Source organism: Abramis brama, assembly GCF_963993115.1.
Source record: "Abramis brama genome assembly, chromosome: 1".
In the NCBI taxonomy this organism is placed as follows: domain Eukaryota; kingdom Metazoa; phylum Chordata; class Actinopteri; order Cypriniformes; family Leuciscidae; genus Abramis; species Abramis brama.
In genome coordinates this window covers 49,778,092-49,850,180 of record NC_139963.1, presented here as the reverse complement: position 1 = coordinate 49,850,180, position 72,089 = coordinate 49,778,092, and the positions used below count along the sequence as shown (strand labels likewise).

Sequence of the window (72,089 nt, the reverse complement as noted above, 5' to 3'; positions counted from 1 at the left end):
CTGCACAACAAAAACTCCAGTGTTAAATTACCTGTCCTGCAGGACAGTTACTCCAATGGGAGTTTATTTGACTCCACACTCAAGTGTGTTAAATTAGCACTGAATCAGTGTTAATGAGTTAAATATAATTTAGTGATTAATTGGGTGATGATTGAGCATTATTGAAGACACCTGATGTTAACAAGCAGAATCACCAAAGGAGAAAATCACAATTTTAAGTCACCATTATGGAGACCGACCTGCCTACTCGACGGTGTTTGTAGCGTGGATGCTGCGGACGGAGTATCTGCGTGTTTGATGGGAGGATTTTGTGATGTGGTGGTCGTCATCATCATGGTGTGTTTCCATTTGCTGTTTGGGAGCCAGGAGATTGCATTCATTTGGGCTCGAGGCATTCGACGCGGGTTGCTTGATGTACCCACTCTGTGGACTATTCTGGTTACTTAATTTTTACTCTGTTTGGATTTTTGATCAGATATTTGTCGATTTTTCACTCCATACTATGCATTTCATTCTGATTCCATAATCTTCTGTGGAGTTTGATGTGTATACTGTATTGTTTCTTATATTTGTCCTTGTGCTTTGATCTTTGGAAAAATGTTATATAAATTAAACATATTATTATTATTACTATTATATTTCTTAATATGCAATGTATGGTAAGGGTTGATCTTTGAGTACTATGATTGATTATTAGGGATGCACGATATTGGATTTTGGCCGATATTCGATATGCCAATATTTTTTTAAACTAATTTTGTCCGATGCCGATACCGATACCGATATATATACACATTTTTCGCCTGATATATTTACACTTTAATTTTACTGAAGAGAAATCCAAGTCTCTCTCCTGTACTGATTCTACCATAAATGTATCATTTTACAAATGTAGACAGACATTCACCCCTGAAAAACAGGTAAATTATTTCACTTGGAGAATAAATGATATGCCAGTGCCACATTTTATTTTTAAGTTTAGACTTCAAAACTTAAGTCCTTAAGAGTAAAATAAATACAAATAAATTTTCAAATAATTTTTTTTACATCTTTTCCTACTGGAACAGTTCTAACAAATGCTCCTCCAACATAGTGGTTAACATGACATTGTACTGAAACTTACAGAAAACACTTCAAGTGCACAAAATAAGCAGCTGTAGTCCAGACCTCCACTTCAGACCTGAGGACCCACTTTAAAGTATAATCAAACTTAAAACCAAGCTCCACATATTATATTGTGAGCCACAGACAGTCTGGTAACAACTCAGTGACAAACTATGTGCTCTCTGTATTGCAAAAAATAAAATAAAAATACAAGGACATCTTATCCTTTACTTGAACTTGAGTCGTGCAAACCTTTTCAGTCCAACTAACTAGGGTGACAACTTCGGCTGACCGGTAGGCTTCTGTTCAGCTATTTTTTTTAATACCAGAGGTAGGTTTTTCTTCACAAAAATGAGCATCTCTGCTTTTTCACCGCCCATTCGATTTCTCTTTTCATCTATCACATCAGAGGCAACGCTAAAAAGCCGTTCACTGTCAACGCTTGTGCAGGGCACACACAGGTACTTGCGTGCAGTAGGAGCGAGGGCAGGGAAACGGGCCTGGTTGCATTTCCAGTACTCCAATGGACTGTGGTTCCTGGGAATTGTGGGTTCGGCCAGGTATGAGATGACCTATGAAGTAACAGAATACCAACATATCACTTACGAATTTTTAATTTTTTTTTTTTACTTTATGCATTAACAGAGCACTAACATTTTTTTCCAGAAATCAAATGATTTATTAGTTGCACGTTTATTATTACTACCGTACACATAGCGAATTATGATCATAAATAGGCGAATATCTATGTTATGACATTGCAGAATAATAATAGCGAAAGTTGCATTATTAATTAGGATGCTTTCAGTCCAAAAGTGAAATATTCTAAAAAAAAAAATAACATAAATAAACATAAACAAATAACATTTGTGCATGTTTGATGCTTACCTGTGACGCTGACGCGGTCTTGTCTTGCTTCTCAAACATGACATTCCCCTCCAGAATTTCGTCATACATATCCAGCAGTGATCCTGTTCGGGTCCTCTTCTCTGTGCTGGCATCTGCACTGCCGCTCATGTCATCCAAAACTTTGAGCAACAGGTCGCGAGCACTCCTCGTCAAAGTACCGGTCTTTGTAGCGGGCATCAAGCATGGTTGCAACAGAATAAAGTGCCTCACAATGCACACTGTTGAAGCGATGATTGACGGCTTCCAGCAGGGTAGTTTTAGTAGTCTGCACTCCTCTGCCCATGTCACTCGGCCGGCCAAGCAGTCGTGTCAGTGCCACAACCGCGGGGATCATCAGCAGCAGAGGCCTCTGCTGAACTTATATCTCTGGTCAGCTGCTCAAAAGGGGCGAGAGGTGATCATATTTTCTATAATTCCCCACTGATTTGCCGTCAAAGTTGCAGGAAGTTCGAAATCAGCGGCATAAGCACCTAGTGCCCTTTTCTGCTTGACCAAGCTTCACATCATATAAAATGTCGAATTCCATCTGGTAGCGATATCTTCTTGATGTCGTTTTACTGACATTCCGAGCTCTTTCTGTACATCCTCCAGTCGACTGTATGCCAGCTGGGAGTGTTTGAAATGTCCAATTTTTCTCTGTCCCACGGCCACAACATCCGCCACGCTGCGCTGAGACAGGACACCGTCATTCACCGCCAGTTGCAGTGTGTGTGCCATGCACGGTAGACTTGCCACACCAAACTCCATCATAGCTTTAGCCATGTTACGGGCATTGTCACGCAGCATTACATGCACTCATTCTCTTTCTATTTTCCATTTCCCAAACATACTTTCAAATGCGGACGCAATTGCAGCTGCTGTGTGAGAACCGGAGCATTCCTGTGAGTGTAGGACAGCTTTTTTAAGGGTGAAATCTTCCTCTTTCCACTGGACAGTGAGGCTCAACATGCTTACAGGACTCACGCTTGATGTCCAAATGTCCATGGTGAAGCTAATGTGACAAGCGCCGGCGAGGAGCTTTTCAATGTGACTGGCGACATCACTCCAACACTCTGGAATTCAGGTAAGGCCACGTCACATAAATAGCGCTTGCTAGGCATAGCATACTGCGGCTCTAGGTACATCATTAGCCATCATTATTATTTACTTAGTATTATTATTATAGTATTTATTATTTATTTATTTACTTGAACTTTGGTCGCTGCTTAGACTATGTATTGTGGCCTGTGTATTTGTTGCTTTGTTTTGGTGCCCAAATGCAATATGATGTCATTGACAGTGTTTCTGAATGCTTGATTAAGTGTTGTCTTTTGTCTTGTTGATACGACTGGTAGGCTAAAACTGAATTGCCCTTCGGGGATAAATAAAGTTGTTTGAATCTTGAATCCTGAAGCCAACGTCTTCCACCACGCTAAACGGCTGGTTATCAAGAGCAATAAATTCAATTATTTTGTCGTTAAGATCTTTTACCTTTGGGTGGTCGCTGCTGTATTTTCTAGCTTTGTCAAAGGACTGAAGTAGAGGCTGCTGATGGGTTTTTGCCGGCATTTGTTCCTTTTTCCTTTTCAAAAAGTCTTGGTGCTGCTCAGGATGATGGCTCTTAAGATGTGTAATCATATTTGTAGTGTTGAAAGACTGTTGTTTTACGCCTCCTCGCATCACTTGTGATTTACAAAAATTGCAAATAGCAAGTTTGTTATCTGTTTCACAGATCTTGAAATGCCTCCACACAGCTGACATGTTGTAAGTTTAAGTTTTTAGCGCTCAAGCTACGTTCATGGTCGTCGCGCGTGCACATGAAACACGCCACCCTATCGGTTTGGCTCATCGGCAGAAATATTCATATCGGCCGATGCCGATGATGGTCATTTTAAGCTTTTATCGGCCGATACTGATGTTGTGCTGATATCATTGTGCATCCCTGTAACAACAATGGCTTATGTTTAGGGAATTAATTAGCTCAAATTAGCATTAAGGGGAATATGCATATGTTGCTTACATGAATTAAATGATCCCAAATAGGGAGTAGGTCAACTTCAACGTATATCAACAATTACACGATTTCTTGTAGTAATTAATGATATAGGTAGGTAGAATTATATTTCAATTTTGGGGAAAAATTTAGGTAGACGTTGAAGAATGTTCATTTATTGTACAAAATGCATGTCCAGCGTACAAATTGTACAATTTCTGAACAGAAATCTAGCGTCGTTAACACAGATAGATAACACTTTCCTGTGGCCACAAAGAAAGTAATTATCTTCGTGTTTTTAGACAATTTGAGATTTCTTTCAATAGTACAATTGACCGTAGAGCTTAAGAGGTAAGATCTGCACTACTCAGGGACTCAGAATTGAAACAAAACAGGCAAACTTAATTCAAATGATCTAACAAAGTTTATTTAAACAAGCTAGCGGTTACAGATACTATCTTAAATCACACAGGAGTAAATAAGCATAAACAAAAACAATATACGATCGCAATAAGGAATACAATAAAATGAGCGTACAAATCAACAGTTAAAACAGAGAAAGAAAAAGGGAGAACATAAGAGAGAGAGAGAGAGATTGGAAAAAGAGACTAAGAGTGAATCTTAGGAATGGCTTCGTGTGTGTGTGTAAAGGTAAGAGTGTGGTAAGGAGAGGTGTGTGTGTGTGTGGGTGAGCACGCCTATGGTAGCACGTGGTGTTTGCGTCTAGAAACACGTGGGTACGTGTGTGTGTATGTGTGGGTGTAAAAGAGTGTGTAAGTGTGAATGAAAGAATTTAGAGATAGGGAGAGACAGTTCAGTCATTCACCACAAAACCCCAACAGCTTTAGTAATTGTTAGGTCACTTTAAACTGCCCTTCTTTCAAATTGCAAATTTAAAGGCTACGTTACTCTGAGTCGTAGATCGGCCCTCTCGTGTCTGTGTATGCGTCGAGGTAGGCGAAGCCTGGATCACGTGGTCGTAGCAGGTTGCCACAGCGTCTGGTTGCTATGGCGATTTGAGGCGAGCGAAACTTAGCAAGGTGATCTTAGCTTTAAGTTGGTTTCGTTGTTGGTTGAAGAAGATTATCAACTAAAGTAGAGTAGTTTCAAGAAAATAAAACTTGGAAGAAAATGAAAATAAAGCGAGCGAAGGTTTCCTTGAAGGAAAAGGCGTGGTCTTCTTTCTCTCTCTGGCGGACTGCACTGGATCAGGGAAAACGCGGCATTTTGAAGGAGCTAAACTCACGCCCTCTCACGTATGTGAGCCAATGGTCTTTAATGACGTATCGGGCCACCTCCTTAGTTTTCGGAGGTCTATACGCCCCTTCCGACAAGGTATGGAAAGGATGATTTTGTTCGTAACATTAATAACACTTGGTATTAATAAAAGAACGCATCCTTTGATATTTTGTGTTAAAGATTCCGCACCGTTGGGATTTATGGAGCAGAATGATACCACGAATGGTAACTCTATGACCTAGTCACTCGCAGATACATGATTTTTCACGATTATAGTCACATTAAATGGATTACAAATCAATAAAGCTGTATAGGCATAATATTTGGGATAAGGGATCATGCATACATCAAGAGAATACATTTTAAACATTTCACAAGACGATTTTGATTCTCACGTGGTAGGATCTAGGTGTTTTCTGTGTGTGTGTGTGCGGACAGTTCGAGAGTTCAAATCCTGGCGTGTTGAACTTTTGTCCTCGAGCACGGGTTGCGAGGCTCTGTGTGTGCGTTTTACTGGTTTTGATGAGATTATCAGTTAGACATCTGGTTTGAACAAAGTCTGGTTGTTTTCTTACGTGTTAAATGAGTGTCTAAATGTAAATGGATGTCCGTCAGGGGGTCCCTGGGGGTTCTCTCGAGATTGCTTTTATTGCAGGGATGTTTGAAAAGCCATAAAACAAAAAGACCTTTGTTTGTTCAGCAGTAAAGGAATCTCCGTTTCCAGATAGGGGATTCAATGATTTGCACCACTTGTGGCGTCGTTGTGTCTGAGTGTCCTAAAAGGAAGAATCTTGGGACAATAGAGGTGTTTGTGGATTAGGATGCTGGTGATTTGATTAGGTCTCAAACCAAAAGGAGTTTGATCACAGGGTAATTTCAGTAATTTAAACATATAGGGGGAGAGCTGGTGATCTGACCATATCCTTTGCGTTACATTCCCCCCTTGATGAGTTGACGGGCGTGTATGGGCTTAGTCGACTCATCACGGTAACGATGGTCAGATGGCAGGTGCATGGATGGTAGGAGGCTGAGAAGGGGAGTCGCTTAAGACTGCAGGTTGAATCCGATGAGGTCCTCAGTATTCTCTGGTGAGACGTCGTCCTTCCGATGGTTTCTTTTGAAGCTGACGGAGACTGCCTCGGTGAGTTTGGCTGTGGAGGTTCGGATGGCGTTGATCCTTCTGTACAGGATATAGGCCAAGCCCAAAGCTAGGGCATGTCCGAGGATGCTGGTAATGCACAGGGCGGTATCAGCTGCTGTCCATGTTTGGACCACAGGTGAAGTGTTCAGGATGGGTTGTCGAGACAAGGCCTGAAGGGCTGAGTCCAGTGGAGCTATGTCGATGAGTTGCGACCCCTCTTTCGCGATCCAATTTTCCAGTTCTGGATCTAGCGTGAAGTTGCGGTCCCTAAAGAACGATGGAATCTCTAGTTCGGCTTGGTACTCTTCACTTGGGAGATGGTACAAGGCAAGGTCGTCCAGGTGGAGGATGGCTCCTCGTGGGACTTGAATCCACATGCTTTGGTTCAACAGATTGACACGTGTCGCAGTGTCGTGCTGATCGTAGGTCAGTGTCGCTGAGCGTACTGGAGTGTTCACGAGCCATCGGTTTCCCAAGATTTCAGCTTGCGTCTCGGTGACTTGGTTGCGAGATTTTGCATCAGCCGGACAACGTGCGTCGCTAGCCAGCTGTTGGAGACCGCAGATCCCATCGGTGTTATCCCGGAGGAAGGGTTTGCTAGGGCAGAGGTAGTGTATGTCTTTCGTGAGGGTGCACATGTGCAGGTTAGGGGCTAGGTACAGTTGTGGGTTACTGTCGTGGTATGCTACCACCTCTGGGGTCCGTACCTTGAATTGGGTATTCCCCTGCCAGAATCCAATGTTGACCACGTCTTTAAGTCGGTAGATTCGGTTTGACTCTATAATGGGTAAGTTGAGTAGGAAACCCACTTCTCGCTGTGCCGGGTCCACATACAGTGGGATGGCACTTCCCAAGGAGTAGGCGAGATGGGTTTGTATAGGATCGGCGGGTGTAGTGATGGCGGAAGCCAGCACGGTCTGCACCAGACTCAGGGGTACCAGATATGGTGGGATCCTGCCCATGGCTAAATTGTCTATGGAAGAGCTCACTTCTCTGAGCATGTCGCCCATTAATGCGGTGACCAACTGGGTTTGAGCAAAGTCGTTCTGGAAGACGGTGAACATCTGTTTCATGGAGCTCACAGTTCTGTTCAACATGACACTATGTGTGTTGAGGACGGTGACAGTGCCTCTCAGTGTCTTGCCTATGGTGGTCAAAGATGCGCTCTGTGTGGTGAGTTGATCTTTCAACTGTGGAAGTTCCGTCTGGATTTCTGCTACCTGTCGTCGTACCGTGGCGATGTTCACCGCGTTGACACTGGACATGCCAATGTTGAACAGTGTGCCTACAGCAGCAGCGGCTCCCAGCAGGGCTCCTAGGAAACGTTTGGAGCGCCTGTTGTGCCCGCTCAATTCGGCCTGGGTGAGGGTCATCTTCTCGAGTTGGTTCAGCATGTGTTCGATGTCGGCTTCAGCGTGGTTGAGGGCGGTCTCTGTCCATTTGGCACCTGCCCAGCTGTACAGGACGGCTGTTGTTGGGTAGTGTGCACGGTAGACGTTTCGAGGGTCGAGTCGCACGTACACCTTCTGGGTGTGCGTTCGACAGTTCGTTATAAGCAGTCCGGGCTGCTCTCTCAACACAATTCCTGAGGCCGGTGCTGGAGAGACGAGGTCGGGTGGCGGCTGGCTTTTGGTAGTCTGGAAGCACATGATGATGATCCACAGCAGCATCCTATTACAGGCAAGAGAGAGAGAGGTGTGGAAGAGCAAAAGGGGAAAGAGAAAAGGCACAGGTCAGCGAGGGTTGTCCCGTCGGAGGGTCCAGTCTTCTTTTCCTGTAACGACGGCGGTTGAGGTTAGCTTGTATTGGGCCCTTCTTGTCTGTTCTTGCTAGTGGCCACATATCTCTTGATCTGGTTGCGGTGGACCCATTTGAGGACTGGCTCTTTTGGTCCCCGTTTTAGCTGGATCTGGTATGCTACAGGGGAGAGTTTGTTCACAATTTCATGGGGGCCGGTCCAATGAGGCAGAAACTTTTTTGACAGTTGTTTGGGAGGCAAGGCGAAACTGTAGTACAGGATTTTGTCGCCCACGCTGAGTTCTTGGTGTGATGCCTCTCGGTCGTAATATGCTTTCTGGCCCTCAGCGCTGGTTTTCAGGTGTTGCTGAGCAAAAGCGAAAGTTGTTTTCAAATGTCTATGGAGCTCGTCCAGATATTGGGACGTGGTATAGGCAGTGACGAGGTTGTGGTCTCCCGGTTGGTACAACAGGTGTAATGGCAGGGTCATCTGCCGCCCAGTCATGAGTTCAAATGGAGGTACTCTGGTTGATTCCTGTGGCGTGGCTCGGATAGCCATCAGCACCAGGGGAAGTTTCACATCCCAGTCTTTCTGGTTAGTCGACACATATTTTCTCAACATCGCGACCACCGTTCGGTTGGACCTTTCTACCTGTCCGGATGAGATCGGATGGTGGCTGATGTGAAGTTTAGCTTGTACCCCTAGAATTCTCCAGATCTTTTGCATGATCTCTGCGGTAAAGTGAGTTCCTCGATCGGAGTTGACTCTGAGCGGTAGGCCGAATCGGGAGAAGATGTGGTTCATCAGGAGATATGCCGTTGTTTGGGCAGTGTCGTTAGGTGCCGGCAAGCACTCTACCCACTTGGTAAACTGGCACACAACCGTAAGAAAGTACTTATTCCCTCGTGATGATCGGGGGAGTGGTCCTACCCAATCAATTTGAAGATCTGACCAGGGAAATGTGATTCCCCTGCGTTGCAACGGGGCTCTGTGAGTTAGGTTCGTTGGGTGAAACTGACAGCAGACCAGGCATTCTCTCACATACTCTGCCACATCCTGCTGCATACATGGCCAATATGCCACCTGTCTGAGTGTATCATACGTGGCTTTGGTACCGTGGTGCCCAGCATATGGTGCGTTGTGGGCGTGATTAATCATCTCCCCCCTTTGACAACGGGGTACCACGAGTTTGGGCGAAGTGGTGTCGTCGGTGACAAACCAAAGAATGTCGTCTCGCACACGCAACATGTGTCTGGAGTTATGTAGATGTCTGAGATCGGAGTCAGCTGTGATGTCAGATTGTGCGATTGGGTGGGAGGAGGGTTCTTTAAGGTGGAGAATTATAGTCTTTATGGCAGTGTCCGAGTATTGCATTTCAGCAAGGTCGTTGTTGGTAATTTGTGGGGTTAGTGAGAGAAGCTCTGATGCAGGTGCTGTTGCAGGTGTGGGTTGTTTGCTGCGGGTTAGCACTGCTATGTCTGGGGTGGGTGGGGTTTTTGGGTAAACCCACGGTTCACCGTGTAGGGCGCCCGCTTTTGCGAGGGCGTCAGTGTGGTCATTGAAGTCTTTGTCTTGGCCTGGGAGTTTAGAGTGTCCTTTTACCTTCTTCCAGTACACGGTGAGATCGTGTGTCGTTGTGAGGTTATCACATTCCTGGAACAGGTGTTGGTGTTTGACTGGCTTGTTGTTAGCGGTTTTGAAGCCATTTTGTTTCCAGGTTGGGAGATGGCAGACAAAACTGAGTCTGGCATAGTTAGAGTCAGTGCAGATGAGTAGTTCGTTGATGTCATGGGCTGCTGCGATTTGCAGAGCAATGAGGATTGCTGCTACTTCTGCATATTGTGAGGACTGTGAGCCCAGCTTGAAGTGTTGTGGTGGGCATGGGTGGTCGTTCATCCATAGTATCCCTGCACCTGCCTTAAGGGTGCCCTCGCTGTTGTAGGAACATCCGTCGACATAAGCTGTGGGCATGCCTTCGCACGCATTCTTGTCAAAGTACCTGTGGCAGGTCAGTTGTGGCTGCTGGGGCTCTGATGTATTCAGTGTTGCAACAGGAGAGTGTTCAGAGCAGTTTTGACATGCCGCTAAGCCGTTACCTAGAGCGGATTTGTGGTTTTGTGCATATCTGGCTTCGACGTTTCGTCCTTGGAGAGCCATTAGCCATGTAGCTATGCGTGAGTTGGTGACAACACCGTCTCTTATCCGCTGGCTGTTAAGGAACATGACGGGCTGGTGGCAAGTTTCTATGATGACCTTCTGTGCTCCAATGTAGTTGGAGAAGCGTTGAATTGCCCATACCGTACAGAGCAACGCTTTCTCACAGTCAGAGAATTTGCATTCTGGAGGGAGAAGTGTTTTGCTGGCATATGCGACCACCTTTTTGTCTTGATCATGCTGTTGGTATAGGCCGGCACTGAGACATTGGTCTGAAAACCCAGCTTCGAGGTGGAATTCTTTTTCCGGATCAGGGTAGGCAAGGCATGGGGCTGAGCATAAATGTCTTTTGAGCTCTGCCATGGCGTGTTCTTGGGCGTCTGACCAGACGAACGGGCAGTCCTTTTTCAACAGAGCTGTGAGAGGCCTGGCGATGTCTGAATAATGTTCGATGAATTGCTTGGAGTAATTGCATACTCCCAGGAAGCTTCGAAGTTCAGAGACGTTAGTGGGAGGCTTGATGTTCTGAATGGCATGAATACGGTTTGATTGTGGTTCAATGCCATGAGGTCCGATGAGCAAACCCACATAATTTACCTTTTTGCGACACCACTGTCCTTTGTGGAGGGCTATTTTGGCACCGGCAACGGCTAGCTGGTTCAAAACATAGTCAATTTCTATTAGGTGGTCGGCCACCGTTGTGCTTTTCATGAGCACATCGTCGACGTAAATCAGGTTACCTCTCACCCTGGCGTCTGGGCAGGCTTTGTTGAGGAAGATGTTGAACTCAGCTGGTGAGTTTGCATACCCAAATGGGCACCTGTTGAAGGTGTACTGTCGGTTGCCGAAGGTGAATGCCAACTTGTGTTGGTCGTCTGGGTGCACTGGAATCGTCCAGAATCCCGAGGCCACATCGAGTGTAGAGAAGATGGTGGCACCTCGGATTCGAGGTATTTCTTGTTGTAATTGAGTCATAGGCCATCGTGACAACGGCACCTGTTGATTTAGTTTGCGATAATCAATCGTTGGTCTCCACGTTCCATTAGGTTTGAGCACAGGCCAAATGGGTGCGGAGTAGGTGCTATTGCAATTTCTTATCACACCTTTCTTAAGCATTGATTCGATGATTTCCTGCACTGGTTCATGTGAGGCGATAGGAATTTTGTACTGCTTGACGAAGGTGGGAGGAGCCTTGGGGTGCGTGGGGATGCGGACTGTGTGGAGGTTGGTGAGACCACAGTCTAAAGAATCTTTGGCAAAGTGTTCTTTGAATTTATACAGGACTTGTCGTAGCTTTTGGCGGTCGGCATCGTCTTGAAGTGCATCAGCATCTTGTAGGATTTGCTGCACTTGAGATTCAAAACCTTGGTAAGGTTCAGCTGTTGTTTTGTCATCAGTGGGGTTGGTTGTAACAGGTGCAGCAGGTGCGTCAGCATCACTGACAGGCTGGTGTGAGACTGTGTGTACTGTGAGGTGCTGGTCCTCTGTTAGCTCTGTTCTGCACACATGGTGTTTGGCCACTGACATGACAGATGTGATGGCAATGAATTGGAAGGGCGCCGTGAACACGGTGCTGTCCATATGTCCTTCCGGCATCAGTGCCGGTGGGATGGGCCCTATGACGGGTAATGTCAGTTCAAAGTCATGAAAGTTGTGGCTTACTAGCCATCCTAGGCGGTAAGCCCTGGGGATGTTGATGTCAGCGGCGGTGCAATTATTGAACAGAATATGGACTATTCGAGATGACACTTCCGTGAGGGGTGTGGCTTCGAGCGTGAGTCCGAGTTTTACACATTCAGGCGAAGGTTGGAAGAAAGCCAGTGTGTGGTTTAGGGTTTGGCCCTGTCGCAGGTTGAGCCGCACAGCGACCCCTTTAGTGTAAGCAGGTACCACCGTTCCCTGTTCGTTGATGAGAGTGCAGACCTCTGGGATGGTCTGTCCTGACAGTAGGTTGTCATGAATGACGGGCGCAGGTGGCTGTGAAGTTAATGGAGCCCATACAACCTCATTAAACATGTCCACATGAGCCTTGAGGCGAATCAAGATGTCGGCTCCAATGTAGACGTCGTGGGCTGGGTTTTCCAGGACCAGGAAGTAATGGGTCAAGTGCCGGTGATTCCATGTCAAGTTCAAGGCACAGATCCCTTTGGCAGATGTCATTGAGGATGAATCTGGGTACAAAGGGAAACGGGTGCGTTTGCAGGTGTAGGGCAGGTCTGGTGTTCTTTCAATGATTGCGTTGAATAGGGAGAGGCTGATTGCGGAGTTGTCTGCCCATATTGCCAGGGTAATGTCTGTTGTGGTTACTTCCTGTAACTGCAAGGGAGTGTTTACTTGGGGGCAGTATTTACCAGAGTCTTGCGTTGTTTTGAATGTGCAGAGTAGCGAACTTGAGCCTTGATCAGCTGTGGGGACTCTGTCCTCGTGTCTGGCTGATGGAACTCCCGTGAACCCTGTGGCTTGACAGTCTGGTTCGATGGAGTTGTGTGGCTGAAGGCGGTGAGGTTCGCGCACCTGCGCCCAAACTTGTAGGTGCTTGAGGTCTAATAATGGTTCAAAGCGGTCCAGCAGGTCCTTGCCTACGAGAAATTGATAAGTGTTCATAGGGGAAATGTAGACAGGATGGACTATGCTCATAGGACCGATTGTCAGGTGAATGGGAGCCACGTTCTTTAGCTGGATGTCATTCTGGCTGTATGACTGCACGTTCAGCTCACACGTGTGGAATTTAAGAGTTCTGTTTTGTCTTTGAGCTTCAAATTTAAGTTTTTCAAACAGCTGAACCGAAATAAGCGTTAGATCAGAGCCGGTGTCCACCAGTGCTTCGATCTGCATTTCCTTTTCCAAGGTAACTGTTAAGTACAGTTTTCGTGCCACTCCTCTTTCAATTAGGTTGCCCAGAAGTTGCGGTGTTGAATCTTGCGTGTTGATTGACAAGCAGTGAGGGTAGGTATCGGGTGGCTCGTTGTGGGTGCAGATCAACAAGACCGCACTGTCTGGTACATTATCATGAGGGCTGCTGCAGTCCAGTTCAGGAAGTGGCATTGTAGGCTGGCTGTAGGAAGTGAAGCTGTCGTTTGGTGATGTAACAGCAGGTTCAACAGTCTGTGGTCTGACAGCAGTGTTCTGTGGGGCTGTCAGCTGAATAGAGTGGGTGGAGCTGTCATTAGGTAATGTAACAGCAAGTTCAGTAGTGTGGGGTTTAACAACAGTGGCCGATGGGCTGTCAGTGCGGGGAGCATTGGTTTCAGGCCTGTGGGTTAGTCATGCAGTGTCTGGCTTATCTTTGTCTTCCTTGTGGGGTTTCTTTTGGAGAAAGTCTCTCAGGACGCTCAGAAGTTCTTCTGTATCGGACGTGGCTGCACTGTTTTTGTTGGATTTGGGCTCTGTCTTGAGCTTACCGGTGTCTTGTCGGGAGGTGTCCCGTGGCCGGTTCTCTGGGCTTGTGTTTCGGGGAGATCGGGGTCGGTTTCTCCCGGAGTGTCGGTCGGCATTCCAGCTGCCTCCCCCCCTTTGGTTGTGGGAGAAGTGCTGCCGGTTCCCGGATCTCCCGAAACGGTCATTTTGCGGTTTTGGGCGGGCTCCCCCCCGTCCACGCTGTCCTCTGCCAGCTTGGAACGGTCGTGGCTGTCTGTTGCCGGGTTCGTAATTGGTAGGCTGTGCACCTTCTAAGTTCAGTTCTGGAAAAGGTGCAGTGACAGGGCAAACTGTGGGGTATTTCCCCGGTTTTTCAGACATAGTCTTTTGTTTTACGTACGCTTTGTGAGCCAGGTCACGTAATTGCTGGGTTGACATGGTCCGTGGACAGACGAGAACGCCCAAATGCGCACTTTGGCTTGGATGGAGATTCCGCAGGAAGAGGGTTTTGAAATTAACATCATCTTCCATCCCCGCCATATTCTGCGGGCCAAAATATGCTTGTCGCAGGCGGTCATAATAAGCCTGGGGTGTCTCCAGTCTTGCTTGCTTGAGATCCATTGCCGCTATTACGCCTTGGCCGGATTCGGGGTCAGAGTATTCACGAATCAGAGCTTGTCGTAGTTGTGTGTAGTTCGCCTTGACCGATTCTGGCTGGCGGTCTAGGAAGCTTCGCACTGCACGGCCGGAGGTAATTCGAAGAAGATACAGCTTGTCCCATGTAGTGACGTTTGCAACAGTTTGTAAGTGAAAATCAATGTCTGTTAAATAAGAATGCACGTCGCTGCCCCCTGCTGGACTTGGGTTGAACGCAGGGATGTTTCTTGCCAGCTTGTCCAGTTCTTTAGACACGGTGCGTTGACCGACTCGTCCCTCCGAGACGGGGCCAGCAGGTGGGATAGTGTCGTGACGTGGGCTTTCCTCTTCTTCTTTAGCTTTAACGACTTGGCGGTGAAGTGCAGGTTCGCTGGTGAGGGGAGACGAAGTGGCATGTGTTTTCCCCCCCAGTCCACCTTGCAGTCCGTACGCATGTTTGAGTTCGCGGTGTACAATGTCCAGTTCATCCTTAAGATCCTGTCTCTGTTGGATGAGCTCATTAATTTCAGCTCGGGCTTTCTGCAAAAATGTCTCACAAGCCTTGACTCTTGCGTCTTTGTCTTTTAATTCTGTGAGGGCTCTTTCTAGCTGAGCCTCTCCACGTATTAGATCGTCATTGAGGGCTGCAGTGGTCTGTTTCTCCACCTCTACTGTCCTGTCCGTGTCCAGACGCAGGTCCTCCAGAGCCTGTTGTAGTCTTTCCACTTCCTGCTGTAGTTCCGGACGTGTGTCCTCCTCATCCTCCAGAAGTAGCTCCTCCAGACGCTGTTGTGCTTGTTCCTTTTGTTTGCAGGCCTCCTCCAGCTGAGTCTTTAGTCCAGCGGTATCCTTTTCCAGCTTGGCCTTGTCCTCCTCCAGCTTGGCCTTGTCCTCCTCCAGCAGGCGTGCCTGGGACAACAGGTAGTGGGAGAGACTCCCGATGATGCGACTCCAGTCTTTTGAACTGTAGGCCTGCGTGGGGTCCTGGGACATGATCTGGTCCACTTTGTCGTCCAGTTCCTGTTGGGTCAGGAATTTTGGGTCCCCGAAGTCTTTGGATAGACAGCCTGTAGTCATGGCGGTCAGCCACCCTTCCAGGCTATTCCAGTGTTCCGCAGGACTGGATGCACGTGACATTTTGACTCACTGTAGGCGAGAGAAACACAACACACAAGGCACACAAGAAGGGCCAATGCAATCGAGTCGTGGAGCTAATAAACTTCTAGGACGGTGTGCCGTCTATAGAACTTTGGCTAACTGCCTTTAGACAGTTAGGCGGGTCCGCACAGGGCCCGAAAATAGAGACTGTTCAGTTGTCCCTCTGATTACTTAGCCTTTTGGGGTCTCGTTGGCACTCTGCAAAACAAATTGCAACAGAACATGCAAGGCACGAGTAGGCGAGAATTGAAAAGGAAGGAAGAAACAACAATTAATAGAAATATCAGTGATGTGGTCTGGGCTGAAATTTGGACACTAATAGCACGAAGGATGTGCCTTGGGGAAAATAATTAAGATTATGTGGTCTATGAGAAAGACCAGGGTTTGTTTTTCTTTCTTTTGATTATCAAAGTTCAGTTTACCTGAAATGGACGGAGGTCAACCCAGCCGGCCCCCGCGGAGCGCAGTCAACCTTCTTGGCGCTCCAAACACCTGCCCGCCGTGACCTTGGATTCTCCGTTACTCTGCTCACGGCCACGCCCATTCAAACAGAGTGACTGTAGGCACAACCCTAGTAGTCTTGGAGGTACCAGCCAACCGATTGCAATGTAAAAGTGGGTGCTACCCAGAACCCACCAGGGTAACCTGGAGTGGCAGTAGTTGCCGATGGTTTGGGCAGCGGTCCCAGCGATTAACTTTTGCGTCGGCGTGGAGGCTGGCACTCCGAGGCACCGGATTGCTGATGTCACTACTGCGTGCCGCCGCTCGTGGCAGAGGCAAGAGAAACTCAAGTATCACCGCTCGGTCAGTGTCTGCAACGTCAGTCGGCCGACTTGCCCACAGAGGTCCAACCAGGGCTTCCCACAGTCCACTGCAGGTGCTGAGAGTTTTGCCTATATGACACACAGAATGGAGTGAGCAGAGTAGCTTAAAGTGAGTTTAAGATTTCTGGCTTACACCAAAGTGAGTTATGTGGAAAATAGGACAAAAATCACAGTAGGCCTGTGACAGGTAAATTAAAACCAGGATAATAAAAATAAAACGTTAAAGAGAGAAAGAAAATTAAACTAACCCAAAAGGGAAAACAAATAAAGGTGTGGACGGCTTTTGCCACCTAACGTTTGCAGTAGAAAGGAGTTTGGATAGAATGAGAGTTATTTGGGAAATGACCTAACCCGATGGGAGTTCAGCAGTAACCTCAATGCAGGTGGAAACCGGAAGAGAGGGGTGGTAGACTGCTGCAGTGGATTATTACGGCCTCAAGGGGGCGTCTCTCTGTGGTGCACCCTAATTGTTTGACACAATTTAAAATCTTAATTCAAAATTGGTTCAAGATCACATCCAATTAGGCCTGAGGAAGAGTCACAAGTGAATTAGAATTGATTCCTTATAATAATTACAATAACTGAAGTTATTAAATTTAATAAATCTATAAATTTGTAGCAGGCAGATAGCTGACTTGAGAAGGGCTCGGCCACCAGAGGGCGGTGTCCTTCTCAGGGCTAAGATGACTGTAATGTGAAACTGGGAATAACCAAAATTAAATTAAGTTTAAATTTCACCTCAAATCTAAACGTCCTTGGAGATAAAAAGTGTTTGTTGTTTTAGAGAAATGGAAAGATTTCTAAAAACAAAATAAAATAATCACTATAACTTTGAATTTGTTATTAAATGATTATTAAATGGGAATAAAACCAAACAGAGTCATTAAGGCAGATTTAAGAATGGAAACACAGCAGAGTAGAGTTCGAAAAGAGGAGGGATAGTTGACCTGGAGGGCCGTGGCCACGAGGGGGCACTTTCCTCTTCCGGGTGAACTATCAGTGCTTTTGGATCGAGACACTATAATTTCCGGTTCCCTTTCTGGGAGTTTAAAATTCGCAATAAAATGTCTCAGTCCAAAATAAAAAGGGTTGTTTTAACGAACTTAGCGCGCTGTAAATACAAATATGTATTTAAAACCACTTCCTAAATGCTTACGACCGCAACTCTTGAAGCATCAATCCAGGCGGACGGAGATGGCCGACGGGTCTTTTACCCGTAATTTCAACCAGGCGGTGGCAGTGTTACGCTAACGCGGAACGCGAGTCACCGGGGCGGTGACTTGAGAACGTTTCTGAAATCACAATTTTCAAACGTGCGGGCCTTGTGCAAACACAGAAAACACACTGCACTTTCCTAAAAGGTCACGGCAGACCTTTGCACATATAAAACACACTGCAAATCGATTTAGTACGATCTTCTGGTCTTTACAGACGCTGAAACGGGGATTTCACTTCTGGTTAGCTAGGCCAGTGTTTATAACCCGTATTTTATCGTTTTTCTAACGACATACAATCAAATATATATTTGTTTCTGACCAGAGTAGCCTATTTTGCTCTCGGGGTTTACAGAAATACCGGTAACAATGCCTGATGGACTCTTCGGTTCCAACACAGGTCTCAACAGAATTACATGTATGGTCGCAAGAAAAAGAGATTTTCTAATTCTGGACTCGCAACAACACTGTAAACTTACTGCAGTTTTTCTCCACGACCAGACTTACTGGCGGTTTATGGCTTTTCGCCCTTTGATCAGTTTTCGAGTCGACTTAGTACTTATTCAATAACATTACAAGATTCAAGCGCGCACAAAATCGTTAAACTTTCAAAATCACACATGAATATAAACTTGCACAATCTGTATCAAACTGAGTATGAGAGTGCCCGCGTTCCAACACCAATTATGTAACAACAATGGCTTATGTTTAGGGAATTAATTAGCTCAAATTAGCATTAAGGGGAATATGCATATGTTGCTTGCATGAATTAAATGATCCCAAATAGGGAGTAGGTCAACTTCAACGTATATCAACAATTACACGATTTCTTGTAGTAATTAATGATATAGGTAGGTAGAATTATATTTCAATTTTGGGGAAAAATTTAGGTAGACGTTGAAGAATGTTCATTTATTGTACAAAATGCACGTCCAGCGTACAAATTGTACAATTTCTGAACAGAAATCTAGCGTCGTTAACACAGATAGATAACACTTTCCTGTGGCCACAAAGAAAGTAATTATCTTCGTGTTTTTAGACAATTTGAGATTTCTTTCAATAGTACAATTGACCGTAGAGCTTAAGAGGTAAGATCTGCACTACTCAGGGACTCAGAATTGAAACAAAACAGGCAAACTTAATTCAAATGATCTAACAAAGTTTATTTAAACAAGCTAGCGGTTACAGATACTATCTTAAATCACACAGGAGTAAATAAGCATAAACAAAAACAATATACGATCGCAATAAGGAATACAATAAAATGAGCGTACAAATCAACAGTTAAAACAGAGAAAGAAAAAGGGAGAACATAAGAGAGAGAGAGAGAGATTGGAAAAAGAGACTAAGAGTGAATCTTAGGAATGGCTTCGTGTGTGTGTGTAAAGGTAAGAGTGTGGTAAGGAGAGGTGTGTGTGTGTGTGGGTGAGCACGCCTATGGTAGCACGTGGTGTTTGCGTCTAGAAACACGTGGGTACGTGTGTGTGTATGTGTGGGTGTAAAAGAGTGTGTAAGTGTGAATGAAAGAATTTAGAGATAGGGAGAGACAGTTCAGTCATTCACCACAAAACCCCAACAGCTTTAGTAATTGTTAGGTCACTTTAAACTGCCCTTCTTTCAAATTGCAAATTTAAAGGCTACGTTACTCTGAGTCGTAGATCGGCCCTCTCGTGTCTGTGTATGCGTCGAGGTAGGCGAAGCCTGGATCACGTGGTCGTAGCAGGTTGCCACAGCGTCTGGTTGCTATGGCGATTTGAGGCGAGCGAAACTTAGCAAGGTGATCTTAGCTTTAAGTTGGTTTCGTTGTTGGTTGAAGAAGATTATCAACTAAAGTAGAGTAGTTTCAAGAAAATAAAACTTGGAAGAAAATGAAAATAAAGCGAGCGAAGGTTTCCTTGAAGGAAAAGGCGTGGTCTTCTTTCTCTCTCTGGCGGACTGCACTGGATCAGGGAAAACGCGGCATTTTGAAGGAGCTAAACTCACGCCCTCTCACGTATGTGAGCCAATGGTCTTTAATGACGTATCGGGCCACCTCCTTAGTTTTCGGAGGTCTATACGCCCCTTCCGACAAGGTATGGAAAGGATGATTTTGTTCGTAACATTAATAACACTTGGTATTAATAAAAGAACGCATCCTTTGATATTTTGTGTTAAAGATTCCGCACCGTTGGGATTTATGGAGCAGAATGATACCACGAATGGTAACTCTATGACCTAGTCACTCGCAGATACATGATTTTTCACGATTATAGTCACATTAAATGGATTACAAATCAATAAAGCTGTATAGGCATAATATTTGGGATAAGGGATCATGCATACATCAAGAGAATACATTTTAAACATTTCACAAGACGATTTTGATTCTCACGTGGTAGGATCTAGGTGTTTTCTGTGTGTGTGTGTGCGGACAGTTCGAGAGTTCAAATCCTGGCGTGTTGAACTTTTGTCCTCGAGCACGGGTTGCGAGGCTCTGTGTGTGCGTTTTACTGGTTTTGATGAGATTATCAGTTAGACATCTGGTTTGAACAAAGTCTGGTTGTTTTCTTACGTGTTAAATGAGTGTCTAAATGTAAATGGATGTCCGTCAGGGGGTCCCTGGGGGTTCTCTCGAGATTGCTTTTATTGCAGGGATGTTTGAAAAGCCATAAAACAAAAAGACCTTTGTTTGTTCAGCAGTAAAGGAATCTCCGTTTCCAGATAGGGGATTCAATGATTTGCACCACTTGTGGCGTCGTTGTGTCTGAGTGTCCTAAAAGGAAGAATCTTGGGACAATAGAGGTGTTTGTGGATTAGGATGCTGGTGATTTGATTAGGTCTCAAACCAAAAGGAGTTTGATCACAGGGTAATTTCAGTAATTTAAACATATAGGGGGAGAGCTGGTGATCTGACCATATCCTTTGCGTTACATCCCTATTGATTATGCCCTTTTTTTATTGACTATGATTCTGCCTTATCTTGTGTATAAATATAACTCTTCTCCTTAAAGGGACTTTTTCCATGTTTAAGTGCTATTATCGGGTCCAGGGATCATCTACCAACCCAGAAAACGTGAAAAGTGACAGCCCAGTAACTTTGTTTTTGTTAGCCTTTCTCTGGAAGCATGTCAAAAATTAAGCTAATCAGATTTTGCTCCCCTTCTGACGTAGAAAGGGGGATATTATTATAATATTACCGCCTCTTAAAGGGACATTGAGTAGGAATTTCTCCCATCTAGTGGTGAAATTGTATTTTGCATTCAAACGAATAGCGCTCTACAGTGCCTCGCTTTTTAAAATGCGTGTTGCATCTACGGTAGCCATTATGTACCAAAAAGCTAAGCTTCTAATAGCACTTCATCGAGTTTTCCTTTGGGTGAACTGGTTTGTTATTTCAAACAAACTGCAACTTGACACAACGAACAAACGAATGTTAGTTTTGAACTAACAAAACTTACAACCTTGTTTTTAGGACCTTCTCTTCTTTAGGCCTACTCAATAGCTGCTATTCATCAAAGAGCCTGTTTAACTTTTAACTATAAATGTTCTACTGTCTATAAACTAATAAAGTACACAACCAAGCAATGAAAAGCTTGTAATTAAGACCGTAACATTGACTTACCTGTCGAGAAGAAAGCAGGCAACTTCAGCGTCTCTTTTGAAAGCATTCTCCTGCATTAGCTATCCCGACATTAACCCTTGTTTTTTGTGTGACAGCGCCTCTCTCTGCTCTGCTCTGCTCCTCCGCTTCTGCTGGTTTCAGTCACGTGACGCTGGCTCTGAACAAAAGCGCATTGTGGAAACGCGTTGGCCTAGTACTTTTTGTCCCTCTCTGCTATTATAGTTTTTCAAGATGGCGGAACTACATGGAAGCCTCCGTGGACCTACCCGTCCCATGTATATAAAGATAATAAATTCTTCATTTACGAGGATAAGTCAGATCATTGGCATAGGTATTTGTACACCATTGAGGACATATTTATGAATAAAAATATTGCTTTTAGATAATAAAATGCCTAAAAAGCTACACATTGTCCCTTTAATCTCCACGTTTCCACCCACGGCGCCGCCATTTGCTTTTCCAAAGCGACAACAGTGTAACCAGTTCTAATGCAATGGCAAAAGTTCGAGCAAAGCATGCAAACAGATCTGACTTTGCTGCACAGACGAGCACAAAAAAAAAACACAGCTGTCTTATAAAGACCTTTGACAAGCTGCACGATTTTCAGCTGTCCCAGACAAAAGATTTCCATCGTGAAACAATCGTGGTGATTTCTGTGGTCATGGCTCTTTAAATGCTGGTCCTACGTTGTACAGTGAGAGAGATTCAGAGACGGCCATTGTCACGGTCTTGCGACCAAAGATAACCTACAATAATTTTCTGACAGTGTCAGAATTTTAGCATGATCATCTCACAGTGTGTTTGCTGCTACGACCTACGTCTACTGAACAGCCAATAAAAATGCAACATGAAATCAACGCTACATGGCACTAAAACTTAAAACTGATTACTTCAAGCTCTTTTCCCTTCCTCTTTCGCTGCTTCCTCTTTTTTTTCAGCACACATAAAAACTACAACTGCAAAAGTGTGATTCATCATTATCTTTTTGTTTACCACTAGCACTTGCTGATGACATTTTATTATTCTATAGAAACATGCATAATAGCTTACGATTCAATAGGTGTCATCATCGTACAGTCTACATACATGTTGTACCCAAGTTTAATAGATCCATGTCGCACAGTGTGATATAAGGATCTTATAGGATTGCTAAAATCGTGCAGTCTGTACCGCTCTTAACACCCACTGAGAAGAGACATTATACACTCTCTTAAAACACCTCTGATCTGTGGAGATCATGGGCTGGAGATGCATAACCGCTGCAGTAAATGGAAGTAAATATCTATTTTACAAAATAAAGTTATATTGGTATTTTGAAAAGAAACATTGACATACCTTAGAATGTATTTGAGTGCTATTAATTTCGGTGTTTATTTGTGCATGTTAACTTTCATATATTCTTTCAAATATACATATTATATGTTGACATTTTCTTGTAAGATGTTTGATTTAATAATGATTACATTCAGTAGTAGGCTGTTATATGGACAGATGACTAAATATCAATGTGAACTAACATAAAAGAGAACTTCCTTAAGAGTAGTCTCTATGATTACAAAGTCATAATACTTTTTCTTAATCTGAAGAGTAGATGTTTAACAGAATGTTATTTTAGAGAAAATGGAACATGACCAGGAGCTGAAGATCCACCATAAAAGCAAAGCAGTCCAGGGCTTCATTTATCAAATCATTTGTGAGCCCAAGTCAATCATAGAGAACATTAGTGCCAATGGTTTTCACACTCTACTGAGGTGTACTACAAATCTACAGTCTACTACAAATTCTGCAAATGTGCTCATTAAAAAGTGTCACTCAAAATTCCTCCTTTTATCAATAATTAAAAAAATATATATTTTTTTAAACCAAACGGCATTGCAGTAAACAAATTATTACAATCAAAAGCATGTAAGTAGAAAAACGTTGCTTGACAAAATATGAAGCACTGCAAATAATTACAGTATTTGGGAGATATTTAAGCATTAAAATCAATCAAGAAATGACACATCCCTTTGATTTTTTATTCTTCTTCTTTTTCTGCTTTTTGTCCTCGTTCAAGTCTTCGTACCATTCTTTCAGTAGATAATGTTGATCATGTTGCTCGTCCAGCCTATTCTTGAAATCCCAAACCCGCAGCTCTATTCTGTCTCTGAACTCATTAAATTCTTCTGCTTTTATTCTAACATCATCTTCATATTTCATCTTGATCTTCTTCATTTCATCTTCATATTTCCTTTTCATTGTATCGCGTTCTGTTTTCTCTCTTTGAAGATATTGCATTCTTCTCTCTGTTAGTTCTTTCTCTCTTTTTTCTTTTCTGATTTGATTCTGCATTTTAATTTTCTCCTCATCTGCCTTTTGTTTTTCTTCTTCTAGTCTCTGTGTCATGTTTTTCATTTCCATCTCATATTTGGCTTGTAATATCTGTCTCTGGATCTCAATTTCTTTGTCTCTCTCTCTCAGTATTTCCTCCATTCTCTTTTTAATGGACATCTCTGCCTCTTCAAACATGCTGTTAGTGAAGTATCGACCCTCATTAGTGTTTTTCACTTCTTCTATCATGTTTAACAGTTTAATCACTTGAGTTTTGTCTTGTTTTTCTCTGTTATTGAAATCCAGGAATCTGTTTCCACATTCTCTGATCAGTTTCTTCAGTTCTCCAGACTTACTTTGCCTCACATAATCTTCGATTGACACATCCTCAAGATCGTCTCCTCTAGTGAACAGAACGATGCTGAACTGAGCAGCTTCATGACCAAAAATCTGTTTGATCAGATCCATAGTGTCTGCTTCTTCCTTGGTGAATCTTCCTAGACTCAACACAATGACAAACACATGAGGTCCAGGTGATGAAAGTGAAATGCATTTCACCATTTCTTCCGTCACTTGATCATTTGACAGTATCGTGTCAAAGAGTCCTGGAGTATCAACAACAGCTACTGATCGACCATCAACTTCACCAATTCTCTTTTCACAAACAGTCGTCACTGAATCTGTGCTCATTTGGCTGTGAAACTCATTTCTTCCCAGAATAGTGTTTCCTGTTGCACTCTTTCCATTTCCTGTCCTCCCGATCAGAACAATCCTCAGACACTCCTGATCATCTGATTCACCTTCAGCACCTGAAAATCACATTGAGAGAAAAAAAAAAACAAAAAAAAAACAGACTAACTGAAAACAAGTGCAAAAGTTTAAAAGGATTATGTTGGACTGCAGTAGTTTCAGTTGGTTTAGTTATCCGACAACAAAAGCAGTTGATAAAACTGGTCATTTAATGATTAATTAATAATCTGAAACAAACATTTTAATTAGTGTTAGAAAGACATAACCTTTTCTTTCAACATACAATCACACTTTCTGTTCTCAAAATTAGCTGTCTAAGGAGGCATTATTTTAAGCCCAAAAAATAAGAAACTTTACAGTTCCTCATAATATCCCATTTTCTGGTAAAATTCTAAGGAGGTATTGACATATTTAATGATACAGTAGTAAAATAAAAAAAAATAGGGAGCCATAAAGTTGTTGGAAAATAGTCATGCAAAACTGAAATGGGTATGGTAAGTATTACTTCAAGTTAATTTTATTAGGGATGCTTAAATAAAGTTCAAGTTTATTTTCAAGTATACTTTATGTAGGAAGTATTCTAATATCAATGTACTAGACTTACAAATATACTTGTAAGTGTACTTTTTCAGTAGTATACTTGGGACTAAATGGTTCCACTTATTAGTGTATTTTGTTTACTTTTAAGAACTAGATGTACCGCATCGCGGTACAAAATATGACCGCCGCTCAGGCCTGCACTGGCTTTCCACAAAAATAATTGACGTGGAGTAATTTGGCTGTATTGCGTGTTTATGTATATACCTAAAAAAAGTAATAGTATGTGCATGTCTGTCTGTGTGTGTGTGTGTGTGTGTGTGTGTGTGTGTGTGTATGTGTGTGTGTTTGTGTATGTGTGTGTGTGTCTGTGCGTGTATGTATGTGTGCGTACATGTGTGCGCGTGTGTGTTTGTGTGTGTGTGTCTGTGCATGTGGATTTGTATGTGTGTGTATGGGTGTGTGTCTGTGCGTGTGGATGTCAGTGTGTGTGCATGCTTGCGTTTGTTTGTATTCCTGCATGTGTGTGTGTGACAGTATCATCCTAAACCAGCAACCCTTCGCTCAACAGCACCATCTACAGGCCGATGAGTGTACAGTCACTAAATGTGCACATAAATGAATTTATTTTATACCCCCCCCATGGATGAAATTCTACAAAACTTAGCAGAGGATACCCCCAGAGGATGTCAAGTTAATCATACACATGAAATATGGTGCAGTTCTGAACATCTCCACTGAAGATAGGGGCGATTAAAGCAGAATAATCGCGGGGAGTGGCCCCCGGGGACCAAACGAAATTTTTCCGTAGAAGTCTAGTGGGGCTACATGCCCACCAAATTTCATGTTCCCCGGTGTTTCGGTGTCCCTGGTATCGTTGACGAAAAATTTACGGGGGCCCCAGCGCAGGGGGGGGAAGTGGCCCCCGGGGACCAAACGAAATTTTTCCGTAAAAGTCTAGTAGACCAACATACCATAAAAATTTCTTCATCCTCGGTGCCACGGTTCAGGTAGTTATTTAGGAAAAACTGCATTTTTTGGTTTTGGGGGGGCCCAGCGCGGGGGGGGAGTGGCCCCCGGGGACCAAACGAAATTTTTCCGTAGAAGTGTAGTGGGGCTACATGCCCACCAAATTTCATGTTCCCCGGTGCTTCGGTGTCCCTGGTATCGTTGACGAAAAATTTACGGGGGCCCCAGCGCGGGGGGGGAAGTGGCCCCCGGGGACCAAAAGAAATTTTTCCGTAAAAGTCTAGTAGACCAACATACCATAAAAATTTCTTCATCCTCGGTGCCACGGTTCAGGTAGTTATTTAGGAAAAACTGCATTTTTTTGGTTTTGGGGGGGCCCAGCGCGGGGGGGGAGTGGCCCCCAGGGACCAAACGAAATTTTTCCGTAGAAGTCTAGTGGGGCTACATGCCCACCAAATTTCATGTTCCCCGGTGCTTCGGTGTCCCTGGTATCGTTGACGAAAAATTTACGGGGGCCCCAGCGCGGGGGGGGGGGAGTGGCCCCCGGGGACCAAACGAAATTTTTCCGTAAAAGTCTAGTAGACGAACATACCATAAAAATTTCTTCATCCTCGGTGCCACGGTTCAGGTAGTTATTTAGGAAAAACTGCATTTTTTTGGGTTAAGGGGGGCCCAGCGCGGGGGGGGGAGTGGCCCCCGGGGACCAAACGAAATTTTTCCGTAAAAGTCTAGTAGACCAACATACCATAAAAATTTCTTCATCCTCGGTGCCACGGTTCAGGTAGTTATTTAGGAAAAACTGCATTTTTTGGGGTTTGGGGGGGCCCAGCGCGGGGGGGGAGTGGCCCCCGGGGACCAAACGAAATTTTTCCTTAGAAGTCTAGTGGGGCTACATGCCCACCAAATTTCATGTTCCCCGGTGTTTCGGTGTCCCTGGTATCGTTGACGAAAAATTTAAGGGGGCCCCAGCGCGGGGGGGGAAGTGGCCCCCGGGGACCAAACGAAATTTTTCCGTAAAAGTCTAGTAGACCAACATACCATAAAAATTTCTTCATCCTCGGTGCCACGGTTCAGGTAGTTATTTAGGAAAAACTGCATTTTTTGGGGTTTGGGGGGGCCCAGCGCGGGGGGGGAGTGGCCCCCGGGGACCAAACGAAATTTTTCCTTAGAAGTCTAGTGGGGCTACATGCCCACCAAATTTCATGTTCCCCGGTGCTTCGGTGTCCCTGGTATCGTTGACGAAAAATTCAGTAAGGTGACGAAAAAAAAAAAAAAAAAAAACTTTGACAATCCCTATATGACCGCTTTCGCTAGCTACGCTAGCGGCGGTCATAATAATTTAAGGGTAACAATAGTAAACTTTGAGTACACAACTAGTTTACAACTAAGTTTTTTGTTTGTACTGCAACTATACCACCAGTGAACTTATAGCTATACTAACTAGTCAAATACTTATAGCAATTTTAGTTTATGAAAGTAAACTTTGATATACATACTCTCAGTAAACTACAAGTTTAGTAGTTTTATACAGCAAGTATACTTGTAAGTTTTCTTTATAAATCAATAATTTCAAACAATGTACGTTCATAAGACATTGTGTAAAACTATGTGGAAAAAAGTACTTAATAGGCTACTCAATCAAAAGAGTAAACACAACTACAAGCCAATTATACTTAACATACTAAATTCTACTTTTAAGTAGATCTCGATCAAAAGATTGAGTACAAGTATACAGTGCTGCCACTGACAGTGAATACATTTAACAGCTTGAATGCATGATCTAATTAATTAAATTAAGACGCTTGGCTTTATTTGCCATTTGGTTTTGCATTTTATGAATTACTTGTACTGTGATCACAGCAAGACAGTGAATTTAAAGCTTCATGACTGAACTTAAAGCCACACTAGGTAGGAATTCCGTTTTGGTCAAACAACGACCCCTAGAGTCGCTGTGGACTACTTGATTTTAACGTTACTGTCGTAAATACCACTCACGCAGAGCAGTATCTTCACTCACGGCCTGATCCCCTCCCCCCTGTATACCGGTCCCTGTTCAGTCAGATGGAAGCTGTAACGAGTGGCAATAAGGTGTGGCCCCTTTAAGAGCTGCGCGCGCCCTGTTTAACTGACTCGGCACAGTCTGTATTGTATGTGCGCCTCGAAGTCAGCGGGTTGTTTCTGTTTGATGCTCATTCTTGTCCTATTTTTGTCTGTCAAGTAATGCTGTGGACGGTAAAACGTGTGACAGACAGTTACACGAGTTCGATTGGGGAATAAACACAACGCGTTTCAAATCGTCGGACATCGAGCTATAGCCTCCGAAGATGTCTAAGTTACTAATCCATCAACAAGAACGCCAAGTGCTTTTTAGCTCACACCAACGAGTGAAAGCTTGTCCGAGTGATATACAATATAAGCAATATACTTACAAGTCCAACAGCATGTGAGGACGTGTTGGGGGAAGTGAGGTAGCCTATGCCGTAAAGCAGTCGAATTTTGTAGTTCTTTTGGTGCGCGGGTGTTACTACCCGAACCCCGAAGTTTAAAAGTACGATTAAAAACTATACAGACCCTGTCAGGCTATGGCAGACATGTCATTCAACCTATTGTAAGTCGATGTACCATCACAAGAGTCTTGGAAATATATTATGAAGGTTGAAAAGTTACCTAGTGCTGCTTTAATTATGAAAATCACATACAGTAAGAACACCTTATTTTGTGTATGAAAATTACACACTTACCCATTAGCTGAAACTCTTTGATTTTATTTTCCATTCTCTTCAGTTCTTTTTTATATTTTTCTTCTGTTTCACGTCTGACTCTGTTCTCTTGAGCTTTCACATACATCTGAAGGGAGTATGGTTCAGTCTTCATGTTCTCTATATAATCCAGTAGTTCTGGGATCGGTCTCGAGTTGGCAGGTTCATTTAACCCCATCACTCTGTACTGATCTCCACAGAGACTGATTAACCTCTGAAATTCCGGGCTGGATTTGACAAACTTTGTCACTCTTTCGTCAACAACTAGCTCTGTAGTGAAAAGCACCATGAAATGGTCTCTGGAGTCAAATATCTTCTGGATTTTCTCTATTTCAGCTTTGTCTTCGTTGTTAAGTGGACCAACAGGAATAATGAGGAGGAAAAAATTTACTCCAGGCTCACAGAGAGACACACAGCGGACAGTCTGATGCCTTACTTCATCCTCTGATAGCCATTTGAGAGCTGGAAGCTTCACCAGAGTGATTAGACGTCCATGAAGCTTCTCTTCCATCTGACACACTGTTCTAAACTCTCTTTGATGTGATGAGGAAAGTGTTTTTTCTTCCCTGAAACATTTTGATACAGCATTCAGAGCCGCATCACTTCCACACAACATCAGGTTCAGATTTGGTTTTCTATATGACCTTAATGACACTGAAAAACATGTAAGGAAAAAGGAGTCAATTTAGAATTAGTACATAAAAAAAGTACATATTCTACTGGAAAACACAACTACAATATATATTGAAATACATATTTAGCTATGTGAAAGCAGATAAACAGGTGTCAATTTGTTAATTGTTATTTGATTATTTCAGTGAATAAAAACTTAAATGTAGGTCTGTTCCAGACACAAATCTAGGTGTCCCGTTTTGTTTAGGAACAGACCAGGAGTAAATGAAAATACTTTTATTTAAATACCGAGAGAACAACAGGAGCTTTAGAAAGAGCAAACACACATTTCACACAAACGATACTGGACAGGGAACTAACTTAAACTGAGGGCTTCAATACACAGAGCCAAAAAAAAAAACACATGGCACACAGGTGAAGGGAACCATTAATGAGGGAACTTAAATCAGTAATTATGACAACCAATAAGAAGCAGAAACATAGGAAAGTAGGTCAAACTAAACAGGCAAACAGGAACATAACAGAAAGGACACGTTACAGTAACTCCCCCTCCCAGAAGGTGTGTCCTCTCTCTATAAAGAGTATTTAAGAGGAGGGAAAGAGGGAGGTGGCTCTGGTGGAGGATGTGGAGCTGTAGAGGGCTATAAGCAAATAAAGAGGGGGATTGGAAGGAGCCAGAAACCGGAGGAGCCAGGTAGGGATCCAGACCACAGCCAGCATGATGTTCCATGGTAGAGTCGCAGGAGGGCAGATACGAGGAAAGCCTGGGAGATGGAATCAGGGATGTGATTTCCTGCGATGGAGTCAAGGGCGAGACCCAGATGGAGCCGAGAAGATATGGAGCCAGGGTCCAGACATCGCAGGTCTGGAGGGCCAAAGTAGAGCTGATAGCTCATGGGGTCAAGGTGGAGATGGGGATCCGCAAGACCACGGTGGAGCTGGAGAGACTAAGGACAACAGCAGAGCCGGAGGAAAGGTGGAGCCTGGTGGAGCCACAGGGATGGAAGGCAGAGACTTATCAAGAGGTCAGGAATACCGTGCTGGAACATGGTGACGCCTGACCAAGGCGGACCTGGAGGGACTAGGGAGCCCAGTGGCACCAATGGGATGAGGGGCCACCCCGGAGACGAGGAAGCATGGAGCCAAGGTGGAACTGAAGGGTCCGAGGGTCGAGGTGGAGTTAGGGGCTCGATGGCTGGAGGCGGAGACAGGGGATCCTTACGTCAAGATGGAGCTGGGAACTGGAAGGCACGGTGCGGATTCGCACCACTAGATGGAACAGGCTGAGGATGAGTTGAAAGACAGACAGATAACAGCAGTGACAGGGTTGGGGAACTGGCTGGCTTATGTAGAGGTGGTGGGAGAGGGTGGCTCTCGTGAATGTTCACCCCCAGTGAACTCCCAGGTCCAGATCTAGAAAGTCTCGGGTGTGTTCCTCCAGTGAACAGTCCCCTTGCTCTAAGCAGAGCAATTGGACAGCTGGCAGGTCCATTTCAAAAATAAAAAACAAAAAGAGAGGAAAATGCTGCAAAAATCACCTCTGTACTAGTCCGGTATTCTGTCACAGGTTGCTCAGGAGTCGGGCTGCCCCCTAATAGTCGACTAGAAGAGGCTTTATCGACCAAAATTCATTACATCGTGTTAGGGGTTAACAGTTTAGGACCCATGGACCAGATGTTTGAAAGAAGACCCGGAGTCAGAATTATAAAAAAATTGAAGAAAAGTTTTACTGAAGATAGTTTGCAGTTTCATCAGCAGAAGTTCAGCTTCAAGACTCACACAGGAGTTCGTAGGCCGCCCCGCTTACAGTTACAAAGATCACAGCAGTTATACCATTTCCAAGGCCTAAGCTACGTCATTACTTACAGGCTGAATGATTCTGATTGGCCAAGAAATTGATAAACATAGTAATTTTCCACACAGATAGACAGAAGCATATCTCCATAGATTATGCTGCTGACACTCGGACCCTGAAGTTAGGCACATCGTGACCTTCCAGGTCGCAGATTTGGGTTGCTGGGTGCCAGCATGTCTCGAACAACAACTCAGTCAATCTCCAATAATGCCAGTGGTTCCTTAACCTGTAAGCAAGAAGACTAACACACACACCGACACACATCTTTTCCAAGGTTGGATTTGGCCAGGCTCTAACTATAAACAGGAGTCTCGTCTCAAAACATCAAGATAACGCGTTCTTTCTCTCAAAGATAGGAAACTTTAGTCTAAATGTAAAATAAGACTTTAACTGAGAAATGGTCCCTTAAACTATAGACTTTAACCCCATATGTGTTTTAACACGTATAAGACCTTTCTCAAACACAAAACAGTTCCCTATTTAATTCCTGGAAGCAATGGGCAAGCAATGTAAATAGTAAATAGGCAAGCAATGTTACTACATTCAAATATCAAATACAGACATTAAAGAATACATGAAAAGAACATTTCAGTAGTCACACTGGTAACTTCTATAACAAAGTAAAATCTCCAGAGAAGTCATTCAACTCATGTGATATTTAGAACGAAAAATATTGATTAATACCTTGATTATAATCACTCATCACATACATTGAAGCAGCAGTGGATTCCAATCCACCCCCTTCAGTCCCCCGTTTTAGACCAATGTGGAGTCCTGAACACCACATCTGGTCTTTCCATAAAGGCTGCTTCAAAATGTTTGGTTTCTGACTCATGCTCCACTATCAGGTTATTTTTTTTTTATAAAACAGACAATATATTTTTACTTCATGGACTTAACATGAACAAAATATCCCACATTGTACTCCAGAACCTTTTGACATAGCTGTCTTTACACGTCTTACACATATTTTTCATCTTGGCAAATTTGGTGTTATCATCAACTTAACTGATACAAAACAAGTATTTATTCTCTGGAAGCCGGGCTAAATAAGCAAGCACTGTTGCTGTATTCCTAGCATGGGCTAGACCCACAGTCACTACTCAGATCCTAAATACAGACATTGTCTATAATCATAAATACCAGGATATATGCACTGGTTTTTATAAAACTATAATTTCCAGTTCCTTTTATAATAAACTAAGAAAGATAGTTAATCCATTCTTTTCACTACCCCTATTATAGACCCTTTAGGTTCAAAACACAATGGTTGTCAAACTGAAAATAAACAACAACAAAAAAACTAAAAATAATATTTAAGTCTCTGAATTCATCCTTCAGTTTAGTCAAATAGCATGTAGCCTACCATTTTAATTGTATAACATCTTGTACCTTTTTTTTTTTTAAATAGAAATAAAATAAAACAAATTCACATCATCATTTCAATCATTATTTTACCACTAAAATATAGAATTGTTCCCCATTCTGCTTAATAAAACTTTTGTTCATCTCTTATTGTTTTATCATGTTAATACCTGTTAATCATACTCAATGCCTTATTACTTTTTATCTGAAACTCACTTTTCATACCATTTCAACTTAATTTGACTGAACAGGCGTTCATAAATAGTTCCATACATTTTATCAGAAATTTTATTTTCATAACATACATTTTTCTACTATTTCTTCTCATCTTTCCCTATTTCCCTACACGCCTCATCTACCAGTACATTATTTTATTCTTACAATCCCCACACACACGTCTCATACAACAACCTTTTTGTTTTTCACTTCCCTCTTACAGAGTCTCTCCTCGCTATCAGCCTAGTGACACTTAAAGTTCCCTCTTTAGGGAATCATGGTATTTTATTCATTCTTCAATAACCTTGTTTTCATAACATTATTTTTAACTTTATTTTCCATTATAACTACTTCTCACAGTATTCCTCTATCAAATGGTTAGTCTGAAAATCCCCAAAAAATATTATCAGCATTGTCTCAGCCCCACTTATCTTTACTGTTCTTCACAAACCAAAATATTATGTTACTCAAATCTCAACCCTTAAGACAGCCATATAGCTGCTTTCTCCTTTAACCTCTATTACCTAAATTGTAGTTTTTTTTTGTTGTTTTTTTTGTTGTTTTTTTTGACATCTAATGTCATACATCCATTTAATGGATTGATAAATAAAACCTTTTAGAAGTTATATCCACTCCTCCTTTGTTTGCCCATCGGCCTTTCATAAAAATGAGGGAGCTCTCTCTGGATAATTTGGATAGTGACCTAGCCAATGTGTCACTTTGTCTCTCTGCCATCAAGTCTTATTTTTACGTTTACCATTATGATCCCACATAGGTGTCTCATTTAAATTTAGACCCTCTGTTGAATTTAGACAAGAGTTTTTACCCCATAATGGATGACAACTTCACAATTCCAATTTACATAAATTCTAATCCAGAGAGTAATTCAGATCAGAACATTCAGAAGATTCAGAATTATCAGCTTCTTTAAAGTTTGTCGTTTCACTTAACCCATCTGTAATGGTAAAACACTCATTCCAGAGGTTAATGACACAATATTCACAAAATCAGGAAATAATAGTACCACAAACTAACACATACAAGACATGAAGTGCAGTCACCATCACTCATTCTAGACACACACATATGTTAAATGCTCATTTTCAATGTTCACTTTTTTATATTAACTCTAAAAATATCTACTTCACATTTTTCTTTCGGTTTTACCTAATTTTACTTAGTCTCTTAACCAGTTTCAAAGCGTTTCTGTTCATTATTCATTTGATTTTTAGAAAAGTCAGCTGGGTTGTTTTGGTTCATTATCATTATTTTGCTTCAGCTTGCATAGACAGACAGAGTACCATCACTTCCTCCACTCAAGCAGTCTCTCTCACTATACACAAATAATCTTTTCAGCAGCCCCCTAAGACTGTAGCTTAATGAATCATAGAACCCTTAATAGTTCACAAATGTTAAAATACAAATGTTTAACTCAAATTAGTACCATTACAACAATTTAAAATACATTATGCTATGAGCATTTCTAAGGTTATCTTTAGTTTAAATACTCAATTCACCTAACCCTTTGTTATCCAGAAATTTCTCTTGATTTTTCTCTTAGCCACCACCATGTCTAACGACCTTCAGGAGTTAAAACTATCTTATAGACATATTATTTCAATATCAACACTATCTCTGCATTTTCCTTGCCAACCAGCAATACAACCAGCATCATGTTCCTGATATAAATTAAGTTTTGTTACTGTCTCCACAACAAATAATGACAATCACCTCATTGTCTCAGCTGGCTCTTGAAAGCCCATTCCCATCAGCTCTTTATCTATAATCTTCATCAGGGTGTTGTCCCCTGGCATAGTTGCAAACACTTGTCATAATGAAAAACAAGCCATACAATGAATGCGGTTTCTTGCAAGTGAAAGAAGACTAACAAGAAGACTAACACACACACCGACACACATCTTTTCCAAGGTTGGATTTGGCCAGGCTCTAACTATAAACAGGAGTCTCGTCTCAAAACATCAAGATAACGCGTTCTTTCTCTCAAAGATAGGAAACTTTAGTCTAAATGTAAAATAAGGCTTTAACTGAGAAATGGTCCCTTAAACTATAGACTTTAACCCCATATGTGTTTTAACACGTATAAGACCTTTCTCAAACACAAAACAGTTCCCTATTTAATTCCTGGAAGCAATGGGCAAGCAATGTAAATAGTAAATAGGCAAGCAATGTTACTACATTCAAATATCAAATACAGACATTAAAGAATACATGAAAAGAACATTTCAGTAGTCACACTGGTAACTTCTATAACAAAGTAAAATCTCCAGAGAAGTCATTCAACTCATGTGATATTTAGAACGAAAAATATTGATTAATACCTTGATTATAATCACTCATCACATACATTGAAGCAGCAGTGGATTCCAATCCACCCCCTTCAATCGTTACATACAAAAGTCGTTTAGACGCAGAAGAAAAAAAAAAACTAAAAAGTGGCGAAATCATGCAGGTTGTAACGGACAGATCGTTAACGGCAGGAAATCCAAACATTCACCTATCATTTTTCGACTTCAAATATGGCTTATCACTTGAAACATGTAAGTAACTCTAATGTTAGCCAGACAAATGTGCGAAATTATTAGGCTCATATCTAAGTGTTTGTATGAAGAGCTCTTACTGCATTACAAGGCGCCGGTACATCAATTGCATTTAACTTAAAATACTCCGCCATTTTTGGTTCAGATAAGAGTAATCCAACCTGTAAAGGGACTACTTTTATTTTTGTAAACTCACAATAACAACAAAACGTTGTGTTTTTGTAAAATAACAGCACCTTCTGTTGACATAAATGAACCAAAATTCAGCGTATACTTGCCTCACAGACATGATAAATATACCTATAGAAAACTTAAAACTTTCATATTTTAAAGTTTCCTGGTGTTGTTTTGGAGTCTCCTACAACATGTTTCCATGCATCAAAGGTCAAAAAGGTCTCAGTGATATGCTACTCAGTTTGAGGTACATTATGAGATGTTGCAATTGTAATTCCTCACCATCAACATTATGTGCAAAAAAAAAAAACATTATTTTACTTGTGCTAATTTATTTACAGACTCTTTTTAGCGCAATTTTCCACCGGACAAAATTGTGCTTGTTAACTCATGATTTCTGTTCTGTGCGTCTGTGCGCACCAATCTTGCACTTCTATCTACTCCTCAACCAGACCACCTAGAAACTTCGGGTTTTCGGCATTATGTTAAGGAAGGTCTAATCTCGGGAACGCACAAAAAAAATCCAGGAAAAGATTTACTATCTCTTAGTGTTGTGATCCCATGAGGTGAGACAATTGCGCTAAAACACTCACCGAGTTTTTATTACTTGTTTTAATATATAGTGGTGAACACGTGGAAACTGTCTCAATAACAGTGCATGTATGCAATGTATAATGTATATAGCCAATCTCTTGTGTGAAAGACTGATGTGAATGACTGATGTAACATAAATGTTGGTAAAACAAATCTTGCTCCTTAATCTTTACTCAAACTTGTGAGAACGACAGACAATCTGCATTAATAGACACAGTTATAGGTAATAGTGGCTATGTATTCCAGCTATCCCAGTCAACACTATGATCTCACAGTGATGTCACCATGTGGTCACAACGCCAGCAATCAGCGCCAGAGTTCACAGTGTTCTAAAAGTGTAACCTCACAGCACTCTCACTGTGTGCTCAAACTATGACCACAATATGAGCTCATCCCAGCTAGAAATGTTATTGTTCTATGAATGTTTTGAGAGCATTATGTTATGTTTTTCTATTTTTAATTTTTAATATTTTCTGTAGCTAATTTTATTTTTGTAACCAGAATGTTCTGCTAAAAGGTAGGATAACACTCTCTATAAACATTTCAAACATGTTTAGTGATGACATTGATAGAACATTATCCCCCCTAACATTCTTAGACAGTTATAGCGGGAAGTTTCGATGTTTAGAAATTATGTTTAAGAGGTTTACATGTTGAAGTTTGTTTGAAGAGTTTGGTTTGGTCACCATTGTAGAGGTCAGTGTTTGCTGTAGTTGGGCTCTATGGTCTTGAGTAGGACTGGGCGATTTAAATCGTGATATTGTTATGCGCATCTCGTCAGTAAAGCCGGTTCCTTGATTAGTAGTAAATCGCCATCACCTGCTTTCAGATGGAGCGGCATTTACTACAAAGAACCGTAGTTAACTGACAAGCTGAGCCATATCACATTAATATTGCGGACGTATCGCCAGCGAAAATTAATGCGATATGGCTCAGCTTGTCAGTTAACTACGGCTCTTTGTACACAGCAAAAACTCCAGTGTTAAATTAACACTCCTGGGAGTGTATGAGTCCACACTCAAGAGTGTTTAAGTTAATGAGATAATTAAGTGATTAATTTAGTGATGATTGAACATTATTGAAGACACCTGATGTTAACAAGCAGAATCACTGAAGGAGAAAATCACAAATTGTAAGTTACCGTTATGACGATCAATGGTTGCTTTAGTTGGACTCTTGACCCATATATTATTAACTTTAGATTTTGTTTGTTTGTTGTTTCTGAATTATAATCACCAGTTGAACAAAGAAAAAAGTGATCTGATGGTGTTGGTTATGTTATGACAATCATCATTTGAACTTGATCACTGAACTCATTAAAATCCTTCTTTCTGACTTCGATGCCCAGAATTTTTGATATAATATAAAGGATTTCTTAAAAGTTGTTTTTTAACAAAAAAAAAAAAAAATCATTCTTTTAGGCACACACAGATGTCAAGATTCAGTCTATGCATCTCAACAATGGTGAGGAGCAGAATATTCAATTAGGAAAAGTAAATTACATAGACAATTCAGATCATAATTTATTCATACCGCAATGCATGATGGGAGCCATTAATGAGTTGTGATTGGTGGCAGCCACTGCAACATGCTTTATTATTGTCACCATTGTTGAGATTCACAGGCTGATTATTGATGTCTGTGTTTTAAATTAATTTATCTGAATGTCTTTTGATCAGAACAATGTTTATTAAATATTTTGAATTATAAGTAAAGTATTGATAATCATAGGCTGAAGAATCACTAAACTGCAGCTAACAGTTTAATCCAAACTATCTCAATAAGTTTCCTTTTTCAGATCACAGCATGATTGTCAAACCATAACCAAACACTATAAGAAAACATTTTACTTTGCTCATTTAACTGTTATAAATCAATAACAGCAGACGGACAACAGTAGATATTAAAGTAAACATATAATGGTCTAGAGCCCAACTAAAGCAAACACCCATCACCTTAATGGTAACTTACAATTTGTGCTTTTCTCTTTCCATGATTCTGCTTGTTAACATCAGATGTCTTCAATAATGCTCAATCATCACTAAATTAATCACTTAATTATCTCCTCAGCCCTAAATGCCGCTTCATCTGAAAGCAGGTGATGGTGATTTACTACTAATTGTGTCCATAATATGAGCACACAGTGAGTGCACAGTGCGGTTACACTTTTTGCTCACTGTGAACTCACATTGTGGTCATATGGAGAGATCACTGTGGGATCAACGTGTTGACTGGGATGTATACAACTATGTATACAGATGTATTTAAGTAAGACAGTGATAACGTGAGTTAGCCAGTTAGCAGGAGACCTATATAAAACTCAAAACTAAGTATTTTGAACACCATCTTTCAAGAGCAAGCGGTTTGTGAATCCTGCAGTGAACATCGAGATTTGAGAAGCTGTCGTCAGTAAAATAAAGGGAACACAGCAAAATTTTAGGATTATACTGCTGTGGTATTGTGGTAAAGATGAACTTTAACCACTGATTCTTCACATGCTCCTCCTTGGGCAGTGAAAAAAAAAACTGGCTTTACCTTTACATTGTAGAGCATATCTTCTCGACATGAGAGTGAAGTTTTCCCTGGTGTCTGCGCATGCAATAAGTGGGTGGGCAATATGCTAATGTTTCGTCTTGACATCACAACAAAATGGCTTATGACTCGGTTGAAAAACAATTCATTTAATTGACTCAGAGTCGACTCTTACTTAATAAAGACAATAACAATAACAACAATTGCCGGCGCTCTGTGCCAAGCTTTACGTGTGAATTTGTGCGCTTAATAGGCTATACATATTTTATATAGGCAATTAAAGGTGCATTATAATGATTTATGGCTCATTAAATTAGGGCTGGACGATATATCGCACGATATTGCGCATCTCGTCAGTAAAGCCGGTTCCCTTGATTAGTAGTAAATCGCCATCACCTGCTTTCAGATGGAGCGGTGTTAAATTAACACTCCTGGGAGTGTATATGAGTCCACACTCAAGAGTGTTAAAGTTAATAAGATAATTAAGTGATTAATTAAGTGACTATTGAGCATTATTGAAAATACCTGATGTTAACAAGCAGAATCACTGAAGGAGAAAATCACAAATTGTAAGTTACCATTAAAGGGATAGTTCACTTTGAAATAAAATTTTGGTATGTTTTAGCTTACCTCAAGGGCATCCAAGATGTAGGTGTCTTTTTTTCCGCAGTAGTTTCAATTTTGATATTTTTAGGTCAAACCGTTCTTGTCTGTCAGTCATATAACGCAGGTCTACGGTCACTGTCTCAAAGAGCATGCACAAAGTCCAAATTAAACAATTCCCCATCGTAAGTACACATTGATGGCCTAAGAAACTAAACGACCGGTTTGTGTGAGAAAACAAACAGTATTTATATCGTTGTTAGCTCTTGAACACAGCCGCGTCCAAATGGTCTGAGGGCGCGGGCGGGTATAGATATACACACTAGATGTCGCCTTGGCTACGGATTCGTTCCAATGAACTGCAGTAGCGAATGCGACATCTATGTATATATCTATACCCGCCAGCGGGCGGGTATAGATATATACACTAGATGTCGCCTTCTGTCAGTGGGGAATTGTTTAATTTGGACGATGGGGAATTGTTTTAATTTGGACTCTGTGCATGCTCTTTGAGACAGTGACCGTAGACCTGCGTTATATGACTGACAGACAAGAACGGTTTGACCTAAAAATATCAAAATTGAAACTACTGCGGAAAAAAAGACACCTACATCTTGGATGCCCTTGAGGTAAGCTAAAACATACCAAAATGTTTTTTCAAAGTGAACTATCCCTTTAAAGGTGATGGGTGTTTGCTTTAGTTGGGCTCTAGACCATTATATGTTTACTTTAATATTTACTGTTGTTTGTCTGCTGTTATTGATTTATAACAGTTAAATGATCAAAGTAAAATGTGATCTGATAGTGTTGGTTATGTTTTAACAATCATGCTGTGATCTGAAAAAAGAAACTTATTGAGATAGTTTGGTTTAACTTGTTAGCAGCAATTTAGTGATTCTTCAGCCTATGATTATCAGTACTTTACTTATAATTGAAAATATTTAATAAACATTGTTCTGATCAATAGATGTTCAGATTACTTCATTTAAAACACAGACATCAATAATCAGCCTGTGAATCTCAACAATGGTGACAATAATAAAGCATGTTGCAGTGGCTGCCACCAATCACAACTCATTAATGGCTCCCATCATGCATTGCGGTATGAATAAATTATGATCTGAATTGTCTATGTAATTTACTTTTCCTAATTGAATATTCTGCTCGTCACCATTGTTGAGATGCATAGACTGGATCTTGACATCTGTGTGTGCCTAAAAGAATGATTTTTTTTAAAAAACAACTTTTAAGAAATCCTTTATATTATATAAAACATTCTGGCCATTTATGCAGAATCACAGTTATGCTTTAACCAACAACATACATCGAAGTCAGAAAGAAGGATCTTAATGAGTTCAGAGATCAAGTTCAAATGATGAATGTTATAATATAACCAACATCATCAGACAACTTTTTTCTTTGTTCAACTGGTAGTTACAATTCAGATAAAACAACCAAACAAAATCTAAAGGAAACTTATAATGGTCAAGAGCCCAACTAAAGCAAACACCCATCACCACAATGGTAACTTACAATTTGTGATTTTAACTTACAAATTATCTCATTAACTTCAACACTCTTGAGTGTGGACTCATACACTCCCAGGAGTGTTAATCTAACACTGGAGTTTTTGCTGTGTACAAAGAGCCGTAGTTACAAGCTGACAAGCTGAGCCATATCGCATTAATTATTGCTGGTGATACGTCCGCGATATTAATGCGATATGGCTCAGCTTGTCAGTTAACTACGGCTCTTTGTAGTAAATGCCGCTCCATCTGAAAGCAGGTGATGGCGATTTACTACTAATCAAGGAACCGGCTTTACTGATGAGATGCGCATAACAATATCGTGCGATATATCGCCCATCCCTACATTAAATAAAAGCACAATTAGTCGACTAATGGCTTAAATCAGGGGTGGGGAACGTTGATCCTGGAGGGCCATTGTCCTGCAGAGTTTAGCTCCAACCCTAATCAAACACACCTGAAGCTAATCAATGTCTTCAGGATTACTGAAATTGCAGGCAGCCGAATGTTTCTTTCAGGGTTGGAACTAAACTCTGCAGGACAGCGGCCCTCCAGGATCAACGTTCCCCACCCCTGGCTTAAATGAACGACTACTAGTCAATCTTTAGTCGAGGGCAGCCCTACTCAGGAGTGTTATTTAAACACTGGGAGAACAACAGGAGCTTTAGAAATAGCAAATGCACGTTTCACACAAACAATCCCGGACAGGGAACTAACTCAAACTTAGGGCTTCAATACACAGAGCAAACAAAGGAAACTAGATGGCACACAGGTGAATGGAATCAATAAAGAGAAAACTCAAATACAATTTTGACAATAAATAAGAACATAGGAAACTAGGTCAAACTAAAGAGACAAACAGTAACATAAAAGAATGTACACATTACATGGTTTGGTGTTTTTTTTTTTTTTTGCCAAGATTAGCCAAATCAAATGCAATTATGCATACATCTGTTGTTATACTTAATTGGTTTACATACTGGTAGGTCGATCAGCACTTCCACTCCTCCTCCTCCTTATTCCTGCAACAAAAATAGGGGCAGCATGAAACAATGAGAACGCCTAAGCAGGGCAGTTTCTAGGTTTCTAGGTCTATAGGGTGCCATCACTATCGATACGACACCCCTGTTAACACATTAACTCTACATTTAGCAAGAATTCATGTTAAGTATGTTTAAGCAGCCAAATCACTTTAAATAAAGACATAGCTTAATAAAATAATAATGTAAAGATAGAATAATATATATATTTTTTGAAATTATATAATTTTCAAAATGAATGACGCCATGCAGCAAAATAATTGATGTGGTATAAAAATAAAAATAAACTGTTTAAAAACATAAGTTTACATGTGGGCACCCTATGAATCTAATCAAAAGAATATAATTATAGGGTATAATAAATAAACTGTTTGAAAAATATTTTATTTGGGGCCACTGGACAGAAATTACTTAGGATTACTTTGCAATTACTGTTTTTTGTCACTCATACTTAAAATGTTCCACATTCAAATTTGAAAATTGTCATGCCTATGTTTTATATTAAATATTCACCTAATTAAGGTGTATATAAAAGACAATTTACAAACAACAAGAAACAACTAAGAGAAAACACCAGAACGCAATAAAAGCCATACATGTGACACAATTACATGCCTACAAACACAAAATCCACAAGAATTGAGTTGCAGATCTTTCTTCAAATTTGAGGAAATTAATCAGCATTTAATGTCAGTACATTGCCTTTGATGTTTCTTACAGCGTATTAACTCATTTATTTTATTTATTTCATTCTTCATTTCCTGGTTTGCGGAACAGTGGAATCTACAATCATAAATAAAAAACAATACAAAAAAACCATCCAAGGTAGTAACCATCCAAATTGTTGCCTATAGTGGAATTTAACCAAGACAAATCAGGAAATTAATGACAAACTAGCATTTTAAATGTTTTGTAGAACTCTTACCTATACTGTCCGCCATTTCAGGTGTCCACTGAAGCACCTGCTACTGAAACACCTGGAACTTTGAACTCTGAAACACCTGGAACTTTGAACCCTGAAACACACAGAGATAAACAACGGCTTGTGGAAACACTGAATACCACAGATATTTTTTTTTTTTTTTACTGAAATGTTTATCCAATTAAGACATATTTCTTGAAATATATCCTGCAATGCGTTGCTCAAACAAAAACAAAACTACAAACACAAATGTGAAATTTTAAACATTATATATATATATATATATATATATATATATATATATATATATATATATATATATATATATATATATATATATATAAGAAAAATGTACATATATATAGGTTATTATATAGGTTATATTATTAGCAAATAATTTACAAAGTTTTGCAAAAGAAACGTTTATTATTTGGCAGCTGCTGTTTGCACTAAGAGCATATAGAGATAGATGCAATTTACACTAAGAGTAAATAGCAAAAAAACTACCAAGATCTTTAAAGGGTCATGAAACCCTAAACCAATTTTTCTGAGATTTTAATAGAGGTATGTGTGTTGAACACCATTGAAGACAATGTTAACATCTGCTAGATTTAATAGTGATCTGCTAGTGGGATGCAAGAATTGAATCAAAAGATAACAAGATAAAAAAAAACAAAAAAAAACACACAATTAAACACAAAATGCTGGCAGAAACAAAAACAAGGAAAAAGAGACATGGGAGAGAGAATCTGAATTGTGTTTTTGCAAGCAACACTTGTGAATACACACAATTTATAGATGCAGATTGTTATATTGAACATGATGACAAAATCAGCATAAAGTCTGTTCATTCACTAAACTCATTCAGAGTTTAATCATGTATCAAAAATGTTACATTATCACCAAGATAAAGGATTTTAACACATCATGCACAATCACAGAAACAGTTAAATTTTTTTGTAGAAACATAGAGATATAAAATAAATCAGCATGTCTCTCAACAATGGTGGCAATAATTGATTTATTTTTGTATTCATGCTGCAGTGCATGCTGGGAGTTTTCTACTATCCTGGAACCCAGCATGCATTGCAACATGGAACTTTTTATTGACACCATTGTTGAGATTCATGTGCTGATTGTTGATGTCTGTGTGTGTCTGAGTCAAACAAGAGTTCAAAATGCTGCACAAGATGTGTGATCAACGGGCATATTTCAAATGACTCTGTATGCATTTGGATAGTCCTTCAGCAAATCAGACCAAGGATCCAGGTGACGTACTTTACCAGAGCCGGTTATTAGTAAGGCAAACATATCTTTCTTTTGAAGGAATTGTTCCAGGGCAAATAATAGTTCATTACTCAATCTCTTCTCTGTGATCGAATCCTTCCAAAAGAATAGTAAAAAGTGAAAGTGCTGTCAGTTTCCTACCATCTAAATCGGAAATGATAATGTCAGTTTCATGCAATCAAGGGCGTAGGTTTGATTTTGAAATTGGTGAGGATGGGGTCATCCCCAGAAGCTGAGCTGCATCTGTCATTAAAGGTGGTATCAGTGATTTCAGGCCCAAAAATATTTTTATCACATTCATCTAATCTTTCCTAATGATCCGCTAGCTGCCCGCCCCATAAGCATGCCGTCAAAAAAATGCGTCTCTGTAGGCAGCCTAGGCTCTGAGATCTGCACACAAAAACAAATGGTTTAGCCAAACACTCAAAACCAAAACAAATAGTGTTCCAACCAATCACTGACAGGGGGAGGGTGTTGTGAGGTTTGGTTTTGAGTGTTTGGCTAAACCATTTGTTTTTGTGGGAAAGATTAGATGAATGTGATAAAAATATTTTTGGGCCTGAAATCACTGATACCACCTTTAAAGACAGTTCACCCAAAAATGAAAATTCTGTCATAATTTACTCACCTTCAAGTTGTTTCAAACCTGTATGAATTTCTTTCTTCTTCTGAACACAAAAGAAGATATTTTGAAGAATGTTGGTAACCAGACAGTTGATGGACCCCATTGACTTCCATTGTAGAAAAAATGCTCAATACCGACATTCTTCAAAATATCTTCTTTTGTGTTTTTGACAGAATTATTACAGAATTTTCATTTTTAAGTGAACTATCCCTTTAACAGAAATAAACTGTTGGCTGTCAAGTGTCACTTTTGAGCCATGTTTTCAGTCTCCTAAGAGCACTGAAACTTCTTTCAGCCTCAGATGATGAGATTGGGATGACAATGGTTTCAACTTCATCAATTTCATCATTTCAAAAAATGAAATTTTCCTTCTTGTTAAATTTAATTAATTAAAATAAGCAAAAGTAACAAAATTGTTTAATATTTTGTCACAACTTAATTTAATTGTGTTCAATCAACCTAATGTATTTAAAACTGAAGTTTACTTAATTTGTGTGAAAACTACATGAATCATTTTTGTTGACAACTAACTGGGCAGTGGATATGTATCCCCAGCATGCTTTGCAAGAGACTGCATTAGGAGGGTAAATTTAGGGATTAAAGTGTTATTTTATGTGTTTTTCTGTAAATGGAAAGATGTTGTTAGTTAATGTTAGTGTTTAATATTCAGTTATGTTAGAAACTTAGAGGACTTTCTATAAGAACTGCCAGTGTTATATCTGAATGGCTTGGTAAAATGCACTGTAAAAAATAATATCTTTAAAAAACAGTCAATGACTGTCAGCTGCGGCTGTCAAACAATAATGATTATGGTATCACTGTGATTTTATTGAGATATATCGGAGTCCTTACAACCAGTAAATACGAAGGATTTTTAAGAAGCGAAAGCTTAGAACATTTCAAACTTCAACAGTAGACAGACACACACAGACATCAAGAATCGGCTTATGAATCTCAACAATGGTGACAATCAAAAAAGTTTCATGCAGTAATGCATGCTGGGTACCAACATAGTGAAAAATAATTATGCATGACTCCCAGCATACATTGCGGCATGAATAAATTATGCAGCTGAATTGTCTGGTTATTTTCTTTCATTTTTGCTTTTTGCTTTTATTTTTGCTGTTGGTTTTGTGTTGACTTTACGAGAAATTAAAAGACGGGTCGTTACAGCATTACCAGCTTCACTTATTACTAACCAGACTAACTTTATTTCTGTCAGACTTCTACAGAAGTTTTTATTGGGAATTAACAGAGGTTTAACTCTAATGTGTTTCATTTAAAGTCACCATAACAGTGATTAATGTTTCCATTAGTTGGGCTCTTAACTCTTATTATACCTTGACTTTTCTGGCAGTTGTGACCGTGTGTTTGTCCAACATGTTTACAGCAGCAGGGGAAAGATAAAGTGAAATGATATCAGGTGATGATGGTTACCTGTTGATGTGTTTATAATCATCATGAAGTATCCTGCACCACTGACGCTTTTCAAATCTAACAATTGTGTTTCATTAATATTTTCACATCACAAACCCTGAGTTATTGCAGTATGAGATACAGCATTACTATAAGAAACAGTTAGAAGAATTTTATAAACTTGAGCACTAAAAGTTAATCTAAATCTACTATGACAAACATCAATAATCAGCGTATTAATCTCAACAATGGTGACAATCAAAAGTACCTTGCTGCAATGCATGCTGGGTACCAGCATAGTACACAACTCCCAGCATGCATTGCAACATGAATAAATCATGCAGCTGATTATATATTATAAGACGTCTGACAGAAATAAAGTCAGTCTGGTTAGTAATATACTCTTAGATCGACTACAAAATTATACTGGTGTTCAAGGACAAGCATTAAGCTGGTTTAGATCATACTTATCAGACCGCTACCATTTTGTCTATTTAAATGGAGAAAAATCGATCATAATTCCAGTAAACTATGGAGTGCCGCAGGGATCTGTGTTGGGCCCTCTATTATTCTCAATATATATGATACCACTTGGAAATATTATAAGGAAACATGGAATTAGTTTCCATTGTTATGCTGATGACACTCAAATATATATTTCATCACGGCCGGATGAAAACGCTAAATTATCCAAATTGACAGAGTGTGTTAAAGATATAAAAGATTGGATGACGCGTAATTTTCTTTTATTAAATCCAGACAAGACAGAGGTAATACTTATCGGTTCAAAAAACCGCCCACAGAACCTCTCACAATACAACTTTGACATCGTAGGATGTCCTGTTACTTTATCCTCTACAGTAAAAGACCTGGGTGTTATACTCGATTGTAACCTGTCTTTTGAAAATCATATTTCGTATGTTACAAAAACAGCCTTTTTCCACCTTAGAAACATTGCTAAGCTACGTAATATGCTATCAGTTTCTGATGCAGAAAAGTTAGTTCATGCATTCATGACCTCGAGACTAGATTACTGTAATGCTTTATTAGCCGGTTGTCCTGCATCCTCAATAAACAAGCTACAGTTAGTCCAAAATGCAGCCGCTAGAGTTCTTACTAGATCAAGAAAATATGATCATATAACACCGATTTTATCATCACTACATTGGCTACCTATAAAGTTCCGTATTAATTATAAGGTATTGCTACTGACTTATAAAGCCCTAAACGGCTTAGCTCCAGTCTATTTAACGGATCTTCTATCACCCTATAATCCATCTCGCTCTTTAAGATCAATAAATTCAAGGCTTTTGGTCATACCTAGGATATCCAGATCAACCAAAGGAGGGAGAGCATTTTCACATTTGGCTCCAAAACTCTGGAATAGCCTTCCTGATACTGTTCGTTGCTCGGACTCACTCTCCCAGTTTAAAACTAGATTAAAGACGCATCTTTTCAGCGAGGCATTCATATAATATTGTTAATCTCACAGTTTCAAACTACAATCCGGCCTCTAGTTCATAAATGCCAGAGGAGAACTGGCCCCCGACTGAGCCTGGGTTCTCCCAAGGTTTTTTTTTCTCCATTAGGTCACCTGATGGAGTTTTAGGACACCATTAGGTCACTTGATGGAGTTTTTCGGTTCCTTGCCACTGTTGCCTTTGGCTTGCTCAGTTGGGGATATTTTGGGGATATTTAATTTTATTCTATCAATCAATAAATTCCACTAGAAACAAACTTTGTTGTATTATTTTATTTTAATACTGTGAAGCTGCTTTGTTACAATCTGTATTGTGAAAAGCGCTATACAAATATACTTGACTTGACTTGACTTAATAAGTGAAGCTGGTAATGCTGTTTGTGGAGTTGTTTAATCCTCCTCTGCTGAGATCTTCACAGATTTAATGTCTTCTTTTCTCTTCAGTTGATTTCATCTTAGACTGTGTCTGAAGTCAGTTGTAGTTCTTGTGTTTCTGCTCGTCTCTTTTTCTGTTCTCTTCTTTCCTTCAGTGATTCTGCTTGTTAAAAGGCTTATTAAGGCTGAAATGACTCCATATTTAATATACACAGACTTTGTGGCTCAGATAAGGTTCAGTTCTGGTTTATTACTTTGCTCTTGGCTGACATGTGGCATTGCTGTGGCATTGCTATGGCCTGCTTTTGGCCCAGATCTGGCAAACAGTAGTGGGCCACACAAGGGCCGTCATTCCACGCTGCATGTGGGCCAGATCCGTATTCCACAAATGCCAGATGTGGGCTGGATCCAGGCCGAAACAATGTTGCTATCTGGGTTGTTAACACTTTGGACACTTTGAAAGAGGAACAGAAAACTAAATTAGAAGAAAACGGAACAAGGACCCCAGCCTTCCCGACTTTATACTTGTGATTTAGGAATAGCAGTATGTATTGTAAATATATTATTTGTACATTGTTTTTTATTTATACATTTTCTTTCTTTTAAAGATGATACAAGAAAGCATAGCCCAAAATGTAATCGTCCCAATAGTAAATAATTAATTAAGTCTTGAAATAATGTTGTTTTAAACTGATTGGAGTTAAAAAAAGTTTTCTGTGAAAGTGTGACTGTATATGTTTTTTTTTTTAGTGTCAGCTAATTTCTCTGGAAAACAGAAGCTGAACCTGGTGCTGTGTGGAAGCAATGGATCACTTAAGGTTGCTGTGTCAAAACTTTTACGAGGGAAAAAGATAAAACCTTCATGTCGAATAGCAAGCAGTGAAAAGTGTGTGAAGAAAGAAGACAAGATTCATGGACGTCTGATCAGTCTGGTGGAGCTTCCAGCTCTCAATCGACTCTCAGAGGAGGACTTGAAGAGTGCAACTCTTAACTGTGTGTCTCTCTGTGATCCTGGAGTTCATGTTTTCCTCCTCATAGTTCCTGTTGGTCCACTGACTGATGAAGACAAAGCAGAAATAGAAAAGATTAAAAGAATATTTGACTCTTCTGAGTATTTCATTCTGCTCTTCACCTCAGATCTCAGTGTTAGAGCAGCAGTGATAGACTTTATAAATGACAGCCCAGATTCTCAGAGGTTAATCAGTCTCTGTGGAGGTCGGTACAGAGTGATGGGGTTAAAGGAGCTCGAAAACTTAAGACAAATCCCAGAACTGCTGTATTATATAGAGAACATGAAGACTGAACCATATTCACTTCAGACATATGTGAAAGCTCAAGAGAACAGAGTCAGACGTGAACTGCAAGAAAAACTGAGTGAAATGGAAAGTAAGATTAATGACTTGCAGCAAAAGATTCAGTCAGAAGGTGAGTGGATTTTTGTATTGTGCATTTGCATGATACTTTTCTTTATATAATGAGAACGAGCATTAAAGAAATAGTCAATAATCAACCTCTTGGGTTGTCCAAGGGTAGTTCTGAGCCGGGATTGATGCAGAAATAGTTCTACTAGTGCCGCTTGCCCTCGCTGCCACTGGGCCTCGGTAGCCCTTCCCAGCCCGTCTCGCTGGCTCATTCAGATGATCAGACTTGGCTATGCAATTCAGTTTGCCCCTGCGTCCTGCATCAAGTTTTTGAGAATTAACAGAGGTAGTTGATGTTTTAAAATGTTTGGTCACCATTGCTGTGATCAGTGTTTGCTTTAGTTGGACAGTTTGACTCTTGGCTTTTATGTGAGTTTTTGGTCTTTGCAGTAGTGTTTACCAAACATAATTTGTTGCTAAGAAAGCCAGAATCAAAAATAATCTTTAAAATGGAATAATCTAAAAATATTGCTTTCTTGCAACAGATCAATGTTCAGAATTTAGATTTTTAAATACATAGTGGGAATGTTCTTTTTTTAGACACACAGACATCAAGAATCAGCATATGAATCTCAGCAATGGTGACATGCTTCATGCTGCAATGCATGCTGGTTTTATACTATGGTGGCTCCCAACATGCATTGCGGCATGAAGCATGTCATGATTGTTGAGATTCATATGCTGACTCTTGTTGTCTGGATGTGTATCTAAAAATAATTTTCCATTAATGTATTTTAAAAAATTCAGAATGTCTGATCTGTGGCAAGAAAGTATTGTTTGTAAATACAACTTTTTAACAAGAAATTACCTTTTGGTCAGTGGTAAAATTAGTGAATTATGATGCTGAAAAATATTTCAACTGATTATCTTTGTTTCTGGCTTTCTTTGCAATAAATTATGTGTTTCAGTACACACTGTTGCAAAGATCACACACTCACATAAAAGCCAAGACCCAAACTGTCCAACTAAATGAATGTTTATGGCATTTTGATGGTCCACTTTAGACATTCTACTAACAATAAGTACCTTTGTAACTACATGTCAGCTAACTGTCATTAGAGTATTAGTAGAGTATTAGTAGACTGTCTGCTTATCTACCAACACTATTGATGGTCCCCCAACAGACATTCTATTGACTATAAATAACTTTGCAACTACGTGTCAACTTATTACCTGAACCCTAACCCTAACAGTCTAATACAGTCTACTATAGACTACTCTAATGACAGTTAGTTGACATGCAGCTGCAAAGTTACTTATAGTTAGTAAAATGTCTAAAAATAAATGTTACCTATATTTTAGAGTTGTGTGTGTCACCATCATGGTGTTTTGTATTTGTGTGTATGACACACATTCTTTATATTAACATGTGCTTCAGCTTGTAGAAAAATAATTGTGGTGAACTTTGAATCATCATGTGTTTTTTTATTTTTTTACTACTGGCATTATTTTGGTGGTTATTGGTATATCACAAATGTTTAAAGCAGAATTTAGTACTTTAGTCAAATGTAATGATAATGTTCATCAGTTAATGAAATATAAGGAGTTGCTGGCAACATTATATACCCTTATGTTTGGGCGAGTGGCTTGTCATGCAAATCTAACAACTCAACATTAAAAATGTTGATTTGTAACATTCCTAGAACATAAAATTGTCCAGCTTTCTTAATTTTATTAGAACGTCATTTAAAGGTTAATATGATGTTCATGAAACATTTGTGCGTGACAATGGACATTAGTTAGTAAACATTAAGTTGAAAGAATGTTTCAGGAATATCACATTCATTATGGAATTTTGGCTTTTGAACGGCCAGAATGACATGAAGTCCCCTGCAAACATTTTTTTTTTTTTTCAGTTTTGGTGATGAAACGTTCCCAGTCAACACTATGATCTCACAGTGATGTCACCATGTGGTCACAACGTCTGCAATCTGAGTTCACAGTGTTCTAAAAGTGTAACCTCACAGCACTCTCACTGTGTGCTCAAACTATGACCACAATATGAGCTCATCCCAGCTAGAAATGTTATTGTTCTATGAATGTTTTGAGAGCATTATGTTATGTTCTTGTAATATTTTCTATAGTTAATTTTATTTTTGTAACCAGAATGTTCTCCTAAAAGGTAGGATAACACTCTCTATAAACATTTCAAACATGTTTAGTGATGACATTGATAGAACATTATCCCCCCTAACATTCTTAGACAGTTATAGCGGGAAGTTTCGATGTTTAGAAATTATGTTTAAGAGGTTTACATGTTGAAGTTTGTTTGAAGAGTTTGGTCACCATTGTAGAGGTCAGTGTTTGCTGTAGTTGGGCTCTTTGGTCTTAGGGCTGGGCGCTTTAAATCGCGATATTGTTATGCGCATCTCGTCAGTAAAGCCGGTTCCTTGATTAGTAGTAAATCACCATCACCTGCTTTCAGATGGAGCGGCATTGACTACAAAGAGCCGTAGTTAACTGACAAGCTGAGCCATATCGCACTAATATCGCGGACGTATCGCCAGCGATAATTAATGCGATATGGCTCAGCTTGTCAGTTAACTACGGCTCTTTGTACACAGCAAAAACTCCAGTGTTAAATTAACACTCCTGGGAGTGTATATGAGTCCACACTCAAGAGTGTTGAAGTTAATGAGATATAATTAAGTGATTAATTTTGTGATGATTGAACATTATTGAAGTCACCTGATGTTAACAAGCAGAATCACTGAAGGAGAAAATCTCAAATTGTAAGTTACCGTTATGACGATCAATGGTTGCTTTAGTTGGGCTCTAGGCCCATATATTATTAACTTTAGATTTTGTTTGGCTGTTGTTTCTGAATTATAATCACCAGTTGAACAAAGAATAAAGTGATCTGATGATGTTGATTATGTTATGACAATCATCATTTGAACTTGATCACTGAACTCATTGAAATCCTTCTTTCTGACTTCGATTTATGTTGTTGGTTAGTAAATCTGCATAAATGCCCAGAATTTTTTTATATAATACAAAGGATTTCTTAAAAGTTGTTTTAAAAAAAAAAATCATTCTTTTAGGCACACACAGATGTCAAGATTCAGTCTATGCATCTCAACAATGGTGAGGAGCAGAATATTCAATTAGGAAAAGTAAATTACATAGACAATTCAGATCATAATTTATTCATACCGCAATGCATGATGGGAGCCATTAATGAGTTGTGATTGGTGGCAGCCACTGCAACATGCTTTATTATTGTCACCATTGTTGAGATTCACAGGCTGATTATTGATGTCTGTGTTTTAAATGAATTTATCTGAATGTCTATTGATCAGAAAAATGTTTATTAAATATTTTGAATTATAAGTAAAGTATTGATAATCATAGGCTGAAGAATCAGTAAACTGCTGTTAAGTTAAACCAAACTATCTCAATAAGTTTCCTTTTTCAGATCACAGCATGATTATGTCAAAACATAACCAACACTATAACATAACATTTTACTTTGTTCATGTAACTGTTATAAATCAATAACAGCAGACAAACAACAGTAAATGAAGAGTTTGGTTCCAAAACGCGATAAACGCCATTTTTAAAAAAATTGAGTTCCTGCAAAAATCTGTATTGTATAGGGTCGGTATTGAAAAGTCCATTTAAAATTTTACGTAAAATGCGATATCCGCCGTGTTATTGTGTCATGTTTTCTCCCTTTCTTTCCAAACCGCGACAAACGCCAGTCTCCTTTCTCTGCAGAATGCGATAGATCCGCTCTCAACCAATCATAGCGCACCATTCCACGCACTGTAAATAGTAACGGTGGCGCTTTGAATACACCCGGCATCCTAGTTTTCCTGATCTACTTTGTACTTTTTGATCAACAAACAAACAAAAAAATTAATAATTTTGACGGCATTGATGAACCTGTGGTGGTTTCTGCGGTAGGGAAGAAACGTAAGCCATCGAAATCTAATCATTTACGTGAGGAGATTAAGAAGATGAGGCACGCGGGAGGAAGAGAAATGCCGACTGTTGCTTGTTCTCACACGACAGCATCAAACTTCTGTCACGCTGACACGTTGACCCCAGGGGATCTTTTAAAAAACTTACAATTGTTTTACTCAAAGTCAACGAAATCCGAGCAGGACATTTTACAGCTGATCGCCGTCAAAAAAGTTCAGGAGGTATTTCCTACCCATGGCTGATTGAATGTATTTTTAGTGCCTGTATTATAAGATATTGACCGAGTTCAGAGGCTGTCATATGTGGATCAACATACTTTGTTGTGTATTTTCAACAGTTTCAATATGAAAAATAACTTTCATGTTGATTCAATGGATTAATTGCATTTTGGAGAAAAAAAGTGTCATGAATTTATTGCATTTTGGGGGAAAGATTACCCGTTTTTATAATAAATCTTTGAAAATCAAAATCTGGATTTGAATTTTTAATGTTATTATAACCTACAGATGCTATGTGAAAGTTTGAAACAGAAAATAGTGGTTTTCATCTTGCCACTTTCTTGGTAAAGAAAACACATTTTTACTCAAATTAATCAAAATGGATTTATCGCGTTTTGGAACCAAACTCTTCAAATATTAAAGTAAACATATAATGGTCTAGAGCCCAAGTTAAGCAAACACCCATCACCTTAACGGTAACTTACAATTTGTGATTTTCTCCTTCAGTGATTCTGCTTGTTAACATCAGGTGTCTTCAATAATGCTCAATCATCACTAAATTAATCACTTAATTATCTCCTCAGCCCTAAATGCCGCTTCATCTGAAAGCAGGTGATGGTGATTTACTACTAATCAAGGAACCGGCTTTACTGACGAGATGCGCATAACAATATCGCGATTTAAATCGCCCAGCCCTAGTGTCCATAATATGAGCACACAGTGAGTGCACAGTGCGGTTACACTTTTAGCTCACTGTGAACTCACATTGTGGTCATATGGAGAGATCACTGTGAGATAAACGTGTTGGGTGGGTTAATATGTCCTAACTTTTATTTAGTCTGTGACATTGTTCTATGCTTTGTGTTCAGTTTTATTTGATTGAAAAACACCAAACCTAAATCTGCCTGATAGTAATAAATTAATTCTACCAACATTATTTTTCAGGTGCTGAAAGTAAATCAGATGATCAGGAGTGTCTGAGGATTGTGCTGATCGGGAAGACAGGAAGTGGAAAGAGTGCAACAGGAAACACTATTCTGGGAAGAAATGAGTTCCACAGCCAAATAAGACCAGATTCAGTGACTACAGTTTGTGAAAAGGGAGTTGGTGAAGTTGATGGTCGATCAGTAGCTGTTGTTGATACTCCAGGACTCTTTGACACGACGCTGCAAACTGATCAAGTGATGGAAGAAATAGTGAAATGTGTTTCACTGTCGTCACCTGGACCTCATGTGTTTGTCATTGTGTTGAGTTTAGAAAGATTCACCAAGGAGGAATCAGACACTGTAGATCTGATAAAGAAGATCTTTGGCCCAAAATCTGCTCAGTTCAGCATCGTTCTGTTCACAAGAGGAGACGATCTTGAGGATGTGTCCATAGAAGATTATGTGTGCAAATTTAACTGTGCTGAACTGAAGAAACTGATCAGAGATTGTGGAAACAGATTCCTGGTTTTCAACAACAAAGAAAAACAAGACAAAACTCAAGTGATTCAACTGTTAAACATGATAGAAGAAGTGAAGAATACTAATGATGGTCGGTACTTCACTAACAGCATGTTTGAGGAGGCAGAGATGTCCATTAAAAAGAGAATGGAGCAAATAATGAAAGAGAGAGAAAGAGAGATTCAGGCTCAGAATGAAAAATGAAAAGCTAAATATGAGATGGAAAAGGAAAATATGATGAAGAGACTTGAGGAAGAGAAACAAAGAGCAGATGAAGAGAGAATGAAAATGGAGAATCAATTCAGAAAAAAAGAGGAACAACTCAGAAAAGAGTTTGAAGTAAAAGAGAAAACGGAACAGAAGAAACGAGAGACTGAAAACCAGAAACGATCAGAAGAGGAAGAGCAGCAAAAAACTGAATATCATCGAAAAATAGAAAAAATGAAGAGAGAGATTAAATATCAGAGATCACAGTATGAAAAACAGAAAAAAGTAAGAGAAGAAGAAGATAGAAAGAGAGAAGAGAAATACAGACAAGATCAAGAAAAGATGAAAAATGAACAAGAATGTATTATAATGGAGTTACGAAAGAAACAAAAAGAGGAAATTAAGAAGAGACAATCTGAGGAGCAAATGAGGATTGAACAAGAAGAGGAAGAGAGACAGAGATGGAAAAGAAAATTAAAAGAGGCTGAAAATGACAGAAAAGAGATTCAAGAGGAAATTAAACGACAGCAGAGAGAATGGGAGGATGAAAAGAAGCGACAGATGAGAGAACGAGAGGAAAATGAAAGAAAGAGAAAGGAGAAACATGACGAACAACTGAGAGAAAAACAAGAAGAACTGGAGAAAATGAGAAAGAGATTTGAAAGAGAGAGAGAAGAAGAAAGACAGAAGATAGAGGACGAGAGACAGAAACAGAGAAGAGAAAGAGAAGACAAAGAGAGAGAATATGAAGAAAAGAAAACTGAAATGGAAAGACATTATGAAAGGCTGGGGCGAGAGAGAAAAGAGGAGTGGGAGAGAATAAAACGAGAGGATGATGAAAGACGAGAAGAAAAGAGAAAGAGATGGAAGAAAATGGTTGAAGATCTTAAACAAGAGCAAGATGAAGAGATAAAGAGATAAAGAGAAGAGAAAAAGAGGATAAGGAGAGAAAAGAAAAAGAAGAGAAAGAGAGAAATGAAATGAAAAAGGGATATGAAGAGAAAATAAAAGTCATAAAGAAGAAACATGAAGATGATGCCAGAAAAAAAGCAGAAGAACTGAATGATTTCAGGGAGAGAAATGAGCAGCACGTTCAGGAGCTCAAACTGATGCTGGAAGAACGTCAGAAACAACATGAACTACTGGAAAAACTCTATCAACATCTACAGGACCAGAAAGGAGAAGAAATAAAAGAGCTACTACAAGAAGTTGAAAAACAGAAGAATAAAACCAGCTGTGCCATTCTGTGATTTTCAAAGCCTAAAGATGAGTTTCAACTAACAATATTAATGCTTTTTTTTAGTTACTTACCTGAAGCTTTTATCCTATCAATTGGATTAATTGGATAGTATTTGATTGAAATGATCTCCCTGAAAAATAAAATTAATCTATTTTCTACAGCTTAATGTTTGCAGCTTGATGTCTGTACACCGTTACATAATGGCATTTTCATATTGCATGTACACAAATAGCAGTATTTTAGAAAAGCATGTGTAACCGGTCCTTCTTGACCCACTCTGAGTGGGATTTGAACCGGGGTCTCCGGTGTAGTAGGCAGTGCGCTAACAAGAATGCTAAAGACATTTAAAGCTGCAGTCGGCAAGTCTGACAGATTGGATCGACTTAGCCAAAATTTTTAATGTTTACAACTCTCATGCCCCTCCCCCACTACCAGCGAGCACCCTCCCATCGAGGTCGTGCTCGTCAGTGCGTACCTGATTTTAGATAGCAATAACTGAGGAATTGGAAGCTTGTTAGTAGATTTTCTCTCCGCCATCACGCGTCATACATTCTTCAGGCGAACTTCAGGCATGTCGTGTGCATGTGATATTGTAACGTGCGCGAGGGAGGGGGGATGTGGCGTGTGCACGACCTGTGATTGACAGTCAGATCTCACACCCCCTGCGCTGATTGGACCCGATGATCCGGGAGCGGTGGATTTTTGCAAAACAAATAACACGCTCCAGGTCGAGTTAGAAGCTCGGATTTTTTCTAAAATCACCTTATTTATGTTGTTCTGTCGGATTATACACTCTCAGAAAATAAAGTACATAATTGTACCTTTAGGGGTACAATGGCTTGTCACTGGGGCTGTACCCTCAAGGGTACAATATTGTACCTTAACCTTTAAAAGAAACGATACATATATGTAACTTTTAATGCTTTTTGATCCTCAAAAAGTTACATATATTTACCTTGAGGTCCAACAGCAAAAACTCCAGTGTTAATTGAACTCTCCTGGGAGTTTATATGACTCCAGACTCAAGAGTGTTAAAGTGTTAAAATATGAGCGTTAAATTAACACTCGAGAGTGTTAAAGTTAATGATGTAATTAAGTGACTCATTGAGTGATGATTGAGCATTATTGAAGACACCTGATGTTAACAAGCAGAATCACTGAAGGAGAAAATATATTTTTTAAGACACCGTTATGGTGATCAGTGTTTGCTTTAGTTGGGCTCTTGACCCTTAAACTGTTTACTTTAGATTTTGTTTGGCTGTTGTATCTGAGTTATAACTCTCAGATGAACAAAGAGAGAAGTTGATCAAGTGGTGTTGGTTATGTTTTGACATAATTATAAATTGCCTGAATAACTGAACTCATTTAGAATCTAATCTCTGACTTAAATGTATATTGTTGATTACAGCATCACTGTGATTCTACAGCAAAACATTTTCAGCATTTTCAATATAATCTAAAAATTCTTAAAAGTTGTTCTGATCAAAAGACTTTGAAAAATACTTTATGTAGACACACTGACATCAATAATCAGCCTGTGAATCTCAACAATGGTGACAATAATAAAGCATGTTGCAGTGCATTCTGGGTGCCACCAATCAAAACTCATTCATGGCTCCCATCATGCATTGTGGTGTGAATAAATTATGATCTGAATTGTCTTAGTAATTTCCTTTCCCTAATTGAATATTCTGTTTGTCACCGTTGTTGAGATTCATACACTGATTCTTGATGTCTGTGCGTGCCTAAAAGAAAGATTTGTTTTATCAGAACAACTTTTAAGAAATCCTTTAGATTATTTAAAAAATTCTGGATCTTATGCTGTAGAATCACAGTGATGCTGTAATCAACAGTAAACATTTAAGTCAGAGATTCAGGTCAAACTATGATTATGTCAAAACATAACCAACAACACCTGATCAACTTTTCTCTTTGTTCATCTGGCAGTTATAACTCAGATACAGCAGCCAAACAAAATCTAAAGTTAATCATTTAAGAGTCAAGAGCCCAACTAAAGCAAACACTGATCACCATAACGGTGTCTTAAAAAATATATTTCCTCCTTCAGTGATTCTGCTTGTTAACATCAGGTGTCTTCAATAATGCTCAATCATCACTCAATGAATCACGTAATTAGCTCATTAACTTTAACACTCTTGAGTCTGGAGTCATATAAACTCCCAGGAGAGTTAATTTAACACTGGAGTTTTTGCTGTGTTATGATGATTTAATATAAGTAAATTGACTTAAAAAACTTTTATTTACTTTATTTCAAGGCTACTCAAATATAGTGATAAGTTAAAATCTACCTTAAATGATTAAGGTATCATTAAAACCTTAAAAAAACTTTTTAAAAAAATAAAATAAAAAATTTACTTAGCAGAGGCTGTCTTTTGATATTGTACCTTAACCTTTAAAAGAAACGGTACCCAGTCAACACTATGATCTCACAGTGATGTCACCATGTGGTCACAACGTCAGCAATCTGAGTTCACAGTGTTCTAAAAGTGTAACCTCACAGCACTCTCACTGTGTGCTCAAACTATGACCACAATATGAGCTCATCCCAGCTAGAAATGTTATTGTTCTATGAATGTTTTGAGAGCATTATGTTATGTTCTTGTAATATTTTCTGTAGCTAATTTTATTTTTGTAACCAGAATGTTCTCCTAAAAGGTAGGATAACACTCTCTATAAACATTTCAAACATGTTTAGTGATGACATTGATAGAACATTATCCCCCCTAACATTCTTAGACAGTTATAGCGGGAAGTTTCGATGTTTAGACATTATGTTTAAGAGGTTTACATGTTGAAGTTTGTTTGAAGAGTTTGGTTTGGTCACCATTGTAGAGGTCAGTGTTTGCTGTAGTCGGGCTCTTTGGTCTTGACTAGGACTGGGCGATTTAAATCGCGATATTGTTATGCGCATCTAGTCAGTAAAGCCGGTTCCTTGATTAGTAGTAAATCACCATCACCTGCTTTCAGATGGAGCGGCATTGACTACAAAGAGCCGTAGTTAACTGACAAGCTGAGCCATATCGCACTAATATCGCGGACGTATCGCGAACAAAGAAACATGTGATCTGATGATGTTGATTATGTTATGACAATCATCATTTGAACTTGATCACTGAACTCATTAAAATCCTTCTTTCTGACTTCGATTTATGTTGTTGGTTAGTGAATCTGCATAAATGCCCAGAATTTTTGATAAAATATATAGGATTTCTTAAAAGTTGTTAAAAAAAAATCATTCTTTTAGGCACACACAGATGTCAAGATTCAGTCTATGCATCTCAACAATGGTGAGGAGCAGAATATTCAATTAGGAAAAGTAAATTGACAATTCAGATCATAATTTATTCATACCGCAATGCATGATGGGAGCCATTAATGAGTTGTGATTGGTGGCAGCCACTGCAACATGCTTTATTATTGTCACCATTGTTGAGATTCACAGGCTGATTATTGATGTCTGTGTTTTAAATGAATTTATCTGAATGTCTTTTGATCAGAACAATGTTTATTAAATATTTTGAATTATAAGTAAAGTATTGATAATCATAGGCTGAAGAATCACTAAACTGCAGCTAACAGTTTAATCCAAACTATCTCAATAAGTTTCCTTTTTCAGATCACAGCACGATTGTCAAAACATAACCAACACTATAAAAAAATATTTTACTTTGTTCATTTAACTGTTATAAATCAATTACAGCAGACAAACAACAGTAAATATTAAAGTAAACATATAATGGTCTAGAGCCCAACTAAAGCAAACACCCATCACCTTAACTTACAATTTGTGATTTTCTCCTTCCGTGATTCTGCTTGTTAACATCAGGTGTCTTCAATAATGCTCAATCATCACTAAATTAATCACTTAATTATCTCCTCAGCCCTAAATGCCGCTTCATCTGAAAGCAGGTGATGGTGATTTACTACTAATTGTGTCCATAATATGAGCACACAGTGAGTGCACAGTGCGGTTACACTTTTAACTCACTGTGAACTTACATTGTGGTCATATGGAGAGATCACTGTGAGATCAACGTGTTGACTGGGTATATATTTGTACCTTTTAATGCTTGGGGGCATATATGTACCTTGGGGGACAGAAATGGACTCCTGCTGTACCCCTATTTCTGACAGTGTAGTGTCGATTTCACTGAATATGATAAAAAAAAGTTTGCAGACGGCAGCTTTAACGGTAGTCACTATTGCACCCTTTGTTTCCCTGTGAAAGGAAGGATACATTAATGGACACTTAGTGGATATCCTACCCCATAAGTCAAGGATGGGTTTACACGTACACAGAGTAGAGCCTGTGCTTCAGTCCAGGAGAACTTTGTTCATTAACCACGCCTTCAAATTAAAGTAAAATCTCATGTAAATAAGCTGAAAACACGTCACATGACATTTAACATTAAACACTAACAGATCTCTCTAGATCTCATCATCTTTACTTATTTTAATCCAGTTTGACTTTATTTCTCTCATACAAAACTTCATATTGAGATTTAACTGAGGTTTAGATGTTGATGTTTTATTGAAAATAATCAAGTTTATTGTCCATTATTGTGATCAGTGTTTGCTTTAGTTGGGCTCTTGATCCATGACCTTTTAATATCAGTTTTTCTTTGGCTGCTGTAATTGTGTGATTCTAAAGCACATTTGTTGTGGCAAAAGTTGCAAGAGAAACTATGGTCAGAAGAAGTTGGTTACTTACTGATAATGATAAAATCATCATGTAGTGGCCTTATTAACTGATTTCCTCTAGAGGTCTCCCATTCTGTGTACATTATATACAAACGATTGGATATGCACTCATCCCAGCACTTTTATTGTAAAGTTTTCAGATAACACTGCTATCTTGTGACTTATGGACTCAGTCACTGATATTGTCTCATTGTAAATACTAAGAAAATAAAAGAAATTATTATTGACTGTATGATATGTCATGATATTGAGTGTAATATGTCTTTGACTGTCCATGTGAGTCCTGTATGTACTAGGATTCAACAGCGACTCTACTTCTTGTAAAGACTCTGGGTGTTTGGGGTTGGACAGAGAGGTATTGATGTTATTTTATCATGCTGTGATAGAGAGTGTCTTATGCTATGGAATCAAAGCTTGCTGGTTAGGTAACATATCAGTGAAGTTAAAATCACAAATAAATAGACTGGTTCATGCAGCAATGAAGGTGATGGGGTTGAGGGAGCCCTCCCACCAAATTCATTTTGAGAAGGCCCTAGTTAAACAGTCAGGGTACCTTTACATGACAACGATATGCTTAAATGCTTAAAACGGCGAAGTTTTTCCACTGAGTGTTCTGCATACAGACGACACCATTGTCATCCCCATTCACACGGATCTGCTAAAACGACTAAAAATGCTGTATTTAATTGCCAGGCCATTAGATGGCGATGAAACATAGACTGAACACGTAATACATACATGACGTCATCGTATTCAGAGTTTTAGTTGTTTACTTGGAGAACGGTTTAAAAAAAAATTGCACTTTGAAACCCGTTTTCAAACTTTGCTTTTTCAGGCACCCAAAAAACTGTTGTTGTGTAAACGAATGGCCAAAACGCATAAAAAGTTTTGGTAACACTTTATATTACGACCCGCAAACAACTTCGTAAGTAAACCGAAATTACGGTGTACGTTTCTGTAATTATAGTGTACCTCCGTGTAGGTATAAGGTAACAATATGTTACGTTTTGGGTAATAAAGGGGTACAACCAGATATATAAGCAAATTATTTATAATGTAATTATTTTAAAACTAACAGTTACCTATTCTGTATATATTCCAGGCAAAAATTGTACATCTGTTGTATATAAAAGTTTTTATCACATTTCTGGCAAAATATGTTCTTGTGCAATGTAGTTACAGGGTAATTTTGACATCTGTGGGTTGTAAATTAAACTTTTTGGCAATGCTATTTATTGGCTTTTCTTACTAAACTACTTAATGTTAAGCCAAGAAAAAAAAAATAGTTTTTGCTATGATTTTAATTTAAAACGTACCATGTAGTACTTATACTTACCTTATCACATTGTATTGCAATTACACTTAAATGTCAGGGCAAATATACTGTGTAATTAAAAGTTTTTTTTTTGTTTTGTTTTTTTAATAAGAGTACCTTTCTCTGTAATTACTGTGCAAATAGTGTTGTTTCGTATTGTTACATAGTAAGTAGTGTTTGTTACCCGTTTCAACTGTGTATTTACAAGGTAAGTGTAACTCCTGCGGGCTGTAAATTAAAGTGGCGCTTGTTACCCCCTTGTTCTGTGTAGTTACAGGGTAAGTGTAACTCCTGCGGGCTGTAAATTAAAGTGGAGCTTGTTACCCCCTTGTTCTGTGTAGTTACAGGGTAAGTGTAACTCTTGCGGGCTGTAAATTAAAGTGACGCTTGTTACCCCCTTGTTCTGTGTAGTAACAGGGTAAGTGCAGTAAATATACAATAAAGGATCCAATTTAATTTCTGACTTTTATTTTACAAAGACATTTCAAAACACTTTTTCATCTTAATAAAACATTACCTTTTCTACAGTATACTCAAACAACAAAGTAACACATTATACCCCCCCCCTTTATTTGCTTCTCTTGCTTTTCTTCTTCTTTCTTTTCTTGCTCTTCTTTTTCTTAACTTCCACTGGGGACTCTGAAGTTGAGGAGTTGATGGAGTCCCATTGGTCTTGCTGCACTGCAAAAATATGAATATACAGTATATACATGCTCTTAGCAAGCTACACCTTCAATTTTAAGTTGTCGAACAATCCTCCACTCTAAAACATTTTGTGCCACCTGATATTACTGTAGTAACTGTAATTTTGAAGAAAACACATTTTGGTGAAGTTTGAGGCAGATCATGGGGAGGTTGTGACATTTTATAGTGATAATGACTGTAGTGCAGCAGAAAATGTTTTTAAAAAAGGCATAGTTGTTCTGACAGCAACAACAACAAAAAAAAAAGCATGAAACACAAACATGAGGGCTGTGGCACTATAGGAACAGCATATCTTTGTGTCATTGCAGATGGGACAGCAGACTTCATCTTTTCAATTTCCTTTTTCAAAAAATCACACTCATCTTTGAGCAAGGTGATATCTGCTTTAAGAGTGATAATCTTATCGTTGAAAGAAAGAAAGAAAGAAAGAAAGAAAGAAAGAAAGAAAGAAAGAAAGAAAGAAAGATTAGGCGTTTAAATTTTACTCCTGCCCTACTCCAGGGCTTATACTTGTGACCACTTTCCTATTTTTTTAAAACATCAAATTGAAGAACTAAACATCACTGGTACTGTACATTATAAATGCACTTGTTAAAGGATTAGTTCACCCCAAAATGAAAATTTACAACGGACTTCATTGGTCACCATCGTTCAAAAGTCCAAAGTCCAAGTCCAAATCAATGCAGTTTCAGAAGTCTTTTAAGTGTTTAAACGGGCTGTACGCGATCACAGCTGAAGAAGAGGTTGTTATCTAGCGAAACGATAGGTCATTTAAAAAAAAAGAAATATATCATTTATAGACTTTTTACCTTCAACAGTTCGGATTGAGCTGATCAACAAACGAACAGGGAACTACGTCATCACGTTGAAAGGTCACGCCTGCGCCGGCAATACTATTTGAACTACTATTCATATTCATCAGAATGTTATTCATATACTATTCATATTCATATTCACTGAATACTATTTCTATATAATCGCAAACAATACTATTTGAATTATCCTCCTACGTACGGTCGCATCATTGTAAACAGTGGGGCGGTACTTCGGCCGACGCAGGCGTGACCTTTCAACGTGATGACGTAGTTCCCTGTCCGTTTGTTGATCAGCTCAATCCAAACTATTGAACTATTGCCACAGCCCTCAGGTTTGTGTTTCATGCTTTTTTTTTCTTTTTTTTTGCTGTCAGAACAAATATGCCTTTTTAAAAAACATTTTCTGCTGCACTACAGTCATTATCACTATAAAATATCACAACCCCCCATGATCTGACTCAAACTTCACCAAAATGTGTTTTCTTCAAAATTACAGTTACTACAGTAATATCAGGTGGCACAAAATGTTTAGAGTGGAGGATTGTTCGACAACTTAAAATTGAAGGTGTAGCTTGCTAAGAACATGTATATATATATTCATATTTTTGCAGTGCAGCAAGACCAATGGGACTCCATCAACTCCTCAACTTCAGAGTCCCCAGTGGAAGTTAAGAAAAAGAAGAGCAAGAAAAGAAAGAAGAAGAAAAGCAAGGGACACAAATAAAAAGGGGGGGGGGGGTATAATGTGTTACTTTGTTGTTTGAGTATACTGTAGAAAAGATAATGTTTTATTAAGATAATAAAGTGTTTTGACATTTTTTTGTAAAATAAAAGTCAGAAATTAAATTGGATCCTTTATTGTATATTTACTCTACTTACCCTGTAACTACACAGAACAAGGGGGTAACAAGCGTCACTTTAATTTACAGCCCGCAGGAGTTACACTTACCCTGTAACTACACAGAACAAGGGGGTAACAAGCTCCACTTTAATTTACAGCCCGCAGGAGTTACACTTACCCTGTAACTACACAGAACAAGGGGGTAACAAGCGCCACTTTAATTTACAGCCCGCAGGAGTTACACTTACCCTGTAACTACACAGAACAAGGGGGTAACAAGCGCCACTTTAATTTACAGCCCGCAGGAGTTACACTTACCCTGTAACTACACAGAACAAGGGGGTAACAAGCGCCACTTTAATTTACAGCCCGCAGGAGTTACACTTACCCTGTAACTACACAGAACAAGGGGGTAACAAGCGCCACTTTAATTTACAGCCCGCAGGAGTTACACTTACCTTGTAAATACACAGTTGAAACGGGTAACAAACACTACTTACTATGTAACAATACGAAACAACACTATTTGCACAGTAATTACAGAGAAAGGTACTCTTATTAAAAAAACAAAACAAAAAAAACTTTTAATTACACAGTATATTTGCCCTGACATTTAAGTGTCATTGCAATACAATGTGATAAGGTAAGTATAAGTACTACATGGTACGTTTTAAATTAAAATCATAGCAAAAACTATTTTTTTTTTTTTGGCTTAACGTTAAGTAGTTTAGTAAGAAAAGCCAATAAATAGCATTGCCAAAAAGTTTAATTTACAACCCACAGATGTCAAAATTACCCTGTAACTACATTGCACAAGAACATATTTTGCCAGAAATGTGATAAAAACTTTTATATACAACAGATGTACAATTTTTGCCTGGAATATATACAGAATAGGTACCTGTTAGTTTTAAAATAATTACATTATAAATAATTTGCTTATATATCTGGTTGTACCCCTTTAATACCCAAAACGTAACATATTGTTCCCTTATACCTACACGGAGGTACACTATAATTACAGAAACGTAGCCTACACCGTAATTTCGGTTTACTTACGAAGTTCTTTGCAGGTTGTATATCTGCTTGTTACCACTTTATTACCCAAAACTTAACATATTGTTCCCTTATACCTACACGGAAGTACACTATAATTACAGAAACGTACACCGTAGTTTCGGTTTACTTAAGCAGTTGTTTGCGGGTCGTAATATAAAGTGTTACCAAAGTTTTATGTTTTTAGTTGAAAACAATGTTGTGTAAACAGCCCTTTAGTAACAAACTAGCAGTTACTAAGCCTCTAGGGTTGAATTTATGATCCAGAAAAAAAAAAAAAAAAAAAAAAAATTAAGCAAATAACTCTTAATTTTATTGAAAACAACTCAAAGATAACAACAACAAAAAGAAAAAGACTGGAAGCAATTAAATCTTAATGAGAGGGCCAGGCCAACATAAACAAAACTTTCTAACTGAAGAGGGTATCATTAAATAACCAATAAAAATAGACAACTATCTATCATAAACATAAGCAAAATTAAAATTCAAAGAAAGTGGCACCCTCTCCCTACAGCTTCCGTATTCAAACAAAATAGTTACAAAAATTAAGAGTAAAAACAAAGTAATAATAGAAACATAAGAGAAGAACACACTCAGCGTCCGCAAGCTCTTGCTCAGCCAGCGGTTATGCTACTCATTCACAAAGTTGAGAGAATAAGACTGCCTTCGATTGTTTACACAAAAGAAAGGAAAAAGAGTAAACTGCATCACTGTCAGCAACGCCCACACTAATCACTGTTATGGTGACTAACACATTAGAGTTAAATCTCTGTTAATTCTCAATAAAACTTCTGTAGATGTCTGACAGAAATAAAGTCAGTCTGGTTAGTAATAAGTGAAGCTGGTAATGCTGTTTGTGGAGTTGTTTAATCCTCCTCTGCTGAGATCTTCACAGATTTAATGTCTTCTTTTCTCTTCAGTTGATTTCATCTAAGGCTGAGGCTGTGGCTGAAATTACTCCATATTTAATATACACAGATTTTTTTGGCTTCGATAAGGTCCAGTTCTGGTTTATTTCTTTACTCTTGGCCAGGGTCCACCAATCTTGGTCCTGGAGGGCCGCTGTCCTGCAGAGTTTAGCTCCAACCCCAATTAAACACACCTGAACCAGCTAATCAAGGTCTCATTAGGCATACTAGAAACTTTCAAACAGGTGTGTTGGAGCTGGTTGGAGCTAAACTCTGCAGGGACAGCGGCCCTCCAGGACCGAGATTGGTGAACCCTGCACAGCAAAAACTCCAGTGTTAAATTAACACTCCTGGGAGTGTATATGAGTCCACACTCAAGAGTGTAAAGTGTTAAAATATGAGTGTTAAATTAACACTCAAGAGTGTTAAAGTTAATGAGATAATTAAGTGATTAATTTAGTGAGGATTGATCATTATTGAAGACACCTGATGTTAACAAGCAGAATCACTGAAGGAGGAAATCTCAAATTGTAAGCTACCGTTATGGTGATCAGTGGTTGCTTTAGTTGGGCTCTAGACCATTATATGTTTACTTTAAATTTTGTTTGGCTGTTGTATCTGAGTTATAACTGCCAGATGAACAAAGAGAAAAAGTGATCTGATGATGTCGGTTATATTATGACAATCATCATTTGAACTTGATTACTGAACTCTTATTTCTGACTTAGATTTATGTTGTTGATTACAGCATAACTGTGATTCTGCATAAATATCCAGAATTTTAGATATAATACAAAGGACTCCTTAAAAGTTGTTTTGAAAAAAAAAAATCTTTCTTTTAGGCACACACAGACGTCAAGATTCAGTCTATGCATCTCAACAATGGTGACGAGCCGAATATTCAATTAGGAAAAGTAAATTACATAGACAATTCAGATCATAATTTATTCATACCGCAATGCATGATGGGAGCCATTAATGAGTTGTGATTGGTGGCAGCCACTGCAACATGCTTTATTATTGTCACCATTGTTGAGATTCACAGGATGATTATTGATGTCTATGTTTCTAAATAAATTCATTTGAAAGTCTTTTGATCAGAACAATGAAATATTTTTAGATTATATGAAAAATACTGAAAATCATATGCTGCAGAATCACAGAGCTGCTGTAATTGAAGTTGAACCAAACTATCTCAATAAGTCTCGTTTTTCGGAGCACAACATGATTATGTCTAAACATAACCAACACCATCAGATCACATTTTTACTTTGTTCATCTGACTGTTATAAATAACAATAACAGCAGACAAGCAAAACTTAAAGTAAATATATAAGGGTCAAGAGCCCAACTAAAGCAAACACCCATCACCGTAATGGTAACTTACAATTTGAGATTGTCTCCTTCAGTGATTCTGCTTGTTAACATCAGGTGTCTTCAATAATGCTCAAGCATCACTAAATTAATCACTTAATTAGCTCATTAACTTTAACACTCTTGAGTGTTAATTTAACACTCATATTTTAACACTTTACACTCTTGAGTGTGGACTCATATACACTCCCAGGAGTGTTAATTTAACACTGGAGTTTTTGCTGTGTGCTCTTGGCTGACATGTAGTCAGAGGTGTAAAGTCCAGGTTCAGAAAGTAAAAGTATTTTGTTCCAATCACCTGGATTTGCTAATTCAGACAGGAGACAGAACTGATTAGTGAAATCAGCTGAGTGAGTTTATGGGTGGAATAAACATATGGCAGGACTTCTACTCATTGGCCCCTGGATTTCCCACCTCTGTCTTTAGGATATAAAAACAATCACATAACAACACATCCATGTGTTTTATTTTTAAGCTCTTTAACTTCTTTTTGTAGCTCTTTTATTTCTTCTCCTTTCTGGGCCTGCAGGTTTTTATAGACTTTGTCCAGTAGTTTATGTTGTTTTTCACGCTCTTTAAGCATCTCACCGAGCTCAAGAACATGTTGCAACTGTCGCTCTCTCGACTCAAAAAACTCCTCTGCTTGTTTTCGGGCTTCATCTTCATATTGCTTCCTCAAATTTTTTAATTTCTTTTCACATTCCTTTTTCATATCATCTAAATTTTTCTCTTCTCTTTCTTTTCCATCCTCTTCCTCTTCTCTTTTCTTGATCTCTTTGTCTCGTTCTTGTTTCAGGTCTTCAATCCTTTTCTTCCATCTCTTTCTCTCTTCTTCTCGTCTCTCATCATCTTCTAGTTTTATTCTCTCCCACTCCTCTTTTCTCTCTTGTTCCAGTCGTTCATAATATCTTTCCATTTCAGTTTTCTTTTCTTCACATTCTCTCTCCTTTTCTTCTCTATCTTTTCTTTGTTTCTGTCTCCTCTTCTCTATCTTCTGTCTTTCTTCTTCTCTCTCTCTTTCAAATCTCTTTCTCATTTTCTCCAGTTCTTCTTGTTTTTCTCTCAGTTGTTCCTCATGTCTCTCTTTTCTCTTTCTTTCTTCTTCCTCTCGTTCTCTCGTCTGTCGTTTCTTTTCATCCTCCCATTCTCTCTGCTGTCGTTTAATTTCCTCTTTAGTCTCTTTTCTGTCATTTTCAGCCTCTTTTATTTTTCTCTCCCATTCTTGTCTTTCTTTTTCTTCTCGTTCAATCATCCTTTTCTCCTCCAAATCTCTCTTTTTAGTTTCCTCTTCTTGTTTCATCTGTAATTCTGCTATAATTCGTTCTTGTTCATTTTTCATCTTTTCTTGATCTTGTCTGTATTTCTCTTCTCTCTTTCTATCTTCTTCTTCTCTTTCTTTTTGCTGTTTTTCATACTGTGATCTCTGATTTTCAATTTCTTTCTTCATCTCTTCTATTTTCCGATGATATTCAGCTCTTTGCTGTTTTTCCTTTTCCGAACGTTTCTGGTTTTCAATCTCTAGTTTCTTCTGTTCTGTTTTTATTTTTTCTTCAAACTCTTTTCTGAATGTTTCCTCTTTTTCTCTGAATTGATCTGAATCTGCTTTTTGTTTTTCTTCCTCGGGTCTCTTCATAATGATTTCATATTTAGTTTTTAATGCCTCAAGTTCAGTTTGAATCTCTCTTTCTTTCTCTTTCATTATTTCCTCAAATCTCTTTTTAATAGACATATCTGCCTCCTCAAACATGCTGTTAGTGAAGTATCGACCCTCATTAGTATTTTTCACTTCTTCTATCATCTTGAACAGTTTAATCACTTGAGTTTTGTCTAGTTTTTCTTCGTTATTGAATACCAGGAATCTGTTTCCACAATCTCTGATCAGTTTCTTCAGTTCAGCAGACTTACTTCTCTTCACATAATCCTCTATAGATTCACCCTTAAGATCGTCTCCTCTAGTGAACAGAATGATGCTGAACTGAGCAGCTTTATGACCAAAGATCTTCTTTATCAGATCTACAGTGTCTGTTTTTTCTCTGGTGATTCTTCCCAAATTCATCACAATGACAAACACATGAGGTCCAGGTGACAACATTGAAACACATTTCTCTATTTCATCCATCACTTGATCATTTGAAAGTTCAGTGTCAAAGAAGCCTGGAGTATCAACAACAGCTACTGATCGACCATCAACTTTACCAACTCCCTTCTTACAAACGGTTGTCACTGAATCTGTGCTTGCTTGACTCACAAACTCTTTTCTTCCCAGAATAGTGTTTCCTGTTGCACTCTTTCCATTTCCTGTTCTTCCGATCAGCACAATCCTCAGACACTCCTGATCATCTCCTTCACATTCAGCACCTGAAAATCATGTTAGTGGAATTATTACAATCAAACCCCTTCACTGTAAATAATAATAATAATAATAATAATAAAAGCACAAATGACTGCCAAACAAAAACTGTACAATTAAAGTAAAATATCCTAATTTAAATAAACTGAAAAACACTGTTACATCCATATCCTGAATTGTTACAATCAAATACTTTCACGGTGAGAAAACATGTCACATGACTGGCAGCAACAGAACATTAAAGCAAACACTATTCTCCTTAATGGTAACTTACAATTAGTGATTTTCTCCTTCAGTGATTCTGCTTGTTAACATCAGGTGTCTTCAATAACGTTCAATCATCACTAAATTAATCACTTAATTATCTCATTAACTTTAACACTCTTGAGTGTTAATTTAACACTCAAATTTTAACACTTAACACTCTTGAGTGTGGACTCATATACACTCCCAGCCCCAGGAGTGTTAATTTAAGTTAATTTGTAGTAAATGCCGCTCCATCTGAAAGCAGGTTTACGATTTACTACTAATCAAGGAACCGGCTTTACTGACGAGATGCGCATAACAATATTGTGCGATATATCGCCCAGCCCTACTCAGAATGCATTGCAGCATGAAGCATGTCACCATTGTTGAGATTCATATGCTGATTCTTGATGTCTGTGTGCAAGTAGAACTTTCAGTAGTCCAACAAATATAAACACATGTGTAAATGGGGTTTTAAAAATAATTTGATGTTCTGATTAAACTGTGCTGGATCTCTTGCTGTAGAATCACAACAATAAAACAAAGTGAATACCATACTACCCGTACAAACCTTACACATAATATCAGTGAGTTAAGCCACAACATGACGATGCCTATATTATCATCAATCAGCTTAAAGCATCTGGTTATATTTTCTCTTGCTGTTCTCACCATAACAAACAGATACAGCTGCCTGAGAAAAACTAATGTTAAAAAGTCAAGAGCCTGACTAAAGCACACACTGATCGCCACAATGGTAACATCAAATCAAACTATTACTTTCAAATAAGTAATCCACATCTAAACCTCTTTTAATTCTTAATAAGAACTTCTGTAGATGTCTGACAGAAATAAAGTCAGTCTGGTTACTAATAAGTGAAGCTGGTAATGCTGTTTGTGGAGTTGTTTAATCAGATCTTGAGAGATTTGATGTATTTTATCTTCAGTTGATTTCATCCAAGGCAGTGGCTGGAAGTAGTTATTGTGTTTCTCTTTCCTTCAGTGATTCTGCTTGTTAACATCAGGTGTTCATCATTAATGCACAATCATTATTCAATCACTTAATTGTCTCATTACCTCCAACACTGATTAAGTGTTACATTAAACAGCCTGTAGTGTGCACACTAAGCAGTGTTCATTTCATCTGGGCAAACCCATGTGGGGCCTACATGGAAACCGAGGGCAAAACTGGCTGGCCCAGTTAGATAGCCCAGGTCAAACCCATTTGGGCCCCACATGGCTGTGCTGGCTGGGTCAGTATTTCAAAAAACATTTTGTTTTACTCACTGTGGTTTAATAAATAAACATTTATTAAACTGTCTGTGTGATATGCTTGAAGTGTTTTATATCTATGGATTTTATTGTAGCCAAGTAAAGTATTGATTTGAGAGGCTAAATTGATCAAACATGTTTTACTCGCTGTCGGCTCGGCTGCTTGGTCGTCATTAAAAAAAAAAATGCTCCAAACATTTGTCTAAATTAATTTAATAAAGAAATGAAAAGAAACATAACTAACAAAACTGACCTATTTTAATGGCTGCAAATAGGGCAGGCTGCCGCTGTGTAATGAAAAAAAAAAAAAAAAAACGGGCTCGGGTCAGACTCGGGCTGATAATTCTGATGAGCTGTCGGACATGGGTCGGGCTAGGGCCTGAGCGTCTCGGGCCAGGGCCGGGTTCGGGCCTAGATTTGAGGCCTGTGCAGGGCTCTGGCCCGCTTGATAATC

At 39.2% G+C, this 72,089-nt stretch overlaps 2 protein-coding genes across 2 annotated transcripts in view; one reads left to right on the top strand and one right to left on the bottom strand.

Annotated features, from left to right (window-relative positions):
- Positions 1-48,873: 48,873 nt before the first annotated feature.
- Positions 48,874-54,788, top strand: LOC311086960 (GTPase IMAP family member 7-like; the record flags this gene model as incomplete). Its single annotated transcript, XM_084120204.1, has 2 exons — positions 48,874-48,998; positions 54,085-54,788. Exons 1-2 carry the CDS (start codon positions 48,953-48,955, stop codon positions 54,786-54,788), a joined length of 750 nt encoding a protein of 249 aa, XP_083976330.1. The 5' UTR covers positions 48,874-48,952.
- A 13,296-nt stretch (positions 54,789-68,084) lies between these two features.
- LOC311093947 (GTPase IMAP family member 8-like) overlaps positions 68,085-72,089 on the bottom strand; it is a 13,885-nt gene continuing 9,880 nt past the window's right edge. Inside the window, exon 5 of the mRNA XM_084131639.1 lies at positions 68,085-70,125. Coding sequence (XP_083987765.1) covers positions 68,207-70,125 — 1,919 coding nt within the window. The 3' untranslated portion in view covers positions 68,085-68,206. The remainder of the gene's footprint in view (positions 70,126-72,089) is intronic.